This window comes from Centruroides vittatus, unplaced genomic scaffold (genome assembly GCF_030686945.1).
Source record: "Centruroides vittatus isolate TY-2023 unplaced genomic scaffold, ASM3068694v2 contig_3070, whole genome shotgun sequence".
NCBI classification, from domain to species: Eukaryota; Metazoa; Arthropoda; class Arachnida; order Scorpiones; family Buthidae; genus Centruroides; species Centruroides vittatus.
This window is the reverse complement of record NW_027121973.1, coordinates 1-51,409: the sequence shown is the minus strand read 5'-3', so window position 1 is coordinate 51,409 and position 51,409 is coordinate 1. Positions and strand designations below refer to the sequence as shown.

The following is a 51,409-nucleotide window of genomic DNA, read 5'->3' as shown; positions in this document are numbered from 1 at the left end:
TCAAATCGAATTCTTATTCCAGGATGGTTCATTTCGTGCAAGATGATGATGATGATTTACTCTCCTTAACAGTGTATATTGTCCATTTTGTTTTTGAATAAACGTTATACATAAAACATTTGAGCTTTTTTTCAGCGTGGAATGCATTATTGTATTTTACATTAATTTCTATGGGAAAAATTGTTTAGCTTAACGAGTGTTTCGCATTAGACTCTGGAACGAATTATGTTTATTAAGCGAGGTTACACTGTACTTTTATGTACTAGATATATAAGTGTGATATTGTAAAAATCCTTTTGCAATGGGAAGGGAAAATGGAAAGAACTTCCAGGAATGAAGAATGATGTCATAACGCTTAACGTACAATTTGTTGTGATGTCACCACTTGGCAGAGCCATGTGGTTTGGCCTACTGTAGGGGGACTTTATGAACACACTAGTGGTATTATATATTTCCAGTCTATATATATCAGTTGTTAAACTGTGGTTTCAAGAGTCCCTGAAAGTCTTGTGGTGTCCTCACTGCCACCCAGACACTCATTGTGGGTTGTCAAACACATGAAGGCCTTGATAATAGCATCTCAATGTCAGAGTGAAAAGTAAAAAAAAAATTTTATTTTATATATTACAAAATTTTAATGTCCTGTGGTTTTATTAAAATTTTGAAAGGCCATGTTTTTGCTCCAGCCAAAAATTTGGGATTCTAATACTATCTTATCTAGATTATCTATCAAATGATCATAATAGCACTAATAATGTAATGCATAGCCAGTGTTAATATTAGGAATAAGTATTGTGTGCACTATTGCCATTGCTTGAGTGAAGCCTTATTTTGTTTATCACAAATTTCAGTTTGTTTTTAAGTATTGCCCCTTTTTTTATTATTTATTCAGTTTGTCCAAATCTATTCTGTATTTCATTTTAGTTTTGTATCTGATTCTTTTGTTTTAGTTTTTGTATAAAGAAACTAAAGTCTAATTGTATTTGATTTGTAAACTATAACTCCAAAGCCAAAAGGTTTTGATTCATATAGTTTTATTAAAGATGATATAATTGTTGCAAGCTTCATAAATTTAATTCTATATTCCACCCAGATCAAATCTAACTTCAGGTCTGTAAATAAGTTATCTTTAAAATTTCCCAATTACTTTACCTTTTTAAAAATTTTTAGACTTTAGCTTTATTACCGTGCTTATTTGACTTTTGTTTTTCACTACTAGCTGAATTAGGGGCCGTCCATAAATTACGTAAGGTATTGTGGGGTGGGTGGGGTCAAGGATTTCTTAAGATTTTTTACTCGTGTAGGGGGTAATAGATCACGTCTTACGTAATATTTGTATTTTTGATCTCGTTGAGTGGTGGCATTTTTAATTTGGCTTCAATTTGGCAGTTTCTATTAAGAACACTTGTTGTCTCGTGTAACACGATAGAGTAATAATACTAGCAGATTCACGCTCTACACATTTTTTGTCACGGGAGAAAGGCCGTGCAGTGGTTTCTTGTTTTTTTATTAGAATAAGTGCATCACTCCAATGGGTGTATAACACTAAGAATACATAAACCAAAATACATGATAAAAAAGAAAACATAAAATTAGTATTTGGCTTTTAGTGAGAACTAGAAATTATAAATAGTCTTTTCTTTCATATTTTGTGAACATAATTGTAAAAAGCATCAAATAGTGGTTTCTGAACAAGCTTATCGAGTGTACGTGGCCCCCGAAACCAAGCATAAAGATTTCTGATTTCAGAATAAGTTTATGTTGATCATAAATTGGACAATGAGAGATCATATGGTCGACAGTGTCTAGGTTTTCTGTAGAGTAAAAGCAAGAGGCAGTTTCTGCCCGGTCATACAGTGCCAGGTAGCTTCTAATATCACCAAGCTCAGTAAGTAGTTGAGCAGTAGCAAACATTAAATCTCTAAATAGTGATGAGAATCTACATTCAACACTAGGAAAATAGTCTTGTTATTCTACCAGTTTTACTGCTCAACTACTTTTACTGACTCCACTTTTGCATAGCGTTGTCATGAATATAATTTTTAAGGCTGCTATGTGAGAGAGGGATGTGAGTGTAGTCCAAATCAGTGTCCTTTGCATCTGACTTAGCCTCGAAGTTGGCTTTTTCATTTCCTAGAATGCCAGTATGGCCAGGAACAAATATAAAAGTTATCTTATTTAAAAGATTTTTAATATGGTGCTGGATATATGTGATTTTATTACTATTGCAATTGGGATTTAATAGGTCTTTTAGGACAGACTGAGAATCACTGTAAATGTTGATAGACAGAGTTTTGTTTGGTAGTGAAGTGGCCCACTGAACAGCTTGGTAGTCAGCATCATATTCAGCATCATATTCAGCTTGATAGATGAAGGTATGTGGGAGGTATCTGTACCTTCTAACATATTTTGCCAAAAATATGTCAGTTTGGAGGAAGATACACATACTTGAGCCGACAAGTAGGGAGCTTTCGGACTCATCTGTGTAGATATTAATGTCTGCATGATTATCCATGGAGGAAGCAGATGACACCAAATAACCTTGTTTACAGGATGATGATTGGAGATAGTAGGGTAATGTGGTAGCATATGAACAGCTGTATATAGGAGTAGAGATCATTGTTGATCTTTGACGTTTGTAGTTTAGAACCTTTTCTACAATACATAGTGGCAAAGGAAGGAGCTCTGCTAGTATCAGAGAGGCTTTACTAAAAACAGTTCTGCAGCACTTTGAAATTCTGATGTCGAACTGGCTTCGAAGAGAGTAATCTACTTGCTACTGAATTTTTGCTAGTTACATGACCACAGCCAGAGGCTGCGTAAAGTAGTATTGCCCCATTATATAGAGTTATATTAGCTTTATTATTTATTCCCCAGGTGTACCTAGCACGCTTTAGCAGCATGTAGTTTATTTTCTTGGCCTTAGCCAAGATGTAATCAATATGATAACGGAATGTGGTTTCTCTCTATTCTCTTGTTTTGTATGACGTTTCTGTTTACACGTCACTAGCTAATCAATCTGGCAAAGTTTTTGTGTCTTTTGTGAAAATTAAAATTGATATAAAAATAAATATGACATTAATTAATAATAATAATAATGTTAATTTAAAAAATAAAGTTTTTAAAATAAATTGTTTATTCGAATTCATTAAATTTTTATACAGGTAGGCCTCCTACAACACGGTAGATACGTTCCTTGAAAATACCGCGTTGTGGGAAATCGCATTATAGGAGACACCAACTTAATACAGAAACTGGGATTCAGTTCTAAAAAGAGAAAAACTGCCTTTTATGGTGTAACATTTTCATCATTTTTTAAATTTATGTACATAAAAAGCTTAAATAAAATTTTAACATCATATAAAAACTAAAAAGATTATAATTTCAAGTCAAAATCAAAAAGAAATAATGTTATGCTCGAATTCAGTCCTCATCGTCACTTATTATAGTTGTTCGAGAATGTTTGACTGGCCTTATTTCAAGATCTAAGCTTGTTCCATCAAGTTCCACTGCACTTATGTGATCCATTGCAGTTTTTCTGTTATGTGAAAGATAATTTGTTTCTAAATACCCTAAACCGCATTGTAAAAGTACTGCGTTGTAAGAAAATTTCTGCATTTTTCCAACCGCGTTGGAGCGAAAACGTGTTGTAAAGGTATTGCGTTGTAGGAGGCCTACCTGTATTTTTAAATTTGTTCACATAGTCTTTTATAAATAATTGTACTGTACATATATAATTATTAATTAGTTAATTACTATTCTAGACCTAAGTTTTTAGGGTTTCATAAAAAAAAGTTTTTTTGTTAAAATCTTTCTATAAAATCATGCCAAAATATTACGTAAGATAGGGAGGGGGATCAAAGAAAATATTAGTTTCTTACACAGATGGGTGGGAGTCTAGAATGGCCGAAATTGCTTTTTTGTAATTTATGGACAGTCCCTTATATGAGATATTAAATAAATGGAGTAACTAAATTTGGGTTTGACTTAACTGATCATTAGGTTGGAGATTTTAAAATGCATAAATAGGTAATTTTCAAGAAAATCTAAAATTACACAAATACTAATATGATTAGGAAAACGTATCTAAAATAATAATAATTTTGCTTTCGTTCCTGCCTTGGAACATCTTTAGCTTTAAAATATTCAAAAATCAAACAAGAGTTAAATTACACAAGATGACACTTTTTCAAAATTTCATGCAATCTTATGTAATTTAAATTGTTTGGTTTTTTTCATATATATAATCAAACAACTTGTATATATTTTTGATTTTTTTATATAAGATATATATATATATATATATATATAAAGCTGAAAATGTTTCAGTTTTAAGGCAGAAATGTAAACTTCTGTGATAAAATTTAGCTACCTGAAATAAGCATGTTTTTTATTTGTGACTCTGTGGTACCAAGAATTTGTTTGCAAATCTAAGGTCTCTAATAAAATCTCTCTCCTTTTTTATTAAAGTTTGTAATTTAGTCCCTTTTTTCCATTCCAGTTTCATATCCCTAAGTCCCTATTTTGTAAATGAATTTGTTGAAACCCCTGTAAACTAAAACCTTTGCATCTCTTGTTATCCTTATAATGCAAAGTTAAGAAATATGGGAGTTTATACATTTTGTTTAAAATTTGTTTTTAATGAAGTAATCACGAATACTTTTTCAACACAAAAGTTCTAACTCAAGTTTCTCTGGTACTTTAGCTTAATGTGGAATTTGATCATCCTATTTTATTTAACAGTAACACTTTATTTTATAATCACATTCTTAATTTTTTTAATGCAGTAGCCTCTCGCTATATTGCGGATTCAGATATATTGCACACTTTGCTTTTGTCTCCCAAATTTTAAAAGCACTCCAGCCAATAAATTTTAAATTACCAATTGTCATTGAATTTCTTTTTGCAACGAAATACAATATTTAATTCTTACCATTGTCCTTGAAACTATGACTGCAGGTGAAAAGAATAAATTTGTCAAGATCTAAATAAGCAAAACAGGTGGACAGATCAATTATCATTTGTTTTCTTTTGATATTAAAAGTTGTTTATTTATTGGTTTTAAGTACTGACTCTTCATTTACAAGTTTCTGTGAATTTGAAATTTCACACGTTTCCTGAATTGACACAAATACAGCCAATTCAGTAACTTCACATAAAGGTGTGAAATTTCAAATTCACTGTGTAATGTGTAAGGAAAAGATTTACAGTAACCCCCATATAACACCGGAGTTATGTTTTAAAAGATTGCCGTGTTATACAAAACAAAGAACTAGTACGAAAAGGGGAGTTAGGTTCCAAAAATTAAAAAAACACGCTATTATATTTTCATAATTAAGATAAGAAAATTTTAATAAAGATATTTAAGTGATACATATTAATATAAATTAAACAAAGTTTTCTTTGTCATCACTAAGCACTATTAACCGAGGGTGTTTTCTTTTTGGCAAGATCCTTATCCTCTGAGCATTTTTTGCATTATCTTCAGATCCATGCTGTACCTTTTGCAAAAAATATGTTATTTTAGATTGCTTTTCTTTTAGTAAAAGATCTTTATAAACTTTCTTGTATGGTGCTAAGTACTTATGAAGAATAAAGCAAGTATGGAAAAAGGGAAAAACATCCGACAACACAAAATCAGAAGCGTCGATCTGGCAACATGAAACAAGTTTCAAGAAGGACCACGCGTATCGACAGAAGGCGGATAAAGAAAATTTACATACTTCAGTACTAATAGTTCACGACAATTATTATTTTCATGAACTAATAGTACTTAAGTATGTGAAAATTTATTACGTTTATGTTGTACAAGGGTTTCACCCAATTCTCGAACCATGTTAGAGTGAATCCGTGCTATAGAAGTGCTGTGTTATACGGAGGTTACCTGTATATATTTCTGAATGGAAAGTTTTAAAATTTTTATACTGTAGTAGCTTTACTTTGCTGTTTAGATAAGTTTTACTCTGTAGTTTATAAGTTTAAATATAGAACATATAATAGAACATCAATTTTTATAATTTTGAATTACTGTGTTAAAAATTTTTATTGAAAAATATAAATTACACAAATTTTTAATAAGCAATTTTGTTATAAAATATAGTACAGGTAACCCCTGTATAACATGGCACTTCTATAGCACGGATTCACTCTAACACAGTTGGAGAATTGGGAACATCCTCCGTATAACACGGTGCTTTTAAAGCACGGGTTTACCCTAACACAGTTCAGGAATCAGGTAAAACCCTTGTACAACACGAAATGTAATAAAAACTGTTACCAGTTTATGATACTCATGCTGAGATCATCATATAGGATGAATAATCCTCTGGTAAAATATTTACTTAAATAATAAGTATTTTACCCATGAAAAAATCTACTACATGAAGCTGAAAAACCAGATTTTATTACTATATGCCAAAAATGGCCACTAGGGGTGCCCCTAGCTGCTATTTAAATTAACAAAATAAATTAATTTATATTTTTACGCTCTAATAATCGGTATATTATTATTTTTATTTGTAATTTTGTATGCCCCAATGCCATCAGGCCTTTCGACTTGTGAATAATAAATCTGATTCAAAGAAGGATTTAACAGCATGTTTTTTTTTTAATATTTTGAACCAAACCCCCCCTTTTTGCACTAGTTCTTTGTTTTGTATAACACTGCAATTTTTTGGAACATAACTCCCGTGTTATACGGGGGTTACCTGTACAGTACTTCATAATAAAATTGCAACTGATATTTTGTTTTTATATCGATAGTATTTGTCTTTAAATGTCATTATTAAAGAAACAGTAATGCTAAATGGACACTTGTAGTATCAATGTTTACGTAAACATCAATTAATATGATGTAACCACAAATAAAATTAGGTATTGAAAAACAGCTTCTTTTATACCACACTTGATGAAAGAATAGAGATTTCCTAGCATGTGTAGTCTGTTCAGTAAAAGCCTAGAAATTTTAGTACTTAGTTATATTGTGCTTTTCTTTTTCTTTTGTTTCTGGATAAACATGATATAATGAGGGGCTACTGTAATTTAATTTTCTGTTTGCCTATATCTAAACCATTTTACTATCTAGTATGTATAGTAGTGGCATGCAGTGAGATTGGAAAGTAGGCATGCAGAAAAAATTTTTGATTATTAAATAATAATAAACAGGAAGAAAAAATAGCAAGATGGTGGCATAGGTGCACTATGCCTAAGCATAGTTGCAAACTCGCTTGCTTGTTTGTGAGGCTTTTTCACGTGCGCAAGCACGGGTCACCAAAATCAAATGAAAATATTCAGACTTGCACCTCACACCAAGCTGTAGTGTCCATGTGGTGTTGCCAACTGCAAGGACTACAGAGCAAGAGCAATCTTACAAACTGTGTTACTGAATTCAATAACACTGTTTTAAAGTTGTTGCCTTCTAGCAATCCTAGTGTCTGATTAGTAGCTTTGATAAAAAAAATGGAAAAATAAGAATATTTTACGTAATTCAAATAGTTGAATTGGTACAAATTAATATTTAATTAAAATTGAAGTAGTGCATATTTACTGTTTGTATTTTTAATGAATGGCTATTTAGCTGTTTGCAGCAAAATTATCTAAATTCAAGTAACTATATAAATTTTATAATGCAAACGGTTTTTAAAGTTTTGTTTATATTTTAAACAGTGCTAGATTTTTTACAATTTTTATTTAAATTACACATTTTAGTACACAATTTTACACTGCCTGTGACATGTTTCCTTCGCTTATGGCTGGCAGAAATGAGCTTTGCCTACCTCTCATCCTATCTCCCGAATAGATAGCATTGAGAGGAATGCATGTATCTGCTTTACAGGAGATGAAGGCAGTGCCTAGTCCCATTTTCTTCATAGGATCCATGAAAATTAAATTTTTAACCATCTACCAGATTTGGGATACTAAATGCATGCATATTAGTGGAGAAATTGGGGTAAATTGCATTTCTATAAAAACATAATAAAAGCATTTGTAATGCACCTTCCAAAATACTAATAAAAGTACCTTGAATACTCTGATGGCTTGCTTTTAGTGTATAATATAGTGTATCTCTTGCATGCACATTGTTAAATTTATCTTGTAAAGTGTATAGATAATTGCCAAAGTTTATTGAAGATTTTAATACTTGTCGGAAAGTAGAGATGTACGAAACAATGTTTTTATATTTATAGATAATTTCTGAAAAGGAAGAAATGAGTAGAAAAAATTTTGAAGAGAAATACAAAAATAAAAAGGTGAGTAATGTATTTTGCAAGAAATGCATTAAATTTTAAAAGAAACTTGTGTTTTATTAGAAAAGTGCCTCTTTAATAAATGCTTTCTGCTGTGTGCAATGTATTCAAAATTACTGATAAATTATAACATGAACATGTGAGAAGCCATGGGTAAAAAGGTATTGTCTTTCTACTGCTTATTTGGCAATGAGTCAGTAAGACTGGCTCACTTTGTCAATGGATGGCTTAAAAAGATATTTATTGAATACAGGAGATGGAAATCACGAGATTCTGTCTCCTGTCAGGACCTGACACCGGTTAGGATAGGAATAACGCATCTTAACTCATGATATTAATATTTATAGTTCTAAGAAGGAAAGCCTTTAAATTCTTTGAGTGGGAAGACCGTAGATTTGTCGATAGGTTTCCATTTAGATTAATAGACATCAAGGCTAATTTAACAAACAAGCAATGAAATTTGATAAAAATAAAGTACAAAAGATTAGAATAAACTTAATAAACAGCTCCTAAATTCTCTAATATTTGCAAGAAAGAGAGTGTACATAAAAAGTTACATAATACCTCTGAGTATATTAATTAAACTCACTCCAATGAGGATTCGTATGAGACAGAAGTCGGGAGACCAGGCACAAAATTAAAAATATTTACGGAATGACTGCTGATTAATTTATGCAGAGTCTGGTGCATAAATCACTTAACTCTTTTACGATCATTTGACAATATATTGTCATGAAATACATTTTTAAATCAATCACTTGACGATTTATCGACATTTAAAAAAGTACAATTTTTATGTAAATTCCATTCCTAGATGGCACTATATTATGGCGTGTTATTCTATATGCTGTGTTTCATGTATTCACTACCAGACAGCATTTTATTTTCGAGTGTATATATAATTTCCAAGCGGGAAATTTCTGTGTGTCACGAAGACTGTTTTAGTTTGTTCTGAGTGCATCTTTGGATTACAAAGTTATTTTTTGTCTGTTTTTCGAATTATATTATTCGATCTTTGCCTGTGAGTAATTAATTTTTACTAACTTCACTTGGCAGAAAAATATAACATATTTTTTTTTAACTATTTTTTTTAGTTGTGAAGCTAATTTTTTTATTTTTATATAATTAGTGATCGTATGCAAAATTATATATATACACAGTAGAGCGTCGTTTATCCTAATCAATTGGGACTGGGGTTGTTCGGATAACCAATTATGCATGAAAAAAATATATCAACCTATCCAATGATGAAATTGTTTTCCATTGCATGTTGCTTCGGGTTGAATTTTCATCAATTTTAAGCCTAACGAAAATTTTATAATAATAATCGAGGCTATTAATCATTAAAAATTATTTCTTTATTTTGTACAAACAAAATAAATATATTGAAAAATATAAAAACAAAAATTATACTTTAGAAGTTAATCTAGTATCAAAAACGTTCGGTTCAGCACGACACGGTCCGACTGGTAAGCTTTCGGATAAACAACACTCTACTGTATATGTATATATGTAAAATTTTTCAACTGTCTATAATAAATAATAAATTTTTAAATAAAATGTATCAGTTTACCTTGGAAACACCATGACACAGAAATCCTAGACTTTTTTTATATAAAGTAATATAGTTTGTGATCAAATAAGGCAATATGCATAAATTTTATATCAAAATGTACAGAACAAAATTGTCGTTCATGCAGGCTTACTTACAAAGATCAATTGTATAATCGAAAAATTTCGTTTGTAATCAAATTGTTGAAAATTATAGCATACAAACTGTCATTTCTGATATATAAAGTTTTTATGCTAGCAAAAACAAACTACACTCTTGTAAACTACAATAAGTATTGTATATACATGAATTTTTTCGTATGTCTGCGATAAACGCTAGATTTTTCATAAATTTTTAAAATAATAAAAGTGAAATGATCTTGAGTGACTAAAATTGGCAGTGACTGTTTTGGAACAGTACAGTGAAAGCCTAATGAGTTTAAAAGGGTTAAATACAGAAAATATTCTCCAATCGGGAGCTCTTACTGTGATTGTTTGACAATGAATCGATTTAGCTCGGTATTTAGTCATTGGAAACAATAGGAACTTTTTAAGAAAGTAAATGGTTGGGAAACTGTGTTTCCTTTATCCTCTTTCAGTTTCCTTTAAAAAGTAGAAAATTGTTGAATTTAATAACAAATATTACATCAAAATTTAAATTATAAGATTCATTTAATTAGATTCTCACAAACCAGAAATATGAATAAAGTTGGATTTGGTGGGGGTTTTGTTTTAATGGTATAATTTAATATGTAAATAAATTTTCTGGAGATAAAATGCATATATCGGCTGTTTCTATAATATTTCTCGATTTTGCAAATAATTTTGAGACTTGAACATTGTGATGACAAATAAAATATTTTGAATAAAATCTTATTAAATCTTAACCAAATTAATTTAAAATCAATATTAGCATAACTTGGTAATTCGGGTTATTGATGTTTGTCCCTGCATGTCTATATATAACAATGTTTGTGTGTGTAATATTGTTTTAAACTTGTTTTGGAAACTTTTTACAGAATTACAAAGAAAATGTAGTTTTCACTTAACTGTGTACACTGCAAAATTTTAGAGACAACTTGTATATTTACTATCACCTCATTTTCAAAAATTCTATAATCGAATTTTCATAATTAGTGTAATAGTTTCATGTATTATATGGAATTAACTGAATTATTCTTATCAAATTGTATTTTCAGATGGAACGTGATTTAATATACTTACGGAACCAGATAGATTCTGAAAAGGATGAAATGGTTTTTATGGAGTTCATTCATAAAATGGTAATAGTAATTCAAATTAACTTTTAAATTTTTAAATGATTCATTTGCTTATATAGTAATTGTATGTATCATTTATAATTTAATTAAATAATCAAACATTACCAAACTATAGGTGATCCTCAACTTTGATAAACGTAAATGACAACTCACTTTTGTATGAAACTTTAGGTCTCTAAATTACTTCATATGCCAAATTCAGACTTTCATAAATTTTCAGTCTACAAAAAAAATATTCAGACTATTATACAGTGGTACTTTTTTCGTTTTTGTGGTATGAAAATCATTTTTGAAAATTTCTTTTAATATAGTGAGATTCTACTTCGATTTTTCCTCCTGACACCAAGTAAGTTAAGACTACTACGAGTTTTGAGCATTTCTGAATGGCAATAACGTGGTCTTGTATGCGAGACTAGGGATAAGAGGATGGCGTAGGAAAGGATGAGATTCAGTTGGTACAACACTTTCTCCGAAAAATGCGAATACTCTGTGTAGAGAAATTACAAATTTTTGGTACTTCATAAATTGGAACTAGAATTCCTGCCGAGGATTTTTTTAGAATGTAGCAGTTTGGGAGAGAAGCAACAAGTAATGATGACAAGGAATCTGAGGCCACAGAAGAGCACTAATTTAAAAGGGACACAAACACTAAACTGAACAGTTGAAAGAACGAGCAACGACTGCCTGGAATCGGCCATCCCTCGTCATATTCAAGGCAGCAAGTACTTTAGAGTTGATTAAAAGTCGTGGGAAAGGTGTCTCTACAAACCCTGAGAAAGCATAAGTTGACACACACTCAAGTCAGAAAGTTGACATATAATAACTTCTGATGAGGTTATCCTTGTTGTTTTCCTTTAACTTGTTTGATTCTCACACTAGAATAAAACACATTATTGTTTGACTTTGAACATTTAACTTTTGGATACAGTGCATTTCCTAAAGCATGTGTACTGTACGAAGGGTATTGCTTGTATTAAACTTTTAATGTAAATTTTGTAATAGTTTGTCCTAGGTGTAATACTTAGGACAAGCTGTACTGTCTCATACTTCTTATTAGTCAGTTTATTGTCTGCTAAATTTCTTATTGAAATATTTTTATGCTAGAATATGCAGTGTGTGGTGTTACATGTTTTCCTCTAAATTTTTATTGCTTTATTTCATGAAACTAGACATCTTAACATTCTTACACAATTTGTGTAGCCAAGTGTAATATTATTGAGATTTTGTATATTGAAATATTTTTATGGTAAACTATATTTTGTACTGTGTAGATAATTTATAATTTTGACTATTAAAAAAAAGCAAATAGCAAAATTATTTGGAAAAAAGTAAAAAATTGTTGTGCATAACTTATCACACAGGAACACTATTTGATAAATAAAATAGAGACTTTTAAAAAAAAATCACCGTACAAAATAATGTTTTTTACCTGGCAGTTTTGTGCTTTGTTTCCAAAGAACAGGAAACAGTCAAGTATTAAAGCCAAATTATTATTTCATTTTAATACTTTATTTGCTTTTATTTTGTTAAAATACAAAAATTATGATCATTTTGGTCATGTTTGTTAGATGTATGCAAAGTTGAACAAACTCCACCACTTGAATTTGATTAGTTGGTGTACTAGTACTTGTATGTCTTAGTTCCTCGGCCTAATAATCAGAAATATTTTTTGAATTATTAGTTTTTTGTTATTTGAGAATATTACTACTACTGACAATGAAATGCTGAAAGATTTAATAATTGCAATTATTAAATCTTTCAGCATTTACAAAAACTTAAAAACAAACTTTGCACAAAGTTTAATTGTACAGCAAGTTTTGGGTGATTTTTAATATTCCTTGCATAAGTCAATTTTTGGTTTAAAAAAATTCTCTTTCTGATGTATGCAAGGTTTATTTTGAAATTATGTCTGTTTCATGTTTAAGTTTACAATGTCTAAATCTACCATCAATAGTGGTCATACAAAAATTTGTGTGACTGTAGTGGCAGGAAAATTATTCTGTTGAGACCAAGTATTGGATAGAATTTTTTTTTCTAAAATATTTTTTGTTTTAGTACATAATCATTTTTTATTTATTTATTATTAGCTATGAAAACCTAATAATCAAAAAATTGTCATGGATATTAGTTAAAATGTCATCAAGACTAAAGATTTTTGTAAAAGTTGTCAAAACATGAAACAACAATTTTATTGGTCTTATTTATCTCTTCAATTTCGTAAAGCACTTCCCAAATTGCTAAAGACATAAACTGAGTTCATAAAAATTGTATATAATGGGATCTTTCTGATGATAAAAGAAAAATTAAGTTTGTCTGTGTATATTAAAAGCTCAATTTATTTAATAGGTACTGAAAGAAATGAGATCTGAATTGGAAAATGAAAAGAAAATTAACAATGAATTGGCATGTGAAATAAGAAATCTTAATTTTATTGTTGATGCATATCAAGATGCTATAAAGGTTGAACAAGACGTTGCCAAAGAACTTCAAGCCAAATTACGCATGAATAAAGTAAGTGTCTATTTTAAATTGAAATAATGATTTGATTTTATCTGAAAAATACATTAGTTAACTAGATTTCCTATATTTTTTAATGTCTATTGAAACTGATTGTTTATTAAAAACTATTTAAAGATTACACTTAAGTTTTCGCTTACTAAATAAATGGAAAACTGAATAATTATCAAAGCTAGTTGTTTTGCCTGTGCAAATTATTTGTGTGTGTGTATACATATGTATATACAACAAAATAGTGAATAGTAAAAAAATTATTTAGGAAATTGTGATGGGAACAGGAAATTATTCTGACCAAATTTTTGGTAACTGGTTACTCATAAATAGTTTTTGCAGTTCTCCTCAATTTCTTAGTTTATTTTTGTTTTTGATGGAATGAGGCAAAGCAACACTGAGTGATCTGCCAAGGGAGTGCCTCCCAGGAGGACTTTCTAGGGAACTGGCTCCTATTTAAATGTTACACATGAAGGAAACATGAAAGTTCGTGTAGTCTTCCTTTTGGTCAGAGACAAACCCACCGTCAGTGCTCAGTGGTTTTATCCACTCGTTTATTTTTTGTTTAGTGTTGGTAATTAACAATTTGCTTTCCGTGTATTACTGTTGTAATTGGATTGATATTTAATTTAAAAATACTTATTAATTTTTGTTTGATTTCAATGCTGTTTCACCTTTTAATAATATGCATACTTCCGAAATAGATTATTCATTGTAGAAAGTGAGGCTAAAAAATCATTCTGAGAACTTTGAATATTTTTTTTATATATGTATATTTAATTTTAACAAATTAAATTTTTTTTGTCTGACTATGATTTAATAAAAATATCACCCACAATGGCATTAAAAGTAAATTGAAAGTTTTTAAGAACATATTGTGAATAGACAGAGTAATTGAAGTTGATGATGGGGAGAGAGAGAGGAGGGAATATTGTTTTTTGAAAAAATTCTTTTGAATGAATTAATAAAAGGTAAGGATGAAGGCAGGATTCCTAAATCATATCTGTAAAAATGTGTAAATTGTAGCAATCTGAATGGTATCTCTTGGTACTTGATTGCTGCTGCTTGTTTTTTTTCTTTCTTTAGATTGTTGGAAATGAGTACAAAATTGCTGTAAAAAACTTATCATACAGGAACACCAGATATGTATAAAATGACAGTGGGGAAATGCATTTCCGTATTTAGATATGTATGTTGTCATCTAGTGATCCTATGAGTTCTGTACAGTTATTTTGTACTCCGAACATTCTAGAAAGTTCTCTCTACAGTTACTTGCAATGATTTTGTATGGTAGATTTAAGGAGCATTACAGATATTACTGTATGTGATGATTTACATAATGAAACTTTTTTGCATGCAAAGCTATTAGGTCTGAAAAATTTCATTTGTTCATTTCACTTATTTTAGTTAAATCTAAAATTAATTGTTAATAGAAATGAAGCAAGATAGAAAGTATCATGAAATATTCATTTCTGTTTTTAAATTGCATACTATCTGTCACTTTTTTAACAGTAAATTCAGATGTATGGAGTATCTAACAGTGCAGGTTTGTCACCATAGACATATGCAAAAAATTGATTGATTGTAAATTTAGATAAAACACTTAATTCAGACATTCAAAAGATATGATCTTTAACATTAACATCTGGTCCAGATAAGTTGACATCAGTTGTCAACATTCATAATAAATAGGAAAATTTATTTTGTTAAACAATTTTAATTCACAAATTGTTTGCTTCAAAAGAATGTTTTTAATTTCAGATTTCTCCAAATGTTTCTGCTATTTGGGCTGAAAGGCCAATAACCGTAATGCCAAATGTAAGTTGTTTTTTTTTTATTAAAATATTATTTTAAATTCTTAACCACTTTAAAAATCTTTTTAAAGTCATTTAGTAATTAGTAACATATATAATATTTAAAACTTGTACTGATCGTGACTGCAGGTAAAGAGTGATAAACCAAAAAAGTTCAGGAAAAGGGTAAGGATCTAGCATATCTGCATGTCATGTAAACAGCATGTCTTAACTGTTGTCAAAATTTTGATTTTATTAATGTCAGTCTTTACATTTACATTGTATCTAATACTATTTTTTTGATTTATGCAAAAATAATCGTTTGAGTTGTTATATTTTTATTTATCATACTTTTTAATAGAGTAGTTTGCATAAAATTAAAAATTAATTGTGCAGTAATTTGAATTCTTAGCATTGTGTTTAATGATTTTTCATGTTTCTTTCAAGGAAATCAAATTACGGAAATGTAAATTTGTCATCTATCTTGATTACTATTGTGGGTTCACCGGGAGGTCCGACTTCGTCCTTTTTCTCGGTCAACAGGTTGGTAGAACCTGCCCACAGTCAAGGATGGCTGTCCAGTCTGGAACTAATGGCTTGTCAGGTCGAGTGGAGGAGAAGAGTGGGCTTGTGGATAAGACACAGGCGATATTCGGATAAATGACACCAGTTAAAACAACAAACAGAATTTATTGCTAGACAATACAGAACAGTTACACATGCTAACATCGATAGAAATATATTACGTACTAATATAGGGGTTTACGAATTCGAGAGAGAGATTACAGATTAGTGGTCGTCATACCTCAATAAGGATCGTCAGGGGACTGAGTTTGTTCGAAATCCAGTCGGCGACAGCGGAGAGGCTTCGGTGGGCCGGGCAGGGTTCGAGTTCGAATGGAGGCGGAAGCCACGAACGACCCCTTTGTCCTCACTCCCCTCCTTTTTATTTCATCTCCACGTTAATTTTCTCGCCAATTAGCGAATTTTGTCTTTAGTTCCCTCCTGACTCAGTTTCGAGTTTTGAGGGGAAAGAAAATACAGTCATTCCCCTCAGAAGTGTCGACTTTTGGTTTGGAATACAGTTGTAGATGTCGAAATTTGAACGGGAAGAAAATAATAGACTAATAAAATTTAAAATCTATGTTTTGTTGGTCGATTCAGATTTTTGCATCAATGCAGGCTTTCCAAAATCGTACTTGTCCTAAAAGGGCAAGTTCAATTTTTTTTCGGTGATATTTTCTCTCTCTAAATAATTTTGTAAAACGTTGGGAATGAGGAGTTTAAATTAAGTTACTGGAATATTGTAGTGTTAGAATTCTTGGTAGCTTGAGATACAAGTAGTTATTTGTTAGCTTTTTGTGCGAGGCTAACATAAGATTTTCAGGGTTCAGAAGTATTCTTGGTGACCGGTGACGTCAGTAAGTGCTTGATTGGTTGACCCCGTTAAGGGTAAGGTCGAGGGTGGAGTTCAAAGTTTGCAGTGAGTCATGTGCGTCCGGAAGTTTAGCGTCCTTTGTTCTTTGGTGCGTGTTTGATGATGGGTCATATCGGAATTAAGCATGTAGGCGAGTTTTCCTTGCTAGGAGATTATTCTCAGGTGAGTGAATAACGTTTATTGTATCTTGATAAATCTCGGAGTTGGAGAGTGGAGAGTCAAAGTAGCCGAAGGCTTGTAGATTTTCGAGTGAGGCTTCTTCGGTCGGCCATGGCTTGTCCTGTTCTTATAGGTACAAAAGTAATATTAAATTAGAGTATAGAGATTAAAGTTTTGTCCCTCGGGTACGTTGGAGGTATGCACGGTTTTACAGGTTATTTAACATAATGTCTCTCGGGATAATTATTAATTATTAAGATAATTAAATAAACTAATAAAAATAAAAAGGGCTTTCTGGGAATCTTGGTTGGTCGCTTCGTCTAGGGTTTTTCTTGTGCCTGTGGGATCGTGTGATCCTTGACGGTATTCTCACACTTCGCGCCCTTTGTAAGTCCGGTGCAGGGCTTTGGCGCAAGAGTCGAATCACATTTATCTTGGGCGCATGAGTCCGTTTACCTTCTTTTCTATGTTTAATTCCTTTTGTCTTTTCCCCTGTTTCTTGTAGGGTTTGGAAGGGGAACAGAAGTGAATGGATTTCCCATTTGGTAGCGTAATTCGTTCTTTTGCATAATCAAGAATGAGGCCTTCCTCTTTTATCAAGTCTCGCCCGATTATTCCTTCACATGGAAAGGTAACTCTGGATCGGATGACTCTACAAGCCATGGGGAATTTGTGTCCCCGTAATTTAAAGATGGGAACCGCCTTGCCTATGGTGGGGATGGATTGTCCTGTCGAACCGGCTATCTTCCCTTTGGTCCCAAATTTAACAGGTGCTTTACTTTTTATCTTATTTGCTACCTCGTTCGATATTAGTGTTTCGCCGACTTCCAGATCAACAGAAACCTTGACTGGAATATTGTTAATGTAACATGGAATCACTGGCTTACATTCCTCAGGTATATACGTTAGTCCTATTTTGCCTTTCCACCTTGTCTCGTTCTCATCGTCCGATGAATCTGATTGAGGAGGAGAAAAAGTTCTAGGATTTCCTCTAGGTCCCTTGTGAGATCGTTGACTCCCGACACTTCTCAATTGTCCTCTCCAGCGATTTTGATCCTCTGCTGGAGACGGAGATCTGAATCGTACCCTGTTTGTATCATTTCCTACGTCGCGATTGTGATTATATCGATTTCAAATTTGATCAGGTCGATCGAATCGGCGACTAGGAGGGTTCGAATAATATTCACCTTGCCAAAAGGGCGAATTATTAGAGGTATTATTAGCATAGCCTCCTTGATTGTTTTGTTGATTTCTCGAGCAGTTTTGGGGTGCGTTTCGGATTAAATTGTTTATTCGGGCCTTTAGCTCCTCCATTGCTGATGTTAGTTGAGCTATATTGTCCTGTGAGGGGTAATTAGTTGATCACTAGTGTTCCCTGATAGTGCGCATGAATCCCCGAGGATGGGCAGTGAGACTTTCAATCGTCTCTTCGCTAATCACGGCTTTGAGCGCATCATCAAATGTTTCCGCCTCGCGGCTCATGATTTTCCAGATCCTGTTATCTATCCCATTTAGAAATTGCGCCTTTAAGCGTTCGTCTAGCTCCTTTCTCTGAACACTCTGGATGATAGCAGTTTTTGTGGCATTCGCACTGGGTTCCGGCATGATCTCAATTTCCATGGCGAGTGCCTGCAGCCGGGCAGCATATGTTTGTACATCCTCATCCCTCCTTTGCACGCACGTATAAAATTTATTTAGACGAAAGGAAAAAGGTTTACGTTCAAAACGTGCTATCCTTATTCGTTTAAATTCGTCGAAATCATCTACCTCTTTGATCCGACGGTCTTTCCTAACAAATTCCCGCGCTATTCCGGTAAGTTTGAGTTTTGCTACGGCCAGCATTTGGGCCTTTGACCAGGCGGCTACTCTCGTTACATTCACCAATGAATCGAAAAATTCCATAACTCTTGTGCCTCCCGTTTCTCCAGTGAATACAAGCAGTAAAGGAATTATTCCGCCCAGCCCTCCTAGGGTAAGAGAGTTTGGAGCGAGATTTGGACCTGGATGTGGGTTCGCTGGTTGGGGACCGTTTGCCATTATTTCTACTTCCTACTCAAATCTAGGTTGTAGTTAAATCTATTGGTTCCCTGTATCTACTAATCCGGATTATTGAGATCCTATTTCGACTCGACTTGGCCCCCTTACTCGAATATGGCCTTTTCTCGTCTTATCAATCATTCGAGAGGTTCGAAACCCCACTCCTGAAAAACCAATTTGTGGGTTCACCGGGAGGTTGGCAGAGTCGGACCTCCTTTTTCTCGGTCAACAGGTCGGTAAAACCTGCCCTTGGTCAAGGATGGCTGTCCAGTCTGGAACTAATGGCTTGTCAGGTCGAGTGGAGGAGAAGAGTGGGCTCGTGGATAAGACAGAGGCGATATTCGGATAAATGACACCAGTTAAAACAACAAACAGAATTTATTGCTAGACAATACAGAACAGTTACACATGCTAACATCGATAGAAATATATTACGTACTAATATAGGGGTTTACGAACCCAAGAGAGAGTTTACAGATTAGTGGTCGTCATACCTCAACAAGGATCGTCACAGGACGGAGTCTGTTCGAAATCCAATCGACGACGGCGGAGAGGCTTCAGTGGGCCGGGCAGGGTTTGAGTTCGAATGGAGGCGGGAGTCATGAACGATCCCTCTGTCCTCGCTCCCCTCCTTTTTATTTCATCCCCACGTTAATTTTCTCGCCAATTAGCGAATTTTGTCTTTACTTCCCTCTCAGTTTTGAGGGGAGAGGAAATACAGTCATACCCCTCAGAAGTGTCGTCTTTTGGTTTGGAATTCGGTTATAGATGTCAAAATTTGAACAGGAAGAAGAAAATAAAGACTAATAAAATTTACAATCTATGTTTTGTTGGTCGATTCGGATTTTCACACTATTGTGAGCTGCGGAAGGATCGGAGGAAGTCTGGCTCCTTCTTCTGGCAACAGGGCGTTGACCTGCCCACTTGTCAAGGATGGCTGTTACATTTTGTTACGTGTTATGCGAGTGGAGAGGAGGTGAGATGGGGTCGACGATAAGGTGTGGCCAACAGTCAAGTAAAGACTGCATTTGTAACAACGAAACAATATTTATTAAAATCGACAAAAAATTTAATTACAATTCTAAGTTCTCTACGTTACAATTCTAACTCAATTACACATAGGGGAAGCTCGAGAGGGAGTTTACATAGATCATTTCATACCTCTTTTCAAGTTCCGTAGACGTCAGAATATCACTAGGTCAAATGTATATAATCCAAAAGGCGTTAGGTCCACTAGTCCAGTTAGGCACTAGGTCAAATTTGTGGCAGCTGTGTAGAACAAATAATTCTCGGCTCGTCCACGAGCACGTACGACCGGCAGATTGAACGAGACTCTCCCGAGGGGGGGAAAGACACTGTTTTTATAGATTTGCCGTGGGAGCTAAGTCACAAGATCATTGTCAGGACAGAAGAAAATGATGAATTCGGATGTTACAGTGTGAGATCGGTTGCCTTAATAGGAAGAATTATAAAATTTCCCACAAATTCTGTTTTTTGCTTTTAAAATCGTAGGAATAATTAATTCGGAAAAAAGACACAAAAACCCAAATTTCACAAGATAGAAAGTATCATCAAATATTCATTTGTTTTTAAATTGCATACTATCTGTCACTTTTTAACAGTAAATTCAGAGGTATGGAGTATCTAACAGTGCAGGTTTGTCACCATAGACATGCAAGAAATTGATTGATTGTAAATTTAAATAAAACACTTAATTCAGACATTCAAAAGATATGAGCTTTAACATTAACGTCTGGTCCAGATAAGTTGACATCAGTTGTCAACATTCATAAAAAACAGGAAAATTTATTTTGTTAAATAATTTTAATTCACAAATTGTTTGCTTCAAAACAGTTTCTTTAATTTCAGATTTCTCCAAATGGTTCCGCTATTTGGGCTAAATGCCGATAACTGTAATGCCAAATGTAAGTTTTTGTTTGTTAAATTTTATTTTAAATTCTTAACCACTTTAAAAAGATTTAGTAACTAGTAACATATATAATATTTAAAACTTGTACTGATCGTGACTGCGAGTAAAGAGTGATAAACCAAAAAAGTTTAGGAAAAGGGTAAGGATCTAGCATATCTGCATGTTGTGTAAACAACGTTTCTTAACTGTTGTCAAAATTTTGATTTTATAATGTCAGTCTTTACATTTACATTGTATCTAATACTAATATTTTTTTTTTATTTATGAAAAATAATCTTTTGAATTTTTATATTTTTATTTATCATATTTTCTAATAGAGTAGTTTGCATAAAATTAAAAATTAACTGTGCAGTAATTTGAATTCTTAGCATTGTGTTTAATGATTTTTCATGTTTCTTTCGAGGAAATCAAATTACATAAATGTAAATTTGTCGTCTATCTCGATTGCTATGCAATTAAAGTATCTATTGAATTATTTTTATTCTTAGATACTTGTTAGAATTACATAATATCTATAAAAAGTAAGAATTTTTCAAAAGCAGCTTTAATATTACAAGAATATTTTTCTTTTATCGATTTTGTTTTATATGAATATTTCTTAAATGCAAATTCACTTTCTTAAATTTGTGCAAAGAATTAGGCAATTATTACCAACCCCTAGAAAGTTGAGTATGTGGAAAGTCCAAATGTGGCACAAAATTGTATATTATAGAAATTGGTAAAACAACTCGCTAACGAACTTCATTATTTATAATTTGATTCTGCTTTTGAAACGTAAATTTTCTAGAATATGTTGAAAATTACTTTTGCGGTCAAAACTGCCAATATATCAATGCATTTATTTTAAAGAAAGAGCATAATTTCTTTTGAGCAAATGTCATAAGATGAAATTCTAAACATTACAAATTGGTCTGCTTTGCTATCTCATGTAATTTATCTTGGTTTGCTTTGCTTATCTCTGCTTTGATTAGTTAGTTTCTGTACAAGAAATATTTCAAAACCAGCTAATAAATTATGTAATAATCACTATGTAATTTTTTTAGCAAATCTGTGTTTCTTTTGGAACATTGTTTATATAAAAGAAATGCATCTATGCTTAACATGAAATTTAGCTCTACTCAAGAACCTTGTTTCATGCCTTAAATAAGATTTATAGAAGAAAAAGGCAATTGTTCTAAAATTAAACAAGTATTAAAGCTGTATCAAGCGTATAGCTTATTGTATTTGTTCTAGACTTCAATGCTAGAACAATGTAAATGTTGTTAAAAAAAACTATGTATTTTGAAGTTCAAATCCAAATTTTGAAAAAGTTACATATCTTTGGAGGTTGGTTATCCAGCCAACCTCCAAAGGTATATTTATAATTCAAATTATTAGTAAATTTTATAACATTAGGTTTATTGATAATTTTGGAAATTTCAGCATTTGTCTTTGGACATTCTTGGATGATTTTTTTCCCCTTTTCAAATAATACAATTATATGCAATCAGTCTTTCAAGATGGTTTAAACAATTTTCAGTCATTCCTGTTCTGTGATGAATCATTGTTTCCTCCATGACTTATTGCTGTTATAATTTTATTGTATTGTGTGAAATTCCTACTTTGAGATATAAACTTTGATTAGAACTACAGTAGCCCCTTGTTATATTGCAGAATTGGCTATATCGTACGTACTCTTCCCCTCAAAATTTTACAAGCACTCGAGTCAATAAATTATAAATTACCTGTTGCCATTGAGTTTTTCTTTGTAACGAAATGTGGTATTTTATTCCTACTATTGTCCTTGAAACTACCACTGTGGGTGAAAAGAATAAATTTGTCAAGATCTAAATAAGCAAAACAGGTGGATGGATCAATTATCATTTGTTTCCTTTTGATATTAAAAGTTGTTTATTTTTTCAATAACAATCCAAATTTATTTTCATAAAAAGTATTAATAGGAGTACTTACTTTTGCAATTTTTGCCTTATCTGATCTTATAGTAACCTTTTAAATCTTTATCCTTCGCTCTTGTATACAAACATTCAGAGAAAGAAAATTATCAGGCATATTAAACACCCAATTGAAAATTTTCAATTACATTTTATAATATAGAAGTTTTTAATGTACTCATTTCGTAAGTGCCACATCCTTGTAACCGACTGTAGAAAGATCCTTGCTTTTTAATTTTATTTATTTTCATTGATCTATTTTTAGTATTCGAATATAACTACAATAAATTGAATGATCACTTCTTAAAGTAATTTTAAAACAAAATCTCTTTATTGAACAATAATAATCTACTAATCTATTGAGTTTATAAAATGGCATGCACTACATTTAACGTTATCAGTAAACAGAAGTCAATTTTTCACATGCGAGATGAATGTATAAAAACAATGATATTCTATTATTATTGTTTTTGTATCACTTTAGAGGTACTGTATATGCTGAGAACTAAATTGTTCATTATTATTTTTTCCTGAAAGATAGGAATGGTTATCATCATTAAAAACAAGTAGACATGTATATTTCAGTGAGTTAAATATGAAATTAATTGAAAGAATAGAAAAGAATACATCTCAATAATAATAAGATATATGAAGTACAGTATATTAATGTATTTTTCATAATGCATATTTTCAGAATTACTGCATAATTTTATTTAATATATATAAATTAAATAATTATAAAAGTTTTATACATACCTGTGAAAAAAGTTAGTTGAAATCATGATAAAAACAAATTTCATTAAATTTTAATTTTTTTTTCCTGGATAATAAAGAAATAAAAATAAAATCCGGAAGTATGGTTGTTCATGTAGAATATTATCGTTATCAAAAAATAGATTATTTCCTGTTTGAATTATATTGCATGATAAACAATAAAGGTAAAAACTGATTATTTTATTTTTACATTTTGTTATCGACATAATAATGCAATTTAGAAAAATGTCTGTAGTGTATTTCAGTCAAATTTATGAATTTTATGCTACGGGCAATGAATATGAAGAATTATTTGGATTAATGAACGAATCATTTTATTTATGTTGTCCAAATATTTTAAAATAATTGTGTAGTGTTGTTAGAAAAAAATTGAAACATGTTAAACATAAGAATTATGCAATGTAATTACACTTTATTTTTATTGTAGAGAGTGGTGAAAAGTGAAATTTAAATCGTTATCCGAGATGTTTTAAATTTCAATAATTTTAATCATAGAAAAATCTAAAACTTAGATTAAATTTTCAGTCTTAATAGTTAGTATAATTAATTAATTTGCTTTCTTTTCAGGAAACAGATCAAGATGTAAATAGTGTTTCATCCAAAGTCGAGGATATAGCGACTTTATTACGTTTTTTACCATAAATTATATTCTGTAAAATGTTTTTAAATCTCGAAGCCTGAAGAAGAGCCCAGGAGGGGCTGTGAAAACGTTTGCGATTCTAAGAAGGTATCTTTTATTAATAAATTATTGAATAATTTTTATGAATGTGTATTGTACAAAAATAATATTAAATATGTTCGATAATATAATACTTAATAAATTATAATTAATTTTTCAGTGAACTCACCTAAAAGGAATTTAAAATTTACAGGTAGAAGAATTCTGTCACGTGGCAGAATTCACCTTGAAGGATGAATGTGAAGATCTTGTATTCCGAGTCGTAAATATTAAATGAATTTTTTGTTTTTGCAAGTTTACTTTTTAATAAAATGAATTTTTCCCTAGAATAGTTTTTATCTTTGTGATATCAAGATTATGTATTGCAATAAAAAAAAATAAATGTGCCAAAAACATCAGTTTTCATGTCTTATTAAAAGCATTAAATATTAAAACATCATTAAAAATTTATATTTTTATCCTAAAATCATTTGCTAATGATATCATAGCTTTAGGAAAAACAAAAATACGTGCTTTTTAAAACATTATTTCAATGCCATGATTTAGTAATTAAAAATAGTTTTGAGGTAATTTTTGTAACGTGCAAATTTTATTTATAGTATGACAGCCAAAGTAAGATTTTATATTTAATATACAACCTTTAAAAATAAATAAAATTATATTTTCTGATAAGTAGTTTTTATTAATAAACTAGCGGACTCGGCCACGCGTTGCTGTGGCTCAAAATGAATGTATTATAAATGTGAGATAAGCAGAGGGTCGGGTTAATCCTCGCTGACCACTTACACCGCACGGGTTGGCAAAACCCGATCTTTTTGCTGTTGGAGGGCAAAAAGTGAGTGGGGAAGTGCGTTGGTAAGTCGACAGGAGATAGGTTAACAAATAAAACATTTATTGAATAACTAGAATAAAATACAAGGCGATTACAACTATTCTACCATACTATGCGGTTATATGCAAGTAGATATAAAGCTCTACAAGTTCTAAACAAACAGGTGGCTATGAGCTAAGCTTATTGCCGTTGCGGGGGGAGAGATTACAAAGGTCCTAACAATACCTCTTGGTGTGAGATTGGACGATATAATTCGATGGATGGTGGTCGCCGACGATGTGGAGGAGTTGCTGTAGGTTTTCTCCGATGGGACTTCGTTCCTGGGTTGGAGAACGACGACACAAGAACAAACAACTTCCTATGCGAGCGCCCGAAGTTTCTGGTGGCGCGAGCTTGTATAGTGTTAGTGTGGGAAGCGGTCGGTTGTTGGCAATGATTTAGGTGTTACTAACGCGAAGAAAACACGGAAAACCCCATTTGGCTACCCCATTAGTCATAAACAACTGTCACTGTTCGTGGTTTTAACTACTCGGCCACTGGTGGGCACTCACTCGGAATAAATGCGAAAAAGGAATATGTATTTTAAAAATATTTCTGATTTGTTCTGCCGGGTGAAGTTAGTGACAGAAAATTAATTCTATTTCAAGCCACGGAACCATCGTCAAGGTCTCGCCCCTCTCCGTGGGTTTTTTGTTTTTTTCCAGAAACCCCGTAATGACTAGGCTGCATCGCCATTACGGGAAAAACTGGAATCGCGCCATTTGTACAGCAAAAATGTTCTTAATAATGTAATCCGAAGTTTGTCTAAAACTATTATCACACATTGGAATGATGCAACACACTTGCTTCAGCTGGTTTGTCTACAAACTTCACCACACTGTCTCCTTTGGCGAGTTTCTTTTCAAAATCAATGTACGTAATGTGTGTTATATTTGCGTATTGTTTGCAGTACAGTACACACTATACGGCGTAAAAAACACACTTCGATGGAGTTACGATGAAACTAAAGTATGAATTTAATGAACGCTCCAGAACAAGAAGAAACAAGCTGATGATTCGGCACATTTTGAATTCGAGAGATGTGGAAATAATTGTTTGAATTCAGTAAGATTTCCTTCTATCACATTGCGATATTTCGAGTCTTTTAAATTCAATATTATTAAAATCTTTTTAGTCCCAGCAGAAAAAGGTACGAATAATCTGTTTTCTCGGAGAAATAACAATAGGATGAAGACTGTCATTGAAGTATTTTAAAGTCCGTGCCTGAAATAACAGTAAAATCATAAGTAATCAATCAACAATATGCTAATTATGGACATATACTTCCCTTTTGAACGACTTAACCTGAAAATAAAAAGATTTCGCATTAATAATAGCTCTTGCAATTATCAAAATTGGATTTACACTTATCTTTTAATTATGAAGGCATCGCGTATCTTAAACTTTAAATAATTAAAGCAAGACACACGTAATAACAAGTTGCACCCGTGAATACGAAAACTGATGGATTTTTTCACAATAAAATAATCATAACAAAGGAGATTCATTGTTAGTTCATATTAACTTCTGAAGCATTGTTTCAATTCAATTGTTTTTCTAATTAGGCGTTTAGTAAATGGAATTTCTTAAATGTGACGTTGGCACAAATAAAATAAATATAATTGAAATTATTAAAATATGATTTTATTTTTCAAAATATTAACTAGTTTTTTGTTTCTGCACGTGCTTATAAATTATGTAGTAGATAGGCAGAGATGATTTACGTGATCGAGAAAATTTGGTCCACGCCATCGCTGACTTACAAAGGAAATACTGTCGTGTTTAGGAAGAAGGTTTAAATTAATATATTTAACTTTAAAAAAAAAATTAAGGGTCGGAAATATCGTGGGAAGTATGGTATTACTCGACGGATCGAATAATGTTTAATCGATTAGTATTTTCGTAAGCAAAGAAGAGCTTGAAATGAAAGGTGGACTCTGCTTATTAACGCTGATCAGGAAACGCGTCTGGCAGGCGCGTTTCCTGATATTAATGAAAAAGAATTTTTATTTGTCTTATGGCAGCCATAAGTCATTAATGGAAAAGAATTTTTATGTCCTTGTGAAAAATCACTTATTATATTCCGTAATATGAATACAACTACAGTCAAACCTGTTTTTATGCGGGGGATAGGGACCGCATTAAAAAAAACGCATAAAAAAAATCTCACGAAACTTCACGAATGGCTGTAAATAATAGTTTTCGCGACACAATTAAAAATATTTTTTTTATGCGGTCAACAGGGACCGCATAAAAAAAGTCTCACATAGAAAATAACTCAAAACCGTACGAAATAGAATTTATTGACAACAGATGTCAGCACTTGACTGCATCGTCTGGTCTATCGTCTGTTTTACATATTTTTGTCTAGGTGGTGTTTTGTTGACTTAAAAAGTAAATTATTTCATTTTTCGCATATTCATGCAATAATATTACTATAATAAGTGCATTTATGCTATAATAAGTTTATTTAGCTATAATAAGTCAACGTAAGACATGACGAATCGCACGAGACTAGTCGCCAACTATACCGCACAAATTAAAAATTCGCATTAAAAAAATCGCACATAAAAAGAGCGCATAAAAACAGGTTTGACTGTATTCGCTTGTGCCACTAACTATAGGTGGCGTATGAATCGACTAAGATGGCTGCCATAAAGGGTATAGCGTGCCTGTCAACATAGAAATTACAAATGCGAGTCACTTGTGTGTTAACTTTTCTCTCTATAGTGAAAACGTTTTATCCGCATTCTTGTCCGATATAAACAACTACGAAATCAACTAGGATTAATACCATAATGATTTCACTTTGTGACATTTTAGAATATGTGGGTGATAGAAAAAGATGTCTTATAGAAGGAGAGGAAATGCTAAAACAGATAATTTGCTGTGGCATTAAAGAAAAAATATATAAGACAGATGACGACGATGGTTGCCCAGTCGAAATAGAAGTTTTCGCTCTCTGCTTATCTAGTATTGTTTCAAAGAAACCTCACGAAATTACGTTAAATATCAAATGGAGTTCAGAACTCAATAAATATTTGATGACATCTATAAAGTGTACTTGCATAGCAGGAGAAGCAGGATACTGTAAGCATTCAATAGGGACACTGCTTCATGTAAACAGGTAAAACACTCAAATATTTAACTAATAGGTTAGTTGTATTGGCATGAAGATATAAATAAGTACTTTTCTCTTGCAGGTATGGTAATACTTTGGAAGATCTGAGTTGTACTGATCTTGAGCAGTATTGGAGCAAAATGTCAAGCAGGTCTGATGGGAGATATGGAGCTTGTAAAGTTGAAAATTTGTGCCATGTCCAGACAAAGGAAACAGAAATTCTTTCATTAAATGAAAGCCAAAGAGATGCTATCAGAGAACGATTTTTTCAAGAGTTGCCTGATTCTGCTTTAGCAAAGCATTCAATTGGAAGAAAATGCTTAGTAGCCAAAGCTGTACAAAGTTCAGCTGATAATATTGCACCACATTGGTCAATATTAAAAGTAATTGAACACTGTATGGACTGTAATAAATATTTGCCTAATATAAGTGATCATCTTATGCCTATTCAGGATTCAATGTACTACAGAGAAAATATATACAAAAATAAGAGAGAGATAGAAAACATTTGCCACTTGACAATGGAACAAAATAATGATTTATGGAAGAAAGAAAGAAGTATTAGAGTGACAGGATCAGTGTGCTATGAACTATATACTTATGGAAGGAGGAAAAATGCAGACTGGGAAAAGAAGTTAACAAATATATTTAGAAGCAAATTTAAGGGAAATGAAAATACAGAGTATGGTAAAAAGTGGGAAAAAACAGCACTCACATTGTATGGAACACTCTATGGTTGTGATGTCAAACAGTTTGGTTTGATAATTTCACCATTACTGACATGTTTTGCATTTTCTCCTGATGGGATTGTATTTAACGATGAAAAACCTATCAAGCTGCTTGAAGTAAAGTGCCCCAAAATTGGTGCAGAAAAATCTGCAGAAGAAATGGTGCAATTTCTTAAGTATATAGTACACGATGGGCATGGCAATTACAGCTTAAAAAAAAATCACAAGTATTATGGACAGGTACAATTAGGTTTGGCTATATTAAATTTAAATTCATGTGATTTTGTAATATTCAGTAGTAAAGACCAAACCCTTAAAACCCTTGAAGTTTTAGCAGACTATAGTTTTATTTATAAATTGACAGAAAAGCTACTAAATGATTTTACCAAAATTATTTTTCCTTACCTATGCAGTCATAATTCTTAAATACAATCTTGCTTTTTCCATCAGAAATCACTTTTAGAAGAAAATACACATTACTTTGAATTTTATTAACTTATAACAATATTAGCACCCAATTAAACAAATTAAAACAAAGTCATTTTCTTTTATTCAGTATTTTATTCATAATTTGCAAAAAAAGATATTTTCTTACAGATTTATGCAAAATAATTATAGAGAGTTAAGTACTAATAATTTTATAAAACATGTTATGTTTTGTTTTGGAATAAAATATTTTGTCCTAACTAGTGTTTGAGTTCTTTATCATACAAAAATTGAAAAACAAAAATGAGTAAGCCTTATTAACTATAAGATTATAAAAACAGTATTAAATTGCTGTTTAATACTGCTTCATTATATAGGGTCAAAATGAAAATGCTCACACCACTCTTCAAAATTTGTCATCACCCAATATTGGTCTAGATAAATTTACCACACCACAAATAATGGTTAGAATTTTGTCAATATGTGGCAGTAAAGTCCAGTCTAATTTTTGTTTTAAAACAGCAAATAGTTTCATTCTCTGAATAGCACGTTCAACGTGTACCCTGGCCTTTGCTATTTCTGCAGTCTCCAGTGCATCATGCTTACTTAACTGATTTTGCTTTCTTACAAACGGTGGACGTACTAAACCAATAGCTCTAGCAGAACAAGCATCTTCTATGTGAAAACCTTTATCTGTCATTACTTGATCTGCATAAGGATCCAGTAAATTTAACAAATTTGATTCCTCAAATATGGCTTTGTCAGATGCCCTACCTCCATATGCTTTACTTAAATAGGTGATAAGACCAGATGGGGCAATTCCAACTAATACTTTAACAGTATGCTTACCATAGTAATGGGAATAAGTTAATATTCTGCAACTAATACACTTTGGTTTTTCAACCAAAACTTCAGTGCAGTCCAAAATCACACGAACTTTGCTGTATTTTTGAAAGCACAAAGGTAAGTTTTTCATTATCTCTTCTTTGGAAGGCCACACAATTGCAGCACCTAATACTTGACTCAGATAAGCAATAATATTGAAAAATATTCTTCTACATGTTGTCATGGAAATTTGAAATAAAACTGAAACACAAGCAAAGGGCAAGGCCAGTTTTAACTTCATCATAACAAGAACAATTTGGACTTTAGTAGATATTGTAGTAGGCTTATAAGCAGTATTGTTGGACTGCAACTCACTAACACAGGCAGAGATGGTATCAAGCATTTTAAAACTGTTTAAACCTGTGAGAATATTCAATTCATTGTCTGATTTTATTAAGTCAAACACAGTAAATTTTAAGGTTGAATCTAAAAGTGTATTCACTTGAATTCCTTTTTCCATCAAAATATCCCTCTCCTCCTGAATGTTGGATTTTTCACTTAAATTTAAGAGTGCTGTAGCTGCATCTTTTTCTGCTTGTGATACTGATGTCATATCTTCATCCTCCTCTATTTGTGATGTCATTTGTTGATCTGTGCATGCACAGCAGTCAATAGATGATTTAGACCAGGATGTACTGGGCTGTGACAATTCCAAAATGTTGGTGTCATTATTAGATTGATACGTAGATTTTTCCTTGATAGTTTTCTTATTTGCCGGTTCCAAACCTAAAAATTTAGTGATTTCAATCATTATAAGATCTTGTTTTGGTATAGCGTTATTAAAGAAATGCATCTGACAAAATTAAGAAACAAACCTTTATTCCGTATTTCTTGTCTTTTTTGGGCACGAATGGACCTTTGCTCAGCAATCTGTTTTGAGGTGGTTGTATCAAACTTCCTTATCGGTATGTTTTTAGTCGGATACGAATTAGGTTTTAAATAATGCCGAGCACATGGTAAACCTATGAAAACGTAAGTACCATATGTGATAACAGTTAAAATATACTTATAAGAAATGTTTTTATTACCTGGCAAATAGTAATCGTCTTTGTCAAAATGCAAACTGCAAACGTACATAGATTTCGTTGATTGCTTTCCTAACTTTAGTTTTATTTCCCACTTTTTTCTCAGTAATTTATCTTTTGGGAATGTGTGCATATGTACTGAGTTTGATGTACCTTTAGACTTGCATCCAAATACACAGCAATACTTATTATTTACCATTGTAGGTTAAATACTTTCTAATTCTTACTGTCCACAGACATACATTATACCCATAGTAGTCGCCATTATGTAGTTCGCGCTAACACCGGTAGATGTCAGATCGATCGTTGGCACAAGCGAATAAGTCGACATCATAACTAGATCATCGTGATAACTGAAGTATGTATTAAATAAGCAAAAGATTATGTACAGGACAACAGGTAATCGGTTAATCTACTTCCTGTCAGTGCTTTTAAAGAATTTTTACGTTTTTTAAAAATATCTTATAAATAAGAATATAAGCCGTATATAATATCTGGTATAAAAACAATGTATATTTTGTGTGAAAGGGATTACTCCGTTTAGAGAAAAAAATAAGATACATGTGTCGACTGAGTTTAAACCTTGTATGCATGGCAGATCGAATATGATAATGGTAAGAACCATACCTTGTGTTAATTTTGTTTGGTAAAATACTTAGTGTAATATTTTAATTGTTGTATTGTTTAGTTGACTGATGAGGTGCTCTATGCCCGAAACGTGCAAATGGCACGTATCAACTAAATAAAGATGGAAATAAAGCCAAGTGCTTAATTAAAACTCAACTTTGGGTTCATAGTGATTATTTCTTTTGTCTAATAAAATTAGAGATAGGTCGAAGAATGAAAGAAAAAGAATAGTGACAGCAGCACCCGGTATTCCCAGGTCGTCTCCGTCCCAGGGCATGACGCTCCTTGACTTCGGTGATCGGCTGAGAGCGGTATTTTCAGCGAGGTATGTCCGCTGTGTAAGACAAATCGCCTGCACAGCATCACTTATGCATATTCGTACCCAATTCGTGCCTCGAATATAGCTTTTTGTCCTTCTTCCTATCACATTCCACGTTAAATAACTTTAACAATTACTGATGTAGACCGAACTGAGATTGTATTAAAAGGTCCAATTCGAGTTAAAGTTGATTTTTTTCTCCGTAAATGATAATGAACGGCGATTTAGCGAATATCATTACAGTAAAATTTTAGCTAATGGTGAAAGGCTTGACAGGCGCTGGATGATTTATTCACAAACAAAGGATGCTGTTTACTGCTTTCCGTGTCTAATGTTCGGACTAGAAAATACAAGAATTGGATCCAGTGAAAATAAAGAAGAAAATAAAAACAGTGAAGAAACACGAAAGATCATTCAACAACATATTAACCCATCTAAATTAGGCATTGGAGTCGACAGAATTCGTCGTATTGGCGGGGGAGGTGTTGCAATACATTTACACAACAAAGACGATCTTAACAAGCTGGAAAATTGCATACAGGAAACAATTCCGGAACTGGTTGCTAAGAGACCAAAAAGAAGGAATCCTCACATCGTAATCTACTCCACGCCAGCACATCTATCACGTGAGGAACTCTTAACCCATATATACGAACAAAATTATATATTAAATGAAAATTACTCTGAAAAAGAATTTTGTGACCAATTTAAAATTAAATTTAACATGGGACTGAAAGACGCTCCACATATAAACTGGGCGGTGGAAGTTTCACCACAGTTAAGAAAATATTTACTTATGGAAGGTAAAATAAATCTGCAATGGTCTCGCTGTCGTGTAATGGATTTCTGTCCAGTATTACAATGTTTTCGTTGTTGCAAATACGGACACTCAACTAAATATTGTAAGCAAGAAACAATTACCTGCAGCCAATGTGCTGGTGAACACTCGTATAAACAATGTCCCAATAGATCCACAAAACCAAGATGTATTAACTACAGGGATATAAGCCATAATTCTCGAGACAGCTCCTGTCCAGTTTATCAACGAATAAAAAATACAATAATCGAACGTACTGAATATGGCTTTTAACAACTGCAATTACTTACGTTTTCCACAAATAAATTTGGGGAGAGGAATTTCCTCAACATCTCAACTGGCATCCATCTGTCACAAATACGATGTTATATTTATACAGGAGCCATATTGTATACGGAACTACCCGGCTTGTTTACCCACTCGCTATCCGATTCTAAAAGGTACTGATCTATACCATTGGGCTATAAATGTCATTGTCAATACTGACCTCTCTATTCTACATCGAATGAATGTATCAAATGAACACCTTGTATGTAGCGAATTATATTTTAATAACAACACCTACATTATTATCAATATTTATTGCCCACAGCATAAGGACATGAATTTAATGATTAATAACATACAGATTATTATTAATAAATTCCAACGCGCAAAATTCATTATTGTAGGAGATATCAACGCACACTCTCCTACATGGGGAGGAGACCAGCAAAACAACCGTGGAGACATTTTTGAGGAATTTCTTGCTTCTAACGATTTACAACTACTAAACAATCCACTTGCACCCCCCACTTATGTCTCCAGACATGGTACCACATGGATCGACATTTCAGTTTGCAGTTCCGAATGCATGGCTGAACTCGAGGATTGGAGAGTACACCGTGAAAGTAGCCTTAGCGACCATGCATACATCTCTTTTAATCTAAAAATTAATGATAATAACTACGCAACCACTACAACTAAGGACAGATTCAACATTACCCTCGCCGATTGGGACAGCATACAAAATTATCTGTTAAATAACATGTTAGCATATGACTTCAATGACTCCATTGATATAATTGCGGAAGTTCTTGAGCATAACATTCACAAAATTAATTATGCCTGTAATAGGTATATTCCTAAAACCTCTCCTTAACATAGATCTGTCCCTTGGTGGAACAGTCGGCTTTCAGAATTACGTAAAATCAACAACCTTCTAAGGAGGCGATTTCAGTCATGCAGAACTGAGCCACACCGAACCAATTTAAAACAGCAATATTACGACCACCAGGCTATCTACAAAAAAGAAATAAAAGATGCCAAGATCTTATCCTGGCGGAAATACCGTAGTGCTGCCTCCTCCAACCCATGGGGATACCCAGTGGCGCTGCCGTGACATTTGATAAGGAAGCTGTGTTTCTGTAAGAAGCCGACTTACAGGGGCAATCAATTAACTGCGCGTCAGGGTCCGTTCGTATTCGTTTGTTCGATAAGCCAGTAAAAACCGTATACTTCTTTAAACATTGAAATCCGTAAGTAATATAAGATGGGAGAGCAGAATAAACGCAGAAAATAAATATATCAAATATTTTAATGGATTTTTTTTAAACTCCTGTCAACTATACAGAACTATCATAAAAACATACCAGTAAATTCCTATCGGTTGGGTTAAGTTATAAATCTAGTCTAGGGTGGCAACCTTTTTTATAACATGGGCCAGAATAAATTTTACGTTTTTTCCGCGGGCGCTAGTAGTTAATTGACGCCTTCTTGTGACTCGTAATTTTTTTAGTCTGCAAATATGAAATAAATAAATAAAAAGTTAATTATTACATTTATTTTTCTTATCGTTTTCGAAATTTACAAAGAATTGGAAAAATTTAATTAGTTATTTTTTCAATTTAATAATCTATTAAAGATCTCGCGGGCCGGATAGAAACTTTTCGCGAGCCGTAGCTGGTCCGCGGGCCGGGGGTTGCCCGCCTGTTGATCTAGTCTACTCACGATTCACATAATATCTAGCAGGTAGACGGCTAACAGCCCACAACCGGTCCGGGATATAAAATTAGAAGCTTTATGTGTGAAGCATCCACCAGCTAAACCGGGTGAGGTTGGTGCTCTGTAAACCGCATGTGCCAATGCCTATACTGTATAATCTGGCTGATTGGAAACTGACCCGGTTTCCACATTCTTCCGCCACTGAATTATTCGAATATACAATAGCAATCTTATTGTTTTTTTTTCACATGTAGTATAGAAATTTGTAAACGATACATAATGCAGTTATAATAAAATATTGATTTTAATTAATGCAAAGTACGTTAAAATATGAAGATTTATATTTTATAAAATACAAGGGAAGGACATTGGAAGGTGGAATCGGCGCTTCCATCGCTTCCAATGAACGCACGCCACTGGGGATACCTAACAAAATTATGCACTAACAAACTACGCAAACCCCAAATTTTAACCACTGCTGATCCGGAATCAACGAATCAGCTGATAACTGACCGTTGTCTCCTAGATTCCTTAGAACGGCAAATAGATACCTTCTGCATTAATGACAATGCCGAAGAAGATACTCCATGGCAAAGGCAATTAAGACTGGATAGAACCCTCTACATCAATAATGATCATTCTCCAGATTTTACCTATGATGAAATAAATAACGCTTTTTGCAGACTCAAAGATGGTAAATCCCCTGGAATTGATGGCATAAACGCCACAATTGCCAAAAACATATGGAGACTTATTCCCTATCAAATCTTGCAACTCTATAATACCTGTTTAAGCTTGGGGATATTTCCAGCCCCATGGAAAATTGCAAAATTAGTACCTGCCCCTAAACCAAATAAGCCTAATGAACTCAGGCCGATCTCATTACTATCAGTCTTCGGTAAAGTCCTTGAGTGACCTAATAACAGATCGCTTAACGTGGCATATTGAGAACAAGGCACTCCTTAGCAACATTCAATATGGTTTTAGGCAGCAAATTTCCTCTTCAGATGCTATTTACGATGCTGTACAAAATATCAAAAATCTACTAGATAACCATAAATACGTGCTCGGTGTTACTTTGGATATATCTAAAGCGTTCGACGGTGCCTGGTGGCCTTTCGTACTCCTTCAACTAAGGAAAACTGCTTGCTCATCAAATATATATCATCTATTTGCAAATTATCTTCAATGGTCGCAAAGCCATACTAAAATATGGAACATGCTGTGTTGAACGCAACATTGTACGAGGATGCCCACACGGATCAGTATGCGAACCTCTGCTATGGAACTTAACTTTTAATGCTTTTTTACAAGAAAACTTTGGATATGACTCAGCTACCGCCTATGCAGACGATGTGCTAATTCTTATTGGTGAGAGATCTCGTGCAGTATTGGAAAAACGTGGCAACAAGATACTCGAAAAATATATCAATGTGGAAAACAATATAAATTAAACTGTAATCCGAATAAGACTATAGGAATCGTATTCAACAAGCCACGACAACCCAACTTATACCTTCGCAAACCTTCAATCAAAATGAATATGCAGATTAAAATTGAAAAAAGCATTAAATATCTCGGCGTATAAATAGATTTTAGACTTGGCTGACAAGACCATGTCAAATACATTGCTAAGAGAGCAACCTTAATCTTTCATGCTTTCTCACAAACTGCTAGGAAAAGCTGGGGACTACTTTAAGATACATTAAGACTTACTCTAAGTTTAAGATAGGCGATGCCTTCATAATTAAAAGATAAGTGTAAATCCAATTTTGATAATTGCAAGAGCTATTATTAATGCGAAATCTTTTTATTTTCAGGTTAAGTCGTTCAAAAGGGAAGTATATGTCCATAATTAGCATATTGTTGATTGATTACTTATGATTTTACTGTTATTTCAGGCACGGACTTTAAAATACTTCAATGACAGTCTTCATCCTATTGTTATTTCTCCGAGAAAACAGATTATTCGTACCTTTTTCTGCTGGGACTAAAAAGATTTTAATAATATTGAATTTAAAAGACTCGAAATATCGCAATGTGATAGAAGGAAATCTTACTGAATTCAAACAATTATTTCCACATCTCTCGAATTCAAAATGTGCCGAATCATCAGCTTGTTTCTTCTTGTTCTGGAGCGTTCATTAAATTCATACTTTAGTTTCATCGTAACTCCATCGAAGTGTGTTTTTTACGCCGTATAGTGTGTACTGTACTGCAAACAATACGCAAATATAACACACATTACGTACATTGATTTTGAAAAGAAACTCGCCAAAGGAGACAGTGTGGTGAAGTTTGTAGACAAACCAGCTGAAGCAAGTGTGTTGCATCATTCCAATGTGTGATAATAGTTTTAGACAAACTTCGGATTACATTATTAAGAACATTTTTGCTGTACAAATGGCGCGATTCCAGTTTTTCCCGTAATGGCGATGCAGCCTAGTCATTACGGGGTTTCTGGAAAAAAACAAAAAACCCACGGAGAGGGGCGAGACCTTGACGATGGTTCCGTGGCTTGAAATAGAATTAATTTTCTGTCACTAACTTCACCCGGCAGAACAAATCAGAAATATTTTTAAAATACATATTCCTTTTTCGCATTTATTCCGAGTGAGTGCCCACCAGTGGCCGAGTAGTTAAAACCACGAACAGTGACAGTTGTTTATGACTAATGGGGTAGCCAAATGGGGTTTTCCGTGTTTTCTTCGCGTTAGTAACACCTAAATCATTGCCAACAACCGACCGCTTCCCACACTAACACTATACAAGCTCGCGCCACCAGAAACTTCGGGCGCTCGCATAGGAAGTTGTTTGTTCTTGTGTCGTCGTTCTCCAACCCAGGAACGAAGTCCCATCGGAGAAAACCTACAGCAACTCCTCCACATCGTCGGCGACCACCATCCATCGAATTATATCGTCCAATCTCACACCAAGAGGTATTGTTAGGACCTTTGTAATCTCTCCCCCCGCAACGGCAATAAGCTTAGCTCATAGCCACCTGTTTGTTTAGAACTTGTAGAGCTTTATATCTACTTGCATATAACCGCATAGTATGGTAGAATAGTTGTAATCGCCTTGTATTTTATTCTAGTTATTCAATAAATGTTTTATTTGTTAACCTATCTCCTGTCGACTTACCAACGCACTTCCCCACTCACTTTTTGCCCTCCAACAGCAAAAAGATCGGGTTTTGCCAACCCGTGCGGTGTAAGTGGTCAGCGAGGATTAACCCGACCCTCTGCTTATCTCACATTTATAATACATTCATTTTGAGCCACAGCAACGCGAGGCCGAGTCCGCTAGTTTATTAATAAAAACTACTTATCAGAAAATATAATTTTATTTATTTTTAAAGGTTGTATATTAAATATAAAATCTTACTTTGGCTGTCATACTATAAATAAAATTTGCACGTTACAAAAATTACCTCAAAACTATTTTTAATTACTAAATCATGGCATTGAAATAATGTTTTAAAAAGCACGTATTTTTGTTTTTCCTAAAGCTATGATATCATTAGCAAATGATTTTAGGATAAAAATATAAATTTTTAATGATGTTTTAATATTTAATGCTTTTAATAAGACATGAAAACTGATGTTTTTGGCACATTTATTTTTTTTTATTGCAATACATAATCTTGATATCACAAAGATAAAAACTATTCTAGGGAAAAATTCATTTTATTAAAAAGTAAACTTGCAAAAACAAAAAATTCATTTAATATTTACGACTCGGAATACAAGATCTTCACATTCATCCTTCAAGGTGAATTCTGCCACGTGACAGAATTCTTCTACCTGTAAATTTTAAATTCCTTTTAGGTGAGTTCACTGAAAAATTAATTATAATTTATTAAGTATTATATTATCGAACATATTTAATATTATTTTTGTACAATACACATTCATAAAAATTATTCAATAATTTATTAATAAAAGATACCTTCTTAGAATCGCAAACGTTTTCACAGCCCCTCCTGGGCTCTTCTTCAGGCTTCGAGATTTAAAAACATTTTACAGAATATAATTTATGGTAAAAAACGTAATAAAGTCGCTATATCCTCGACTTTGGATGAAACACTATTTACATCTTGATCTGTTTCCTGAAAAGAAAGCAAATTAATTAATTATACTAACTATTAAGACTGAAAATTTAATCTAAGTTTTAGATTTTTCTATGATTAAAATTATTGAAATTTAAAACATCTCGGATAACGATTTAAATTTCACTTTTCACCACTCTCTACAATAAAAATAAAGTGTAATTACATTGCATAATTCTTATGTTTAACATGTTTCAATTTTTTTCTAACAACACTACACAATTATTTTAAAATATTTGGACAACATAAATAAAATGATTCGTTCATTAATCCAAATAATTCTTCATATTCATTGCCCGTAGCATAAAATTCATAAATTTGACTGAAATACACTACAGACATTTTTCTAAATTGCATTATTATGTCGATAACAAAATGTAAAAATAAAATAATCAGTTTTTACCTTTATTGTTTATCACGCAATATAATTCAAACAGGAAATAATCTATTTTTTGATAACGATAATATTCTACATGAACAACCATACTTCCGGATTTTATTTTTATTTCTTTATTATCCAGGAAAAAAAAATTAAAATTTAATGAAATTTGTTTTTATCATGATTTCAACTAACTTTTTTCACAGGTATGTATAAAAACTTTTATAATTATTTAATTTATATATATTAAATAAAATTATGCAGTAATTCTGAAAATATGCATTATGAAAAATACATTAATATACTGTACTTCATATATCTTATTATTATTGAGATGTATTCTTTTCTATTCTTTCAATTAATTTCATATTTAACTCACTGAAATATACATGTCTACTTGTTATGATATAATGACCTCTTTGGATAAATTTATGTAAAAGTTTAACACTTTATAACTTTTATTTTAGTATCTCGCTATCTTTTCGCAGGAAAGACGGCCACCAGGGGCTAAAATCGACGAATTTCGCAATAACCGCTAAATCGCCCGAGCGTTTCTGAGATATTTTGTATTCCAAAAGCTCGCATACCCATCAAAACCACACCCATTTTTGATGCCCCTTCGGTTATACTTTTCCTCGTGATTTAAACGCGAGTTTCTGAAATATTTTAACATTTTTTCTATGTATAAGAAAACTAATATTTGTTTACAGACTTCGAAAAACAATTCTTAGATTCCAAAAAATATATAAATTAAATAAAACCGATCATTACAGTTTTAATTTTATATAAAATAGAACTAATATTTTATTAATGTTTTAATAATTGTATTTTTTTCTGACTGATGGCGCCATCTGTTGACAAAAATATTAAATATCATTTTTTAAATATTTTAATATGTAATTTTTTTCTTTCAAAATTATGCGTTAAAAAAATAACAAATATCATGAACCGTCACTAATCGGATCATGCTATTTGTTATTTGGTTTTGATCAATTCTTTTATGACATATATTGTGTTCCTTAGTGTTTTTTATGTCGCGATGATAATTAAATAATCGACAACTCACTCTTTTTTACTGGAATAAAAACATAACCTTCTTTTATTGAAAATAAAGAACAAAGTTTACAATGATAATATTATTTAAAAATTATACAAAATTATAAATGTATAAATTATATTTTAAAAAATAATGATTAAGTTAAAACTTATTTTAGAAAAAAAGATTAAAAAAATTATAGTTTTTCACATATTTTCGCTAAAACATGAACAAGGGCAAAATGATAATTATCTGATATAAATTTGTTCGACAAATGTTTCTGATTGGCAATGAGTATGCACCAATTAAGTTTATGCTTGAACTCTTCCATAAATTTTTCGGATAATTCTTGATATTTTGAAATAATGTCCCAATCTACATCGTTTACAAGTTCTCTAATAATTTCTTCATGCAATTGTTGATATCTACAAACAAGCTTCATATTGAGGAAATATTTAAAAGTTAATATGAAATTTTGACTCAGTCTTTGATATTGAGACACAAGATCCCAGTTCAGACGATCGTGATATCGAGTCAAAAAGTTTTCTGATAGAAGTTGATAGCGACAAATATCATCCCAATTAATTTGTTGAACATGCTTTTCTATAAAATCGCTGGAGAAGCGTTTGTTTTTCCAAAGTTTACTCCAATTTAATTTATGTTTGTAATCGTTAATAAAATCATTACTAAGATTAGTTTTTTCAGAAATAATATCCCAATCAACTTGATCTTCAAGTGATCTTATTACTTCTTCGCTTAAATCTAATTTGGACAAATCCTTCCAATTAATCCCCGCACCTATTTCGCGAACTAACATTTCTACCTTATTATTATCCATTATAATAAGAAAAACGATCCTTCCTCTTTCAATACTAATATAAAGAATAAATAGTTTTATTGATTGACTTGCTTTATATATTTTTTATGACGCAACTACTCGGTCAATGAACTTAAAAATGATGTAAGCGCAATCGTTTTTTTTTTTCACTAATAAACTGGTTTTGTGTTAATGAATTATTAAATTAAACAAGACACAAATTTTCGGAAAAAAAAATGTAATTTATTGTTTTTTACTTTCGTATTCAAAATACATTTTCGGAATATTATTTTCTGGTCCACAATGTGGATCGTGCTTGTCTGCGTCTGTGAAACACTGTTCGAAGTTGTCGAATATTTTGTCAGATTTCTCTAAAATTTCTAAGCTGAAATGATGATAAGACTCCTTCGCTGTAAGCATCCAACGAAAATGTTTTACTTTTGGTTTAAACCGCGGTCGAAAATCTACGGAGTATAGAATTTTAACGGTCGGAGGAAACTGTTGCGCCTTAGCCGATGCTTTGGCGGATTCTTCTGCCAACTCGATGCAAGGGAACGAGCTTCTAGAGAATGCGTAAGGAACTAATAATTTTTCATTGATGGGAAAAAACGCAGTCCAACGAATTGCGGGTAACATATCGTCATCGCAGCCTTCCATTATTTTTTCGAATAAAATAATTTTAAATTCGCGATTTGGTTTTATTATGTTTTCGCGCATGCGCACTAATGTTTTGTGATTTGTTTTAATACGCAACGATTTTTGGTTTTAAACATTATTTTACATCATGTCACGTAAAACAGTAGCCGTTCTTATTAGTATAATCTGTTTTGAAATAGTTTTTGTAACAGTTTTTATAGTTTTATTAAGTAGATCGGGTTTTAAAGAAATTGATATAAAAAATACTACTTGCGAATATTCTTTACATCTAGATAGAAACATTTATTTACATAAATGTGCAAATGCTGGAAGAGTTGTATATGATATTCGAAAATTCACGAGCGAAGGACTACCTCATAAATACATCGGTGTGCAATTATTAAAAAAGGAATTTGACTTACTTTGTACGAAATGCGTTTAAAACACCCATCGAGTTGTATCGTTGTCGGTCCATCGCAATCTGGAAAAACTTCTTTAGTTCGGAAAATGTTGCGTGAAAATATCTACGAAAAACCTTTGAAAAGAATTTTATGGTGTTACTCGATGTTTCAACCCTGGTTTGTCGAAGAGAAAAATATTCATTTTAAATGTGGTATCCCCGAAAATATTGAAAATGTAGATTTAATAATTATAGACGATTTAATGCATTCTTTAACCGAAAAAATTGCCGAATTATTTACCGTTCAATCTCATCATAAAAATATAAGTGTTATATTGATAATGCAAAATTTATTTCCTCGTAATAAAGTAATGAGGGATATAAGTTTAAATACTCATTATTTAATATTATTTAAGAATAATAGAGACGAAAGTCAAATCAACTGCCTTGCTCGACAAGCGTTTATAGGTAGGATGTCCTACTTTAAAGATGCATATTTAACCGCAACATCCAAACCGTACGGATATTTATTAATTGATTTCCACCCGTCTACAGATAAAGAATTGTGTTTAAGAGATTCCTGTTTTCCCGACAATCAAGGTGTATATTGGGTTTATATTCCACAAAAATGAAGAATATCAAGAAACATTATCATTTGTTAAATGTGCTTGCAAAGACAACACCTGCTCAGAGAAAAGCGTTGTTAAAGGAAGCTTCTGCCGATCAAATAAAAGTTATATGTGAAATTTGTGAAAACACTCTTCAAGGTCGCTTACCGGTTAAAGTCAATAAGTTAAAAAAATATAAGGCGTGTATAAGAAAACTCGCAAATAAAAAAATCGGTCTCCAAGCAAAAAAGAAGATTTTAGTAAACCAATCTGGTGGATTTTTAGATGCAATTTTAACTCCAATAATATCATTAGCTAAAAGAATTTTTGGATTATAAAAAATGGCTCAACGAATGGCATTAGTACCTCCCGAATTAGTACCTAAATATCAATTACAAAAACCGGAAATACGATTACACGATAATATCCAAGATTTATTAGAAGAAAGTACTTTATCGGATGATTTGAAAGTTAAATTATTAAGTCAACTAATTTCGAGATTTAAACAAACTATTCACGCACCAAAAGAACCGATTCGAGTCTCGTTGGTATCTCAAGAGGTTGAAGAATCTCAACCATCGTTGGAACCGACAAAACCATCGACTATCGAAGATCAGATATTAGTTTCTGTCCCGCTACCATATCAAAAATATGTTCCGCATATCATTCAATTACTAAAGCAATATCAATACGATTGGAACGAAAAAGGAGAATTTCTGGTAAATAATGAACCGGTAATTAATTCTCATATAGCAGATTTGATGTCGCAATTAATGCGCAATCGAAAATCTACTATCACACCCATCGGATTTAACGAATTTTATCAAGCGATTATTAAATCTAATATTCCCAGAGAATGGATAGGAAATAAGGCACTATCGAGTCGATTAAGAATAGAAGAATCGCCCATACTTCGTTTTCGAACACCTTCGATTCCACCGCCTCCGATACGATCAATTAGTAGCGGAAGAAAAAAAAAGAGTTTCGTCTACAAAAATTCCTAAACGGATTGCATCGTCTAAAAAAAAGCACATTTCATGGAAAGATTATTAAGCTCTATATATTATACTCCATCCCATCCTGCATCGTTCGGCGGCGTAACGAGACTAATAAAAGCGACAAAGTTGCCTAGAAAAACCGTCGAACAATGGCTATCGACTCAAGATACATATACGTTGCATAAGCCTGTACGAATAAATTATATGCGTCGTAAAACTAAAGCTTTATATCAGGGAGAACTATTTCAATCCGATCTTATGGACGTTCGTCAATTTTCGAAAGACAATAACGGAATAAAATATTTATTAGCAACTATCGATGTGTTTTCTAAATATGCCTATGTAATTCCGGTAAAGGACAAAAAACCCGAAACGATAAAAAAAGCATTTCAAAAAATATTTAGAAAAGTAATACCTAGGTTGATACATACCGATAAAGGGAAGGAGTTTATGAATTCTGTTATTAAGGAATTGTTTAAAAAACATCAAATAAATCATTATTATACTCATTCCGAAACGAAAGCGTCGGTCGTAGAACGATTTAATAAAACTCTAAAAAATAAAATTTATCGTCTTATTACTTATCGAAATTCTAATAAATATATCGATAAATTAAATGATTTGGTAAAAGCGTATAATCATAGTAAACATCGAGCTATAGGAATGTCTCCGGCGGAGGTGAAACCTAAACATCATTTACAAATTTTTAATCGACTTTATGGTAAAACGAAAGCTAAAATAAAATATAAATATAAAGTCGACGATAAAGTCAGAGTTTCTAAAAAACGAAAAACTTTTACGAGAGGTTATTTACCAGGTTGGAGTAAGGAAATTTTCATTATAAAAGAAAAACACAATACAATTCCTCCCACATATGTGTTGAAAGATTATAACAACCAGACGATTAAAGGTCGATTTTATACCGAAGAACTGCAGAAAGTAAAAAAAAAAATGGATAATTTTTATGTGACTCTAATAAGCACGGCAAGTATGGATTTTTTTCCAAACAATACTCAATCCTCCTTTACATCGAAAATTAATCCACCGATAAATTTATCGGGATCTTGGGAAGTGGCATTATTCCAGATAATAATACCTCGATCATGGTTTAACATCTCTAGTGAAAATAACGAGTATGTCATTACTACTAGAGAAACAAGATCGTTTAGAGTAAAAGCCGAAAATTTATCTACATTAATTCCATTACATCCTATGGGAGATGTCAAATCAAGTAATATATTCGAGAATATTACGAATAATTTGAAAGCTTTAGGAAAGGATCGTTTTATTAAATTTTCTTTTAACCAAGACGATAGCACGGTGAAGATTCAACTGGATATTGATTGCGAATTACATATAACTCCAAAAGAGGGACCAACATTTCTTTCTATGCTAAATTTAGATAATCAAAAACTTTTCATATTAACGGGACAAGAACAATCATTTCAATATACTCCATCTTTAGAAGATTTTAGTGGAGAATTTATTACTCTAATCGAGAAAAATAGATATGTAGAAAAAATAAGAAGCGAAAATGTTGAAAATACGATACAAATACCAAGTGGATTATACGGAACAAAAGAATTTCTTAAATCATTTCAAATAATAAGTTTTAAATCACTTCCAGATAAAAAATTATTATTGAAAGTTCCACGAGAAACTTCCGTAAAATTTAATAGACAATTAAAAGATATATTAGGATTCGATCGATCAGAATATCCTGAAGGAGAATTTATAGGGACCTATCCTCTAGAATTAAATGCAGGAATAACGGAAATATTTGTATATTCTAATATAATAGAATCTCATCACGTAGGCGATACTACTGCCCCATTGTTTCGAGTAATTCCAGTCATGGGAGAAAAAGATCAACAAATTGATAAAATTTATAATACTCCAATATTTTTCCCAGTTCGAACAAATCACATCGAGACTATTTCTATAGACATACGATCGGCGACTGGTGAAAACATAATTTTTACTTCTGGAAAATCGCTTTTGGTATTATGTTTTCGACGAGTATAAAAATCCGTTTTCACGAAAGAATCATTTATTTAATAAAATGAAGCTTAAACCGGAGGACTGTATCGCTTATTATTGTTCGCAAACAGGGGGGATTATTAGTCCCGATCCTTTATTTCGACAGAGATTTTTACAATCAGATCCTATATATCAACAGCTCCGTTTTTTCCAATCAGGAAGGGGTCAATATTTTAAAAGTCGGCCGATCCAACGCGGATATGGATTTTTTGGAGACGTGTTTAGACAAGCAATACCAATCTTAAAAGATGCTGGAAAATATATTGGAAAGAAAGCATTAAATGTAGCAAAAGACATTGGAACGGATTTACTCAGTGGGAAATCGTTAAAAGATGCTGCACTATCGCGGATTAAATCAATGGGAAAAGAAATAAAAGATGACGTCATTCAAAAAGTTCAAAGCGGATCGGGTAAAAAACGAAAACGTCAAAGAAAACATGTAAAACGAAAGAATATTAAGAGGAGGAAAGAAGTCGATATTTTCTCGTAATGGATGAATTTTCATGTCCTTGTCTGAAATCCGAATTGGATTTTTTTAAAACTATTCCCACACAGTTAGCCATAGAGAATACCATACCTAGTATTCTTTACCCTATTGCCACTATCACCGATCAAAAATCTCCTATAGAATTTCTAATACCTGGTTCGGGTGAAAGCTTAATAGATTTGAGCAGCATTTCGATTAATGTTCAGCTATCTATTACTAAACGAAATGGAACATCTACGTTGGATACAGATCTCGTTACTCCGGTAAATAATTTATTGCATAGTATGTTTTCACAGTGTGCCGTATGGTTTAACGAAAAACAAGTATCGTCGCATGTAAACTATGCATATAAAGCAATAATTGAAGCTTTGTTATTTTCATCTGAAGAAGCACAAAAAACTTTTTTAACAAGTTCTTTTTTCTACAAAGATAGTGCTGGATTTTTAAACGAAACCAATCCGATTAAAGATGCTAAGAATGAAGGATTAATCGCTAGGTTTAAGAAAAGTAGTAAAAGTCAAGTATTGGATCTAAATGGACGACTTCATTTCGATTTTATTAACCAACCTAAATTATTGATAAATGGAATTGATGTTAGAATCAAATTGGAACGATCAAAAGACGCTTTTGCTCTAATGGCAACCGACAATAATTATCAGATTCGATTAAAGAATATTACATTAAAAGTAAACAAAGTAGAAGTTAGTCCTAGCATTTTAATTGGAATGGAAAAAGCCTTAGAAAATTCTGTAATCAAAATGCCTTATCGATGAGTTGATATTAAAGTATTTACTTTAAGTAAAGGTATTTTAAGTTCAAATATTTCAAATGCAATAATTGGTCAAATCCCAAAAAGAATTATAATTGGATTCGTTCGTAATAATGCGTTTAATGGACAGTTCGATTTAAATCCTTTCAATTTTGAAAATTTCGATTTAAATTATATTTCTGTTATAAAGGATTCAATTTTAATCCCATCTACGCCATATACTCCTGATTTCGATGAAAAAAGTTATGCTCGAAGTTATGCAACATTATTCGAAGAGATGGGCGGAATTCCCTATGGAAAATATGCTAATATATCCTATTCCGATTACGCCCAAGGATATATGTTTCACGTGTTTGATTTAACCCCTGATAAGGCGGCGTCAGAAAACCACACAAGTATTTTAACACAGGGAAACATTAGTATTGATTTAAAATTTAAAAGATCTTTACCCGAGACAGTTAACATCGTGTGCTTTTTAGAATATCGTAATACAATAGAAATCGATCGATCTCGGAATATTTACGTCGACTTCTAAGAAAATGGACACAATTACTTTATGGAAACTAGCATTAGGAGATCCAGAAATTAGCAAGACATTTGGAGGAGTTTATCCATCGGATTTATTGCCTCAAGAAATCGGAAAGAAGCGAGGATTTATAGTTAACACCGAGAACAGTCGAAAGCCGGGACAACATTGGATCGCAATTTATTTTAAAAATTTTACCTGTTATTATTTTGATTCCTACGGACTACCTCCAAACATCCCATCAATTATAAGATTTATTCGTCGAAATAGTGATCGAATATATTGGAATCGCTGGGCTTTACAGGGACCGTATAGTCCTGTCTGCGGATACTTTTGTCTATTTTTCCTCTATAAAATATCAAGAAATCAAGATTTAAGAGAATTGCATCCTTTCACAAAATTGTTCAACCACGTTTACGTTAAATCTTTTGTAATGAGTAATTTCCGTTTTGGTCGTCTACCGTCTAATATAAAAATTAAATGTAATCAATGTAATATTGGATTAAATCTATTTAAAAAAATTAAATGTAATCAATGTAGCTCTGGTTTAATAAAAAAATTATTTTTTAAAATTTAAAAAGATATTTTTATTGAATCTGAAAAAAAAACTAGTGTTAGATTTATCGATCTATGTATGAAAAAAAAACAGAAATATTTTTACTTACCGCTTCTATACTATAGATTTCTATGACAAAATATTATTTTTCTTTCTATACATCTGTTGACAAAAAATATTAAATATCATTTTTGTATTTTAATATATTATTTTGGATTTAAAAAATTAAATATAATCAACATAGTGCTAGTTTAATAAAAGATTATTTTTAAAATGTTTTATTAACTCTTAAAAAATTAGTATCGGTCTATGTATGAAAAAAATATTTTACTCACTCTTTTTATGCTTCGGATTCTGGAAGAAAAAAAAATGTTATTAAGTCTTTTTAAGAAAACTAAAAAGAATATTATTCAAAATTTGAAAAAGTTACTCACCTTCACTAAATAACATAAGAAATTCGCCAAAACAGTTGATTATGATATAATTATTTTCCTTTTTCACTATTGTTACTGGTGTGGTAGCATAGTATGTTGGATTAATATATTTTTTGAATGTTATATTATTTATTATTATTTGATATTTAAGTAAATCCCATGATTCTAATGTTGCTGGAATGTTCGAATTAAATTGTAAATTATTATTAATATTTTTTATATCGTAATAAGTCCATTCAGGATCGGGATGTTCTGGAAATTATTAACTAAATCAATTATCTTATTTTAAAAAATAATAATTTTTACTAAAATAGAAAAAAAGATAGTTACCTTGTTTTTTTAAACCAATCCACTTTCCATTTCCAGTTTTAAAAAGTATTTTTTTTTCCTGATTTATTTCAGGGATTTTTACCGGGATCCATTCTTCTTCTTTCATTATTAATCTGTTATAAACGGTGTTATTTATTTTTAATTTATATTTAACATATTCAACTTTTTCCATAATCCCGTTCATGATGGCACGATACTTTGGAAATAGTCAGTAAAAATATGATCTAAAACTCAGCATCACATGTGGAAATGTATGTTTTATATACCATGTTTTTCAAGCATTCTGTTGATTTTTTCAAGTCATTAGTATAAGTTGATTGCTATTAGATTACAGTATTTTCTTTTATAATTCGTCCGATTTTTCTCTAATTGGTATTAAAAAAATTTCAATATCCGCTTTATATTTCATTGAAGATCATATTGTACCGCTTTTATAATTGACATAAACTTTATTGATGGTCATTTTTTTTCTCGCTATTAAAAATTACAATACTCGCTTTATAATTTTGCCTCCACTGTTTTTTATTTAAAATTACTATCAAAGTTTAATAACCCTTATTGGTTTAAAATTACTATAATTAGTTTACATTAAAGTTTAATAACCCTAGAATTATTACAAAAAAAAACGATATAAAAGCGAGAGGAATAGACAAGATTCTTTAGTTCAATTACTTGGTTCTTTATCGACTTTCTCTCTACATACAATCCAAGCAAGAAAATGTCTATGGAAGGTAAGTTAGTATCTCTTTAGATTTTGGTTTTTTTTAAATAAGAAAATTAAATTATTATTTTTTTTTTCATAGTTATTCATCTTTTTTATAGATTCACAATCGTTATTTGTTATTGATAATCCGTTTGTACCGAAAAAACGAAAATTAGCTAAAATTGATGATGCATCAACAGAGAAAAAGTAAAAATATCTATATATTCTGTCTATATATCGCATGGTTATAACTTAGAGATCAAAGAATTTCGACAGAATCACTATATTTGTCTAGCAAAGACCTCTCCGAAAAATGAGATTCAAAATCGGTTCAACATTCCTGTGAAAGAACTTCATTTTTTTCTACAAGCCTTAAATGCTGTTCAAAAATATTTGGAAGATTACATATAAATAATTGAAAGTTTACATGTAAGTAAATTCTTCGTAAAATAATTTTTTTTAAAATGATGTAATTTAATTGATAGATTTTTTTAAACAGAAATTCTCTCTCTCTCTCTATTGAAAACATCGCTCTCTTTTCAAGAAGACAGAAAAATTGAAATTAATGAAAGTCACGTAGAAATCATTGAATCATCATAAACTAGTCTCAGGTAAAAAAAAAATGTTTTTGTTAGTAGAATCGGCATTTCAAAATTTTTTACAGTGTTATCGTAAATCTAATCTTGAATATGTTGATCCAACCATTTTTTTCAGAGATATAAAATCTGAATTATTTAATATAATTACGAATTTTGGAAATGATTATAGAGTTCGATTTGTTGTAAGCCTTAAGGTTATAATGTATAAATGCATAGAAACAGGAGATAAATATGAGTTTAAAGATTTTTTTTTTACAAGTAATGCTGAACGAACTTTATCTCCATTTCTAGCTTGGAAAAATATTGAGAATGCAATAGAAAAAATTCTAAGAGATATATCAACTGCTGTTACATTTGGTAGTGGATGGATAATATATAAATTAGATTTCATAGATGTTCATAGATCGGAATATAATGGTCGTGTTGGAGGTTGTGGGTCTATAATTTTACCCAAAAAATTACAAAACAAAAAATGTCTTTTAAATATTCATTGTAAAGATGATAAATGTTTTGTTTATTGCATTCTTGCATCTATTTTTCCATTCGCAAATAATAAAAATAAAGTATCTACTTATAGAAAATATTTAAAATTTATTAATTGTTCAAATTTAAAATTTCCTGTTTCATTAGATAAAATATCGATTTTTGAGAAATCAAATGCTATTTGTATTAATGTATATGGTTATAAGGATATTGTTTTTTCCTTATTATATAAGTAAATTTAAATTCGATAAAAGTGTAGATCTATTGTTATATCAAGATCATTTTTTTTAATTCGGAACTTTAATAGACTTTTACACGAAAAACAAAGATCGCTTTATTACTATTGTAAAAATTGTTTAAATGGTTTTCATC

At 31.7% G+C, this 51,409-nt stretch overlaps 2 protein-coding genes across 2 annotated transcripts; one reads left to right on the top strand and one right to left on the bottom strand.

Annotated features, from left to right (window-relative positions):
* Window positions 1-29,587: 29,587 nt before the first annotated feature.
* Window positions 29,588-31,695, bottom strand: LOC136973002 (uncharacterized). Its single transcript, XM_067267682.1, has 2 exons — window positions 31,173-31,695; window positions 29,588-31,083 (listed from the first exon to the last, which is right to left on the bottom strand). Exons 1-2 carry the CDS (start codon window positions 31,579-31,581, stop codon window positions 29,879-29,881), a joined length of 1,614 nt encoding a protein of 537 aa, XP_067123783.1. The 5' UTR covers window positions 31,582-31,695; the 3' UTR covers window positions 29,588-29,878.
* A 14,944-nt stretch (window positions 31,696-46,639) lies between these two features.
* On the top strand, window positions 46,640-47,410 carry LOC136973001 (uncharacterized protein F54H12.2-like). The gene has a single exon (XM_067267681.1). The coding sequence runs from the start codon at window positions 46,640-46,642 to the stop codon at window positions 47,408-47,410; it is 771 nt and encodes a 256-aa protein (XP_067123782.1).
* Window positions 47,411-51,409: the final 3,999 nt, after the last annotated feature.

Bases quoted from the DNA above. Each gene is read 5' to 3' on its own strand.
- LOC136973002 (XM_067267682.1), bottom strand. From the start codon at position 31,581: ATGGTAAATAATAAGTATTGCTGTGTATTTGGATGCAAGTCTAAAGGT. The intron at 31,084-31,172 runs GTTTGTTTCTTA...CTAAATTTTTAG, and splicing joins ACAAGAAATACGGAATAAAG to GTTTGGAACCGGCAAATAAG.
- LOC136973001 (XM_067267681.1), top strand. From the start codon at position 46,640: ATGGATGAATTTTCATGTCCTTGTCTGAAATCCGAATTGGATTTTTTT.